Source organism: Tinamus guttatus, unplaced genomic scaffold (assembly GCF_059628265.1).
Source record: "Tinamus guttatus ecotype Peru unplaced genomic scaffold, ASM5962826v1 Tinamus_guttatus_pri_ptg000240l, whole genome shotgun sequence".
In the NCBI taxonomy this organism is placed as follows: Eukaryota; Metazoa; Chordata; class Aves; order Tinamiformes; family Tinamidae; genus Tinamus; species Tinamus guttatus.
This window is the reverse complement of record NW_028288774.1, coordinates 1,947,808-2,019,896: the sequence shown is the minus strand read 5'-3', so window position 1 is coordinate 2,019,896 and position 72,089 is coordinate 1,947,808.

Genomic DNA, 72,089 nt, shown 5'->3' with positions numbered 1-72,089 from the left:
CTACGCTTAAAATACATATAAAAAACCTATTGACATCAGTGTCAATTAAAATCTAGATTAAAAATAATTATTTCACCCAGATTTAGTAAACACTACAATTTAACATTATGTCGTTGAGTTTATTCTCTTGATCTGATTTTTGGCAAGTATCTGCATATCCGGGTTCTATCCAGAACTGTGTGGGTTTTCATACCAGATTCATCACTATAGTAACCAAGCACAAATCACTAAGTGTGATGGGCTTTCTGGATATTTTTTTCCCTCCTCCCTCCTTCCTTCCTTTTAAAAAGGCAATGAGCTGGGACAGAGATCATGGCTGGGATTTTTAGAAGCTTCCACTTTTGGGTGAATCACCCCTTCAGAATGCATTAGAAATCCCGACACAAAAAGTCATATAGAAAGTCTGTGCAGTTTTTAAATACATTATTATTATAGGAGTAAATTCTATTCCTAATAGTTTTAATGATAAGCAGCACAGGGAAAATGAAAGGCAATACTCACCTCATTTTTAGCTTAATTTTCCATATTAAAAATAGGACAATGTCAAGATAGGTCACAAAAATATACATAAAATCAATGTCCTCAGAACACAAACCCAACTAAAAATCACCAAAATAAACATTTATGAAAAATCAATTAAAAGACTATATTCATATATACATACCTACTAGATAATCAAAGCTTAATGAGGGTTTGATGCTGCTCTGTAAAGAACAATAGAAGGCAGTTGCCTAAGTTGACCTTATAGAGACTGCAAACTTAGTGTTCTTATTTATTCCTCAAGCAGCAGTGTTCCTTACTCCTTAGATTTGCTGTCCTTCAAACTGAGCATGGCAAACTTGGATAGAATTACTGTGCAGTATATAACAGTATTGTCAGATCCCTTTCCCTTGCCTGCTCAGCTTCTGAACAACAGATTTTGTACCAAAGGGAAGGAGCAGGTATAGGAAGTGTGATACAGCCAGGCACATCTCTAGCTCTTGTATGCACCGTGGGAATACCTGACATAACACAGTCCCAGCATTGCGTAGTAACAATGCGGAGCAAAAAGATACTTGAAGTTTAATCTATCAAATTGATTTTTAAAAGAATAGCATAAATGAGAGCAGTGTCTGGTAATTAAAATTCAGTGTGCAACAGCTGATACCCTTCTATGTAGACAGGTGAAAAGAAAGGACAGCTCAGATAACAGTCAAGTTGCATCTTGAACCTAAAGGAAATTTAACATGCTCATACAGTCATTAAGCACAAAGGTTTAAAATGCAGGCATGGAAGAAATTGCTTAATCACATTATTCAACTTCCCCTCTTTGCTAATTAGAGTGTTTTCATCCGCGCATTTATCAGAGGAAAAAAATGTAATTGGGGAGGACGACCTGTACACTCACTTGTGCAGGCAAGCAGGAATAAGATGGTTGGATTGGTAAGGGAGAGAGAGATGGAGCTGTTCAGACTCAGGTTACCTGGTCAGACTTTTACCAAGCAACCTAGTACTTTAAGATAATTACTTCAACAGATCTGTTTTAAATAAGCATCTATCCACATCCTGAAAATTCATCCTGTGTGAAATCAGATCCTGGTTGCATAATTGCAATCTCAGCAAGACATACACACCTAATGCAGTGGCAGTGGGGTGGAATGGCCACAGTGACCATGGCCTACAGGTTTGTGCTTAAACAGTTGCTATACCAATGCAGAGATGGATCATCTTTTACCCACAGAGTCAAGTACTTTCCTTCTCTTTCAATTTTCATGAATTTTTATAAACTGCATAAAATACTTCTTAATATGAAAGCTAGCAGCATACAAATTAGCCTGCTACGCCAAAATGCTCCTTACTGTCAGTTTCATCTTTTAACATAAAAGAGAGAAAAATGAGGGACAACTCACTGGTATTGATTGAAAAGAGTTGGGAAGGAGAAAGCTTTGTCACCCAGTCTGACCTCCTGCCTGTCACTGATCTGCCTTTTTACTGAACTCAATTATCAGCACTTGAAAGTTTAACTTAGCATTTGGCCAAAACATATTTTCCAGAAATGATATAAGTGACATAAAGAGATGAGAAAATACACCTTCCATGACAGTTTATTTCCAGGAGCCAACCATGTTAAGAAAAATAGCCATATTTAATTTAAATTTGGCTGGCCTCAGCTATCCAGATAATTATGCTGGTTACTCCTTTCCTCAGGAGATTAAAAAGCTCTACCATACATTGTAACAAGGCAGTTGTTATAAGAAGCTAACTCAGTCTCAGTTTCTCCCATTCTGATAAAAACTTACAATGAATGTTTCAATTTTACTAAGTCAGCAAGAAATCAAAATAAAACAGAAAATTGAAAATGGAAGGGCCGACTACGCCTTACCTCAGTCTCCCAAAGCAAGTTCTAAACCCTGAGCCATGTTTAAGAAAATAATTTCAGCATTCTTTCTCAAATGTGTCCTACAAAAAAAAAAAAAAAAAAAAAAAAAAAAAAAAAAGAGAGAGAGAGAGAGAGAAGAAAACTATCAAATGGGATTACTACCCAATAAAGAAGAGGGGGAGCACCTTGTTGGTGTTTGCACATGAGGTCACCAGAATTTTAGCCCATCATTAACAAATGTTGAATATATAAAGTTCCTCCTCCTTGATCAAGAGATACACTTAAAGTAATGCAAAACAAAGTTTATCCTGTCTGAGAAGTTACTGCTTCAGGTGGTCCAGATGAAAAACTGCTAACTGAAATTTCTTCTTGAAATTAGCAGGAAAAACTTCCAAGCTTATTACCTATAAGTTACACTGAGAGATGTCCTAAAAATCATCCTTAAAATGTGAGTGTTTGAAAAGAAGTAAATGGCATATGAATAAAAAGTTTCAGGCCACTTGCAGATGTGCAGACATCAAGGAATTTCATACTGACTGAGGTTCCATTTGTGGGGAACCATGAAAAGAATATTTGAGAATGCATAGAGATCTTTCGCAAGGCAGCAGTTGAGCAAAATGAAATCAGCTAATTAAAAGTGGATTTGGTCTTCTATGCATTGAAAAGTTACAATCAGAGGAGACAGGGACTATAGCTACGAAACAGCAAAAAGAATTAACCACCCTTCTTCCCATCAAAATAAAGAAGTCCAGCCCAGAAGCATCCAGAGTTCTCTCACACTGACAAAACTATTCTTCAGGATTTCCTGATATGATTTTAGTATCTTGAGGATTTGTAGAGTTAAAAAATCAAACAAAAAGCTTAATTCCTCCAGTAGCAGCTTGGGAAAACAAACTTTAGTCAGCATCGGGATACATAACAAAAACATTTATGAAAACATTAACTTCTGTACTGCTCTTGTAAATAAGAAAATTGCACAAGCAAATTTCTCTCCCTAATATGTAACATGTCAGATTAAATCCCCCTCCTACTGAAGCCAGCACCTGACTAATGAGGCTAGATTTAATTTATGTCAATAGTGACAGCTGTCTTACAAGGTGATTCACTGATACTCAATAACATTTTCCGAACTAGTTTCCGTAGCAACTGCCATCTCATACTCCAGTCCCTAAGGCACAGGGCATCTAATAAAATAATAATAATAATAACTACAATAACAGCAGCAACACTATCTACTTCCACAATGCCTATTGGGAGAGTACGTTAGATTTCTGCTAGAAAACAAGGTTGATTCTTAGAGTGGGGTTTCCATATATTGCAAACACAGATTTTTTTCCTATTATGTATTTTGTTTTGCAAGATAGAAACCAACTACACAACTTGCTAGCACATTAAATCAGAATGAGTTGTCCTTTAATTCAAACCATTTGCTGCTACAACAGTAACGAATAGGGGGAAGAAAAGCAGAGAAACCTATAAGAGGAAAAGGAAACCTGGCCAGAGCACTCCAAGCAGCACCGAGTCTCCCCTGTGGATCAGGCTTTGGACATGGGGAACAGATGGAGGCAGCTGTTCCAGGGCTGAAAGAACTGGAAAACCTGTTAGCTTGGAGCAAGGGATGCCCACTATCAAGGCCAGGGACACCTTCCCTTTCTCCAGCAGCACAGCGCGGTATTCCCCAACTCCAACAACTCCAGGAGAGCCGTCAGGACACGTTCTCCCCCTGCAACCACGTTGACAGAGCGTGCAAGTCTTAGCAGAGCGCAACACCCAGGACAGGGCGGGCAGGAAGGCTGCCACCCGGGACTGCCACCGCCGGTCCCCGGCCGTAACGCGTCACCTCCGCGCGCTGCACTGCGGTGGCAAAACCGCCAGCGTCCGCAGGGCTGAAAAACTGATCCCCAGAACATACAGTTCAGCAATAATGAGAAGAGGATATTGTTAGATAAGAGATTTGGATCACAAAATTCAGGGAGCAGCCTCTGCCCCCAAGACGCAAACGTATTTTTTAATATAAACCATTTTACTGCACTGCAATGGAGTCAAGCATTCAATTAGGAAGAGAGTTAAAGACTCCGAGAGGTACTTGGTATCATCGTGGACCCTAATTTCACACGAAATTAACTAATAAATGTCATCAAGATTTTTGAGCGCACAAAAAAGCAAGTATTAAGTATGGGAATGATCTTACTACAACTCTATTGGTGTTCTGATCAATGCTGCTGTGATTCAGCCTCCCAAAAAAAATGAAGGAATTGTGGAAGGAAAACAATTCCCAAATAATATATGGGGACTGAAATACTGATGGAGCTCTTTTTTTTTTCCTCCAAAAAAAGGTTGAGATATCATTTCCATCTTTGTGCATATACATACACATAAGAAGTTAGACACAGTAGTGAGGGGACTCTGTTTTTACTAACAAAGAGATGCTTGAAAAAAATCTCTTGCAACAACAAAAGAAACTTCTTAGAGCTAACCATTTAACATTGAAATGGTCCAAGAGATAAAACAACAAGCTTCCATCACTTGCTGTCGGTCAAATAAGATTAGCAATCACTTCCAAATGTGCACTCAATCTGTTGAAAAACTCTGCAGAAAACTCTGCTATTTTGTTTTCTTCCAGATACACCGGTCAAAGTAGAATCTTTCATATCCATAATCAAACTGAATTTTCTTAGTCCTCCCAACAGTTTAATCTACCCTCATCACACTCAGTCTAAACACTGCGTTTGAACATGTTAACCTCACCCTCAGGAGAGGCACTGTGACACAACTGACTTGATATTTATGCTTATATTGGCTTAGGACACTAAGCTCAGGTGCCAGAATGGACTGTTTGGTTATATATTCAAAACCAAGTTCATCATCAGATACAGTTCAAGATGACACTAAGGTAAATCTGATCTCCCCAGCTCACTCTGTAATATGACTTGTCAGGTAATCAATACCCTGCCAGGGCAGGGCCTTGCCGAGCAGCATTACTCTGCTCTCTCCTCTTCTTGGCTTACATAAGCCTCTGTTATTCTAGCCTTGAGAGTTACAATAGCAGAGCAAAGTTATGGACTTCATCACAGAGTTACCTGGATGAGATTTCATAGCTTATAGCATACAAAGAGTCAGATTCAATGACCAGCTCATTCTTTCCTGCTTTAAACTTACAACCTCTATGAAATACCACAGTTGAAGTGGTGCTGTGCCTGTGGTGGAAGACCACAACTAATAACTTTTCACACATTTTCACTGTGAAGCAGCCACACAGCTAACAGGGTAAATGCTCTGTGATTAAAGCTTTGTTTCTTACTGAGGTGCAGAGAAGAAATTAAAAAAGTAAAAGGAGAACATCAACAATGGGCAATGGAAGGGTGGGATCCGAAGGAATAATTTGGAGAGTCCATAATAGCACCCTATGTGATGCCTTACACACTGTTTTCAATTTGCATCCCTTTAAATTTCCAGAAAATCCAATTTGCATCTGCATCCAAGGACACATCAATACATAAACAGTCACATAATTTCATTCCTTAAGAAAGGGCGAGTGTATCCAAAGCAGAGCCACAGCTGCCAGCCCAACTGCAGGAGCACTTTACTTGCCTCAGTTGTTTCATTTCAACAGAAGTACCCTGTGGGTGGCTTTCCCACACTCAGCACCACAGCAGTAGGTTAAGTTCAGCTGGTCTCTCCAGGACATCCCCTTTCACAGGGTCCAAGTCAGCCACACTGAGCTGGCATGACTGGTGGGCATTGCTAACAACCAGTCCTACTCTTTACAGAGTTTTGTCTGCCCAGGAGTAGCAGCAGTGTTTGAGTACTCTCCTTTTATTGTCTATTTCCAATTTATTATAAAACCTTAAGTAAAGCAGTTACAACCCAGTACTTCCATTGCATCATCTGCAAAACATCAGAACACTAAATATTTATAGGGTAAGTATTAAATAGCCTTTCCTATAAAGCATTTGGAGATGTTAGTTAATAATGATTATATTAAGGCACAACTAAACTCTGTTCTAAAAGCCAATTTGTGACAAGTGACAAAATACCCCTTTTATATCTCCTACTGCTTAAACAGCTTATTTTCTTAATAAGATAAAAACTTAACAGTGTCATTTCTACAGTTCAGGTGCAATATGAGGGCAGTAAAATTCCAATAGGCACTACCACCATTTTACTGCAGTTTTAACACTAAAACAGTGAATGGTTCCAAGAGTGCTGTTGCTGTTACTCTTTGAATAAATTAATTATCTGAACTGTCCCATCAGCTATAGCAGAAGCTTATTGCTTTGTTTTCTTATAAAGGAAGAGGGATTGCAAAGAGAAACTGGAGTGTTCTTGCACAGATCACTGAAGTGGCTGTATTTTAGCCTACTGCAGAAGGAAATAAGATAAAGGAGGGGAGAACTGGTGGCCATTTGTTGTGCTGTGTGCCTGTTCAGTGAAAAAGGATACCCTGTGCATCAGGTTTGAACCTAAGGGAGCCACGCAGGGGTCACGCTGCCCCGGGCGCGCAGCACCTCTGGCAGGAGGCCAGGGGCTCTCGCTCCTGCCCCTGCAGCCCGTGCTGCCCCCAAGCCAACCTGCCCAGAGGAGGAGGAGGACGACAACGACCATGACTCCAGCTGCACTTGCTCACAGAGGAGCTCCCTGTTCAACAGCCTAGGAAACAGCCATGGCACCAAGTTCAGAGGAAGCCTGCGCCGTGCCAAGTTGGCAACTGCTGGGGATGAAAGGAAGCTAAACGCGCACACGCACGCACACACATGCTGGAAGGACGGAGAGAGAGACAGGGACAAGGGAAAGAAGAAAGTTGAGTAATATAAGTATTGATTTTCTTCTAAAATAAGTAAAGTACTGATTTTCTTCTAAAACTAAGGTCTGGCAGGCAAACCTAAAAACACAGCTGATATTGTCTCAGGTACTGGTTGTGCTGCGGTGCATAGGCTGAGCCAAGCACACACCAGGGGCTTGCCACATCAACCAGCAGAGGTTGAAGCAAGTTATAGGCTATGGTGCTAAAGATGCAGAATATCATAATACAAGATAGTTTTACGAGCAGGATTATCTTTTGAGTAAGGTATAAAATGAAGATAAAGTGAATCCTATCTACTAAATCCTTGGTGTTAGGATTTCTTCTGTACTGCCCCAAACCAACTGCAAGTCTCTAATCACAACTTGCCTCTCAGAAGTTCACCAGTGATTTCGCAGGTAGAGCCCCTTACCAGCCTCGGAGTCCGTAGCCCAGCTCACAATGAGTCTCCCATCACAGTGACTTTATCCTCACCTACATACTGATGCACGTTAACAAGTTGCTATATTATTCATTGCGCATATTTTCTAATTGCTGTCAAACTTATTCCAGTCTCTAACTCTTTTAGGAATAAAGAAACAAAACTGTGCATAATTCTAATGACCTGGAAAGGGGAAAGGAAAAACACACCGAAGAACCCAAAACACAATAAAGGACACTAAAATTGCAAGGTATACACTGTAAAATTTACAATTTTAAGATAAACAAAGAGCGTTTAAATGGTTTAATGGTTCCTATGATATATGAATGAGTATCATTTGAGCTGAAAAACAGCTCTCAAAATCACTTTTCTAATTACAGACCCTCTGTACATTTATTTTTCCCGAATTTAACAAACATTTGTTCCAAAATTACTTGAGCCAATTAAATTCCCACTACCTTCTGAATAATGTAAGTATCATCACCAACAAAAAAACACAACATGAAAACTAACCACATGCCATGAAATACCTCTAGGACAGAGCAAGACGGGCTGTGCTGACGTGGACACGCAGAGCAAGGGAGGGGAGGCTGCATGGCCTTTGGGACACCCTCACCAAAGCCGTGCTAAGAGCGCTCCAAGCCACCATCTGAAATGGTTGTCAGCCTCACTACCCTCCCTCCGAGATCATGTTCGTTTGACCCTGCCCAAATTCTTTGCACTGCTCCCAATCCACAAGCAGAGAAATCCCCCAACTTCTGCGTGGCACAGCCACAAAAACCTGCTTTTAAATAGGAAATAAAATATGCCTCATTAGTCTTTTTATTCTGTCCCACAGATGACTTCTCAATTATTCCACTGGAGTTTCCTAAATGTTTGCTCTCCTTGGAGGCTCATATCTGCTTGTTGCCACTATGAACAAAATTGCTAATACAGATTAATGTAAAAATCAACCTAGGTAATAGCAAGTTTCTCTGAGGAATTATTTAAAGCAGCTATGAATCCTGATATTGCTCATTTTGAGATAAGATTGGAGCAGATATTACACCACCCCAGCAGCCAGGCTGCTTACAGTGACTTCTCACTTCCTAATAAGCCCAGGTCTTTGACACCTGCCAACTCTGACTAAGAACAACTGAATTCAGCTGTGAAAATGCAAGGGCCAGCAACTGCACATTGAGCACACCTGCTGCTCACTAGCCAAGAAAACAGCATCCCAGATAGAAGACAGTGATAGGAACACTGCTCACACTCAGCACATTTCAAGTGGAACAGGAGCAGAGTTCGGCATAATGCTCCATCTTTTCCATTTTGAAAGCAAATTGGGGGGATGGAGACATGCCCAACTTATGTAATGAAACAAAAATTAAAATTCCTATCTTGGAAGGGGAAAAAGGGGTTTTGTTAGACCTGGAACAGGATTAGTTAGCATCTAACTAGTTAAAAGCACCGAAATTCAGGACTCAGACTGAAAGCGCTGCTGTGCTAGTCCAGTCAGAGCCCTGCATCATTCAATCGATTCCGCTGTTAACCCTGCGTTCAAAGCCATCGTGTCCATGACAGTAGGCATAGAAAGCAGCAGCAAAGCACAGAAAGATTAAGATCAGGTTTCTGTTATACTCTTTAAAGTAACATTATTAACTGCCATAGCAGAAATAGCAAACATTTCATGCATGGATTTTACTGGCAGCAGATGGCTCTAACATCAATCTAGCTTTTAAAAAAATTCTCAAAAGAAGCATGAGGAAAACAAACAGAAGAACAAATATGCAGCTATCCCTGAATTGGAGATACTCTAAGAAACACAAAACACGGTTTAAGGACCTTTAAGTAGCATTTGAGAGTCATGACCAAGCCTTACATCAAGCACAGTGAAGTTAACAAATTGTTCATTAAAACCTTCCATTGCTTTCACAGTAAAACAAAAATGGTAAACAATTAGTATATCTGATAAATTAAATATGATGTGACTTAATATGCAAGCTAATCTGGTTTCAATTCTGCAACTATTCATTACTCCTATTTATTAAGTTAAAAGATAGAACAAGCTTAAAATATATATTCAAGTCTAAATTTATGACACAAATGTCAGCCTTCACAGTTCAGCAAGTTCTTGTGAATGTCATATGACTTGCCCACATTACCTCAGCTGACTTTTTTTTTTTTTTTTAAGTAGTTTCTTAATATCTATCAGGGTCCTGGGTACCACCACCCTCTACAATTCTCATCAAAATAAAAACTCAGCTTATGCACATTTGTTTCAGAAGGACCTCTGGCATTGCAGCTATATGGAAGCTACCTGATCCCCTCACAGGAGGCACAGAGCACACCCAATACCACCAAACCCATCTTGCTCAATGGAAACCACACTGGGACATCCATATCAGGTATAATAATTTAAGGCCTAGGTACTTGTTAAGTTGGTACTGGTCAAATGTTGCCTGGATTTTTCTCCAATTCCAGGTACTATGAATAGTAACTAAGAAATAGGACTAAGAAATCCTAAGTGGAGTAAGAAGCAGCTGTAGCATACCCTAGTACAGGCAGCAAGCAGGGGCAGATGCCTGAATCACACGACACCCAAGCAAGCACACATGGGACTCAGACATGTGCGGCACCGCTCACTGTGGCTAAGGCTGGTTTTTACCAAGTCTTTATGTGTCAAACATGACAAAGTCACATTTCATCACAGAAACAACTATCCTAAACCCATCTTGCTCTTTCTAACCTTCAGCTATGCAACTAGACAAAGAAATAAATCCAATGCTACATTTAATCTGAAAAAGCCTCACAAAAAGAGGTGCACTTACGTTTCCAAGCATCTGTAACAAATGGCCAAGAGATATAAAAAGCCCACTTCCCAAAAAAAAAAAGTCAGCATGGTGCCAGGATTACCTGTCAGTTCATACTTTTAGGATATTAACACTCTAAATGACCCAGAAAGCTCAAAAACGAACAAACAAGTGATAAGTTGTAATTCCTATCTTTTGAGGAAATCCAGCATTGCAAATCCCTTTTTCATTTTTCATCAGTCTTTCTATTACTTGCAGACAAGACATCTAAGAAAAGTACAAGTAATGCCAACTTTAGAAACAACAACTTACCACTCCCAATTCCACATCAGGCTGATCTCAACCTGCTCTCTGGAGGCTGCCCAAGTCACTGCAGTTTCACATCCCTACCCAGCTGTGCTGCGAGGCTGCCTTCAAGCTACATCTTCCAAAACGTGACGCAATGGGTCAGACTAAGCTGCTATCATTTTCAATGTAGTTGAGCCATAAAGTCCAGCCCATGCATCTACCTGAACTACAGCCCCTTTTAGGCATCAGAGCAGTTAAGAGGAAGACCAGCAGCCAGCTGACCCATCTGATTAAAATCTATTTGAATGGTGTTTCAGAGCAGCTGTCCCCATAACTTGTTTTCACTTCTCTCAGTGGAGGAGGTGGAAGAGAAAGATTACTGTGCTTTTTCTAACATATATAGGAACAGAACATCCCAAACTATCTTCTAAATTTTTCAGATAGCAAAAACTGATTAACAACTCAATATCTTCATTCAATATTTGGGAAGCCTTAGATCTCAGAAGAAATGCAGGACTCCTGTGCTGATCATCTGATGCTCAAGTCTATTGAGATTAAAGCTGGATCTCTTCTGAAACATGTAGATCCATCAACATTTATGTCTGAAATCCTGATTAGTTCACAAAATTTCAACAAAAGATTGGAGCTTGAGCATTATTTTGGTAAACCAATTTATTCCTTTTTTCAAAGAGAATTTGACTACTGAGGAGCCTGGTAGGTTTAACCTAGTCTCTCTTCCATTTTGTCCAAGTAAAAGCACTGCTCGTCTTACACTGGCAATTGCCCAACAAATAAAGCATCATAACAGGAGGACGATAGGAAAGTCTACGCTGAAGTGTATTTCTGCAAAATAGCAGTTACTAATTTCTGCGTAAAGGTCAAATAATTGATGTAGTAACAGAAAGACAAAGCTCATCAGGATACTACATGACAGCTTTTAAACACTTCTCATGTATCACAGCACAGATTTTCCTCTAGATATTCATCACTCAGCCCTAACCACTCAGTCCACACCGCGAAAGTTTCAAACAAGGTTTGCACAAAAAAAGACACTGTAGAATCTGAAGAGGTTCCACAACATTCCCCTGGGATGTGCCACTCCGTGTGTACGCCTTCGCCAGTCTTCTTGTTTGATCGCTTTTTCATCGCATTATCTTCACACACCACAGCGCTCTTTAATTCTTTAATGTCACTTTCTAAGTAGTTTGCTAACGAATTGTACTGCCTTCCCCTTCCATGGGCATCAGGAGGTGTTGAGGTCACTTAGCTCCTCAACAGGCTGTTTCCTATTGGGCACTGCCAGAGAGTTTGCCTGGACCCGAAAATTGCTCATTGCTGCTAGGCTGTTTGTAAACACATTCACTGGAGACGAAGCCTAAACTCTTGTGAGCCCATTTGCTGTACAGTCTGCAGCTGCTCCTATACTGCTGCTTCCCTTTAGCAGCATCTTACATCAACACGCAAGTGCTATATCCATTTATTTATATTGATATATATAAATATATATGCCTCATACGAGAGGTCAACTGAAACATAGTTCCATTGTCAGTATCAGAAGCATAGGGTAGACAATTATAAGTGGCAATGTTTCACTGTATTATCTCATAGCAAACATAAAAAGGACAACGGAGATTTCTTAAAGAAGATTATACCTCCCAAGAAACATCCTGCCCAAGCAGTGAAAAGTGAGACCATTATGAGAAGGCAATGTGACAGCCATTGACTCCAAGTAAGAAATATGCCAGAGCACTTTAGATACTATGAAAATCATTATGACATTTATCAGGAAAAAAAATTAATGCACACACCAAAAAAGATCTAGCTACTGTTTATCTGTGAATTTATTAGAAGCACTTATTGGTAGCAAGCATTTTGAGGCTCATTTAAAACACTGGAGGCAGCTCATTTAAAACAAAAGTAATACCCACAAGCCACACAATATTCTGACTCATTACCTACCTATAAAAGTAATATTACAGACAAAATAGGTATTCTTTCAAAAGGATGGTTTACGGCTGTCAGACCATCATTATAGATACCTGATTACAACCTATTTTGAAAAGCGTGCCAGATACTATGATGCAACTAGAACACCACCATTTGTATCACTAATGAAAATAGTAAAGGAGGAAAGAAAGGATTTCACTCAGACGGAGTTTGTAAAAGAAACATAATGCAAAGCAATGCATAGGAGAAAAATAAGAGTATATCTGGAGAAAATATAAAGCATCTCAGCAGTAGGAAACACCAAGGTGGAAAAAGAGGCTGTACAGGCAGTGGGAATTTGCAGTTGTTACCTACACCTATAGAAAACTCATCCCCCATGCCTCAGTGTAGGCTGGGATCCTACTGGCTGAGAGGCAGCCCTGATGAAAAGATGCAGGTTACAGTGGAAGCCAAGCTGAACTTGGGCTAATAACATGCCCCATTACACATAAGGCCACCCATGCACAGGAGAGATGCAACATGCAGATAGTTTTAACCTCTCTCCCTTCACTGGTAAAGCCACTTTTGGGATAAGCAGTAGTTTTTGTTCCTACCACATAGTTCAAGGATGATATGTCTCTGTCCAATAGTTTTTTCTATATTTCAAATATAGGCTTGGTATTCCTGAACTGTAAGAAGGTTTAGGGTACATCTGATCAATACATACGGTTTCTAACAAAATTCAGTTAAAATTTTAAAATGAACAGATAGCGTTTTTGAACAAGTTTATTTCACTACTTGGCTTAAAAGGTGCTAAAAAAGAAAACTGATCATCTGCTTCAGTAAGTTTATGAAGTTGAACAATCCTCTCATGCCTATTTTTGAAAATATCTCTTTTTTCCTGAAGCCAAGATGTCAGCCTAAACCAGCAATTTCAACAATACAAAGCATGAACGGAAACAAAACTATGGCATAAAGGGCCTCCAAAAAATATTTGTTAAAATAATGACTTAACACCAATATTGACCCAGTGTAGTTCATTTCATTGGGCTTAATGACCCTTTATGCATAGTTAATAGCCCAGAGGTTTGATCTAAGCCATCAGATCAAAGTACATTAAACTTTAACATTTTAACTTCAAAGCTTAAAGTTGATCCCCAAAATGCAGTTTTATTTGCTAAGTAACCTTCACAAGACAAATCAGTCTCAAAAATATACATGTTAGAGGGCAGAACTCTAGAGGATCACCAAACCCAAATTGCTTGCTTTGCATAATCACTTCAAACTATCCTTCACCTCTGCTGTCACTAAAAGCTCTAAGAGTAATTAAAACCAACTGTCTTTTGCTATTACTGACTCACTCAAGTCAAGTCTTAATTCCTAGAAAGAGTTTTGAGGAACAACAAAACATTTAAAACTAAAAACATACAACAAATAATAAAAGAAATGCTAATTTTCATACTTTGTCACTTGCAAGTGATATTTTTAACACCAGAAACACAACTGAGTTAATGATAAATCATTTCAATTTGTTCATTTTATTCAGACTGCATTTTGCTTGCTGCTCACCCAATAATACAACTTATAGGATGTATATTTCCATACAAGCTATAATGGACACCACTGTTTCTAGAGTTTCAAGAATTTCTGTTCCTCACTGAAACTGTTAGAATTTCATTCGCGTTATAGTTTTATAGTCACTGTGAAAAGGGTATGTACATCTTCAACTGGTCCTTTCGAAATTACACTCATTTTTAAATAATAGCTTCTAATCCACCAGACTTGCAGATATACACACAAATACCAGAACTAGCTTTAGCAGCTACTGCTGGTACCCAGAGAAAAATTGGTTCAGACACTGTTGTCTCATTAGCACCCTAAATACCGTGCCAAAGCTCAATTCTCTGCTACCTACTAAGCATCATTCCCAAGCACAAAGTTCTGCTCCCTGCCATCCAAAGCCTTACGAGTGTATGACCTTGTCTCAGTTTTGCTGAGAAAGTTATTTCAAGATATGAAGAAGTTCATGAGCTAAGAGCATGAAAGATTAAAGAAGCTGAAGCAAACAGCAATGTAGTCTTTGATGCATATCAAAAGACATGGAAGTATTCCTTGATATCTGGATGCACATACACAAATGTGACACCCAAAAAATCCACCCTAGTTTTTGCAGAATGAAATTCAAATACATTTCAGAAAAGCAAGGGTTTAGGATGGATGATTAGATTTATACTTGAAGCTATTCATACCCGATTCCAGACTTATTTGTAAAGCCATTTCATAAAATAGCATTTTGAAGCATTTGGTTCAGAGAGGGAAGGAAAAAAAAAAAAAAAAAAAAAAAAGAGGCAGAGAGGTTCAGTGCTTTCCTGGGGTGCTCCAGACTCCCACCCTTCTGCAGAGAAAAGAGGAATAAAACTTATTATGAGTAAGTCACATGGCAGGTCACATCTTTCCATCCTTTTGAAACCAGTTTACTCAGAGGTGGTATAGAGTACCCAAGAAATTATTTGCATACTACTTAGACTCACCTAACCTAACGCCCCCTATTCATATGTATCCCACACCAGGCTTTAATACTAAATGTTAGTAAAAAATTTTTTCTCTTGGTCCGAGCTGCATATGCCATACCACTGGTTTACAGCTTTGTGAAAACTCCTGAACAGAACTCCCCAGACTTGCACTCCACAGAGCTGAGATACAGAAATGAGAGAAGTGTAGTAGAACTCCACTTTGCTATTTCCATGCCTTTACACAATGACATATGGCCATTGCATCAGTACTCTTTACTTACCTCTAGCACTTCAACAGTTCTTTTGTATAATACAACTACATTGCTCTAGAATCTTTAATCCACAGACCTAACAGCAATTTATGAACTACTAGACTCTTAAAATATGGATAGTGTACAATGAAAATTAATACTCCTTTCCACGGGTCAATGTAAGATGACAAACACAGATCTAACAGAAGTACCTAAACACTTTAAAAGTGTATGACCAAGTCAACATTTACCAAGTGCTGACATTTTTTTTGAAAATATGCTGAGAGCAGTTAAACATATTTCTTTAAATTCACACAGTAATTCAGTACAGCTGGTGCTTCTCAGCTGTGGTAATCATACATAAAGACTCTGTGAAAGACTTTAGACACCAAAAGACTCTTTGTATTCTTCTTGTTTAAATTAAAACCAGTGTTCTCAATTTACAGATGCTAATTTTGCCTTTGACTGCTCTCAGCAAGAGCATGCCTAATGCACAAGAAGAAGAAAAATGAGAAGTGGCAGGCTGCTGGTAACACAACGGCTTTGCCTGTTAGCTGACTTGCTCTTCAGATACCCTTGGATTGATTAACCAGATAGCAAATTGCTAAGTAGAAGTGCAGCTACTCTATCCTTAAAATTCCATGCAGCAAACTGCTCACCTGTGCCAACTAAATGATAGGGACAGTAGTATATGCAGATAAAAAGAAACCAATTTCCCTCCAAAGCTCTTAAAGCCCTGCAACTATATCCTCTGAATAGACATGGACAGCAAGGACAACATCTTCCATATTCTTCAGCTAGAAACTCACTCACCTAGGAAATGTAACCCTTAGTACAGTCCCCCCCACCCCAAGCCTCAAATGAATGTTTTATTGACTATGATCTGCTAGGTTGCTGAATCATGTATAAATCTAAGCAAGCATTAGTCCCAGAATATTGAATAATTATTTTGAGAAAAGTAAATAAGAAACAGAGAAACCTTCAACACAAGACACTGCAAAGTCATTACACCATTGTCATTCTGCTTCTGCTATCAGGATTTCTCAGCTTTCAACTTTTTTTTTTTATTCCTAATTTTTATTCAGAAAGAGACTTTCCTTATTTGTAGATTCATAGGCTAAGTCCATGCAACTGCCTACTGCTTTTTCTGTCTCTTAAGTTTTGCAATATAACGCCAACCTTAAGACAGAAAAATTAAAATCTTACTTAACTTTTGTCTCTTAAATTTTCCTGTGCATGGCAGGCCTTAAAAATGAAAAAAAAAAAAAAAAAAGTCATCTCACTTAAACTGAGCTTTGGCAAGAAGAATTTGAACCACAAAACTTTCCACCGTTGTTCTTATAGATTAAGTAGTTTTTCAGTGCAGGATAATTCCAGATAAAAAAAGTAATTGATCCAGGTGCATTTTTCATGCAAAATTATCTTACATGATAGCGATCACACTAGGAGACTGTCTGTTTTCATGGGTACTATATTTTATAAAACGTTACATTAAGAGAGAAGTTGATTGTGTTTATATTTAATTAACAATACTAATGCCTGACTTAGAGCCTAAAAGAGTTAAAATCTGGTAACTAAGAATGAATTTCATTCAACACCACCTCCCATAACATCCTCATAGGGAAGCTCAAGAAGAGTAGTTTAGATGAGTGGACAGTGAGGTAGATTGAGGACTGGCTGGATGGCAGAGCTCAGAGGGTTGTAATAAATGGAGCCCAATCTACTCAGGAGTCTGTGGCCAGTGGTGTCCCCCAGGGATCAATAATGGACCCAGCACTTGTTCAGCAATGACTTGGATGAGGGCACAGGGTGCCCCCTGAGCAAGTTTGCAGATGACACCAAACTAGGAGGAGTGGTCAACACACTCAAGGGCTGCGCTGCCATTCAGAGAGACCTAGACAGGATGGAAAGTTGGGCAGAGAGGAAGCTCATGAGGTTCAACGAGGCCAAGTGCAGGGTCATGCACCTGGGGAGGAATAATCCCAGGCATCAGTACAGATTAGGGGTTGACCTGCTGGAAAGCAGCTCCACAGAGAGCAATTTGGGAGTCCTGGTTGATAACAAGTTAACCATGAGGCAGCAGTGTCCCCTCATGGCCAAGAAGGCCAATGGGATCCTGGCCTGCATCAGGAGGAGCGTTGCCAGCAGGTCGAGGGAGAGCATCCTCCCCCTCTACCCAGCTCTGGTCAGGCTGCACCTGGAGTATTGGGTGCAGTTCTGGGCTCCCCAGCACAAGAAGGACATTGAGCTTCTAGAGAGGGTGCAGTGTGGATGCTTAAAGGACTGCAGCATTTGTCGCATGAGGAAAGACTAAGTGAGCTGGGCCTGTTTACACTGGGGAAGAGGAGACTGAGAGGAGATTTGATCAACATGTTCAAGTACCCGAGGGGTGATTGTAGGGAGAATGAGGCCAGGCTCTTCTCCAAGGTGGCTGGTGACAGAACAGGAGGCAACGGGTACAAGTTGAAACACAGGAAGTTCCACCTCCATGTGAGGAAGAACTTCTTTCCTGTGAGGGTGCCACAGCCCTGGAACAGGCTGCCCAGAGAGGTTGTGGAGTCTCCTTCTCTGGAGATCTTCCAAACCCGCCTGGATGCCACCCTGTGCCACGTGCTCTGGGTGTCCCTGCTGGAGTAGGTGTGTTGGGCTAGATGATCTCTAGAGGTCCCTTCCAACCTCAACCATTCCGTGATTCTGTGAATTTAATGGCTAACATTAGAAACATACTCATGAAGCAGACACCTGCATACCTAGTTCAGTAATATTTACCAAAGATTTCAATCAATTTATGAAATTTTCTATTTGTGGAAAATGAAGTATTTTGCCTTCTCACTGAAATTAAGTGATGCATAGTTGGTCCTGGGGTTAGTGCACGCAGACTATCAACTGCCTGTCTTTATGGCACAGGTAAAAAAGTTAAGTTGAATCAACTCTGCCTGCTCACTCAAAATAAGAAATTCAACTTTAATTGATGCAGTTATTGTATAATATTATCCTCTGTTTCCCATGCTCCTATTTGCTATAGTCATAAAACTAATAAAAAGACATTCTTTCACAAATCTCTTCCATTAAAAACATACAGATTAATTTGTCAAACAATTAATTTGGAAGAAGCATTGATAGATCATATAAAACTTGATCTAATGTATTCCTCGTAAAACATAAGCTAGCAGAAAAAATTCAAAAAGAGCAAGGACAAGATCCATCACACAGAGTGACTTTCCTTCTGCTTCTGAAGTTCCACCAGATATATTGACAAACACAGGAGAGTGCTCTGTCTTCATTTAAAAATAAGAACCAGATAATTTGCAACCTTCACAATCTAACAAATAGAAACTGCCTAAAAGGTTAATCTTCTTTTTTCTAAACACATATTCACAAAGCAATTCAGCAGCAAGTTTCAGTTTATAAGTTTTGTGAGAGATATTGAAAAACAGCACCTTATTCTTCTCATAATATCGTACTAAAGAAATCTTACTTTTGAGAAGTATGGAAGTGATGTTTTAATAATATAGGTGCCTGACTTCTGACTTGAAATTAACTATTCAAATATTAAGTGCAATAATGGTTGCAGCAAGTGAAGACACCTTAAAATATCACCTTCCAGAGCAAGTTCTGCCCTGGAGGGATTGTGTTCAGTTGCTGTAGAGTAAAAGTGAAATTCATGCAAAGCACTGAGTGAAATACATGTGTTACCAAGAGTGGTACAGCAATACCAGAGAGGAGAGCATACCAGAAAAAGCAATAGAGATTCTACCCTAGCTACACCATCAAGTGCCACATAACCTTGGAAAATCATTGCAGCCCTTTATGCTCATTTCACACCCCCATTTATTGCCTTATTTAGTCTATAAACTTTACAAGGTTGGGATTCTTGCCACAAGCCATTTGGACAGTGCCTGATATGACAGCCTCTAGGCCAAACCGATTTTCAACTACTAGGAAAAGACTGACTTGGAGTATTTTTTTTTTTCTCCTTTCAAGAAGGGTATAACTTATACATTATTTCACAAAGTTATCTAAGCAGCATAAAACTGCAGCTGTCATTTTGGTGGAGTTGATTTAACAGATTATGGGTAAACACCTGGTTACTTTCAATACTTCATGTTCATACCCACAATACTATCTGAAACCATAATGCAGTGACAGGTCCTAAGCTCTGGTATAATGCACTAGGGTTCATGGTAACCATCACGTACGGATGAACACTACCTGAAAATACATTATGCACCCTGGCTTTGAAGGCATTTCTGCAAATCTAGCAGGTTATTGAAACACAACCTCATTCACAACTACTTTGAGTCAGGTCATTTTCCTCTAGTTAGAATGCATTTTTCAATATTTTAAAGCCATATGGATACTGTACACAGATTATAATAGTTCAAAGTGCACAAATGTAGTGCAGAGATATAAATAAAGCTGAATAAGGCAGTGAGGAAAGCCAGAGTGCTGGGCAGGTACCTGTGACACTTGATTCAGCCATACAGACACACACAGAGAGCTAAAACAAGGAAGCTATTATGAATCAGACAGAATTATTTTTCGCTACTCCAAACATAACTTCATTATTATTTGGGGTCAAAAAACTTCCCAGAAGTTCAGAACCTGTGGCTCCCAGTTTCTTATCTGCTGAATTAGAAAGGGGTGGGAGGCAGGGTGGGTTGGAAAGGGGAAGCAGGGAAGATGAAAAATGTTTCTCTTGTCCCTGCTGCAGATTTTCTACTTCACACAATGGAACAAGAAACTTCTCTCTGCAAAGTTACATAAGACTTCCCTTAAATATAGCTCCTTGTATAGAAAAACAATATATAGAATTTCTTATATCACTCTTTTAAGCAAATTATACATTACCAATTCTCCTTTCATTAAGAAAAAGTGCAATTTTTCAGTGACTATTTAGAAAAAAGTCTTCATCCTTCCTTCTCTTTGAGAGGAAAATTATCAATTTAATTCTCATAACCTCCCTAAAATAAGACAATATTTTTCTCCCAAATCCGTTAAATAAATAGTTATCCAAAAATATTAAGGGACCAGAAAAGGAAAGATTTAAAGACTCATAGGAAAGATCTTTAGACAGAAAGGAAGACAAATACATAGATACAGTCAAATGCAAATTCCCACTTTTGAAATAACATGGACAGAAATACATGGGTAAAGCCATTAAAAGTATATGATTTAGAGAATTCAAAAGCCAAAACTACTGAGACTTCACATTTTGTAATTTTTTAAGGATCACATTTGGAAATACGATTTTAATCCCGTTTGGCTTATTTTATACCAAAATATTGAGTAGTGCTATTTCTGATCACTTCAAAGGTAGTGCATGTCCTAGTCACCTGAACCACCAATATCCTTCTCTTCTAAAGAAGATGGAAGAATTCCTAAATGTCTGGAAAAAAGTTAAGCTAAAAGAAAATTAAGCAATATAATTCCTCTCAAAGCAATAGTTATTTTTCCACAGTAAAACTAGTGCATTGGGGGCTATGACTGAAAGTACTATGATGAATTACGAACTCTCATTTTAAAGGGAAAAGTAACTTGATAAATACTATTTAGGCAGTGTGACACTAATCTGTATTCCACAGTGCCCAAAGCGGCGTATAACAAGTGACACGTAGGAGATATTTTCAACAAAAGCATTTTGGAAGCTAATTGTGCCCAGAAACCACATTGCTCTCAATAAGGAAAATTAGTTTCCCAGTAGCAGGTCAATTGACAAGCCCTGGTACAGCAGTTACAGTCCAGCAAATATATTTTTACTATGATGTTCGTTTCCACAGGTGCCATGCTCATCTCATTATTCAAAGGCTATATATATACTCACCCAAAAACCCAAATCAGTAGATACAAGGTTCATGATTGTTTCATTACTTGAAATACGTAGACAAGGAGGAAAAGTGGTAAAAGTTTCTTAGAACTAGTACAGAAGGCACAGTCCAAAACTAAAGTCAATTATTAAGATGTGTGACAAGATTTGGCCTGTCCTTGCATGTAACAGAGCTAGAAGAAACCCCAAGAATTGGAATCGCTTCCTGTGCAATTTATCATTCAACCATTTTAATAAATTTGTAGTGCTAAACCTGATTCATAGAAGAATGTGCCCCATCAGCTTCTCAGCTTGACACTGGACCTGCCTCATTCCTACCTGGTGATTTTGACTTTGATTGAACCCAACACCATGACCAGGGCAGTGGAACAAGCTGGTGAGGCCTTGCTGTCATGGGGAGCTTCCTTCCCACCCAGCCCATAGGGAGCTGGAAGCCTCTGTAGTACCCTGATGGGAAGCTTCATAGATTTTCAACAAAAAAAAATCCAGTAAAATATCTTTAAGTATACTCACATAAAAGTATTATCTCATGAGATCAACTTGCACAAGATAGCTTGAGTGACATTCAAATAGATTCAAAGGACCAGAAATCTCACAATGAATTCTTGCTTTAAGTGTGCTAAGGAAGGTCCTCCAAACTTCAAACCCAAAACAGGCTTTTAGAAAGGCTTCATTAGGTAGATAACAGTTTTCAGATAAGATTTTACTTGGGTTATTCCAACCAAACATCCTGAAAATGCAGGGGGTGTTCATCACTTACCATTCTGCTGAAAGCAAAATAGAGAAAAAAGTAGCTATTAGCCTTGAGTAGGTTGAGAGGATGTTCTTATTTCACATGGATAAATTTAATTAGTGCTGCAGGGGTGGCAGAGATCCCCAGAGATCTCCACCTTCATCCTTTGTAAAATTCCACAGTACAAGCAGGATGTGGAGCTGCTGGAGAGAGTCCAGCGCAGGGCCACAAGGATGATCAGGGGCCTGGAACATCTGCCCTATGAGGAGAGGCTGAGGGAGCTGGGCCTGTTCAGCCTGGAGAAGAGAAGGCTGAGAGGGGATCTAATCAATGTCTATAAGTACCTCAAGGGAGGCAATGAGGAGGATGGGGCTGGCCTCTTTTCACTGGTGGCCACTGACAGAACTAGAGGTAATGGCCACAAACTGAAGCATCAAACAGTGAGGGTGACAGAGCCCTGGAACAGGCTGCCCAGAGAGGTTGTGGAGATCTCTGGAGATCTTCCAAACCCGCTTGGACGCAGTCCTGTGCCACGTGCTCTAGGTGACCCTGCGTGTGCAGGGGGGTTGGACTAGATGACCTCTAGAGGTCCCTTCCAACCCTAAGCATTCTATGATTCTATCCAAGTGCTATATGAACCATATCCTTCTAACAGTGCTCTAAACTTCTAATCAAAAAAATAAAAAAAGCATTATACTGTCTGAGATTCTCTTTTTATCATCAAAAAAACAGAGACTTTGTAAAGACAGTTGGTATAGAATATATCCTACACCTTAAAAACTAGAACTAAGTGGAGTACCCATCAGGTATTTTAGAAATACACTGCTTGCTATTTTAAACACATTTCTAAAACTTTAGGGCATTTATAGAGAAACAAAAACAGCCATTTTTAGGCAAAGTGTTCTGCATTTGCTATCAGTATGATAAATTGTTTTGTTTTACCTTTCCTTGCCCAGCTGCCTTCACTGCAGAGCCCTTAACCAACTACCCTCCAGCCGCAAGTGCAAAAAAATCTGCCCACAATAGGTACTACTTACACCCCTACTGACACATTACATTGTAGCTTTTATTCTTCCCATAAAAGAACTTCCCATAAGCTCTCTGTTTGCTATATACTCTTAGCAATTCTAATTATAGATACACAACTTTTTTCTCTATATCATAGCCCACAAGGAGAGAGAGCTGTCTGAAATTTCAGCTAGAGTTGCTCTGGAGCAACTCAGATGTGACAACTAGATGTGACAAAGGTCTCAACTTGCTCTCAGAAGTCGCAGAATGTGCTTTGTGCTGGCCTGCAAATAAAAGCCAGCCTAGAGGTACATTCAAACCCTTCTCACATTGTGCCAGATGAATTTGCAATTCAGTTTTGCTGAAAGAAGCTGCAGCGTCTTGAAGGGAAAGAAAGAAAAGGAAAGAAATCACTAAGTCTTGAGCAACTGCTGAACTTACGTGCAGCTCATATTATAAAAAAAAAGCAAGCCAAACAAAGTGGACCCACTGCACACAGCCCTGCTGAGGAATCCTCAGTAAGTGAAGGAGTAGAAGACAAGGTGAGGAGAGGGCACACGCATAGGAATTTTTCTAGAAAAGATCAGGAAGGAAGGAACAATTCAGGAGAACAACATTTTTAAGACAGTCCACTAAGAACACAGGTATTTTGATTTATATTTTTTATATTTTATCATCTCTTGAAAAGTAGCTTTTAATACATACATTGCCAAAGTGCAAAGTGGACCAAAAAATGTCTATTGAAAAGTCCTGAAATGTAATGACTTTGGTTTTCACTTTGAACTTGTGTGTCTAACATATTTCATGACTCTCACATGAAAACCAAAGATACAAAGATACCAAACATGCAAAAATTTTTCATATATATTAATATAGTATATATTGTTCAAAGTAATATCCAAGGTAAATTTAAAGAATAATAATAATGTAATGTAATATAAAAACAGACATGGGGTAGAAAAAAGACAATTTATTCAATATCCTTGGTTCTGATCCATTAATGGTTAGGTCATGGTTGATTTTAAATCTATGCACTAGTGCTTTTTATCATGCAATCAACATAAATGACTCAGAGCTGATTTAAGTCAAGCTTCTCAGTTTGCATGACTGGAGCTGCACGTCTTCAGGTTGTCATTTCACAGTAGGTAGAAATGCCTAACACAGACTCCTTTCACATAAATTCATTATCTTGTTTTTTTCTCTCCTCTATTTAGGTTTGAGTAAGTTTGTCTTAAAGTTCAATTTTAACAACACTATCGGCTTTCTTACAGCTATGTGATCTCCTTTACATTTCTAAAATTATAAGCTATTCATCAGCATTTTTATAATTAAGCAAAGTACTCTAATGATCTAATAACAAAGATGATGCATTATCCCTTATCTTTCTCTGACCATACACAAGAGTATTATTAGAAAGACAGAGCAAGAAGAGAAGAGAATGAAGTCATGACAACAAAATGATTCTTGAGGACAGGAATGAGCATCTAGAAGGCTATTCTCAATTTCCAACTTTGCTTTGCTTTTTCTGTTGACTAATCAACAATACCAAGGTTTTAGAAACACCTGATTGGGCTAAAGCAATCTGGCCTTAAGTTCAAAGTCTAAGGGCACACTAGGCAAGAAGTAAAGGGTCAAACCCAAAACAGAAAAAACACAAAGCACAGAGGTAAACTGAGACAAGTTAAAACAGCACAAGAATGACAAACTTGAATTTGTTCTGCGGTACAGTTACTGAACTAGGAAAGTAACTTGGCTATTACTGCACTAATAGCTAGAAATTTTTATACTAAGCTGAACTGTGTTGCATACCAAAAAATATTAAGGCTTCTGTAAAGAGAGCATTTTATTGCCAGAGAGGAGCGCTTTACAGTACTGAAATAGACGTAGTTAAAGATTCAAATTAATATGTCCTATTCTCAAGTAGTCTCTGTTTTAATACAGTTGTCTGAATAAATCAATTTGCGTCAAAATTCTAAACCTCCATGTTGAAGAGCATTAAAGAATTGACTGAAATGGACTGCCTCCTTCTCAAAGTCATCAGGCTTTAAGTAGAAATAGGGTAGTAAATTTCTGCTGGTATTACAGCCTGCGTCCTCTCTGATTCACCACTTTCATTCATCTTGTTGCTGACTAATTTATAAAGATGCAGGCAAAGGATAAATATTCATGTCAGAACTGGAAATAGACCATGCAGCTTTCAGTCTAGTTATGAATGCATCAAACACAAAATAGTGCTACCGACACGTTTTGAAAATGATACACTTGACATGTCAGTGAAGACTAATAGAATAGTATGATTAAATTGTGGAAGCAAGCTCCATGACTGCTGTAAAGAAACACATAAACAGAATGCTCTTTGCATACCCAAAAATCTTACATTTGACTGTATCTTCTCACATAGAGAAAAAAGTATCATTACTAATCTTAACATGCACAGTATGAGACCCTAGGAAGTTAGAAGCTCAAGGGTGGAAAGACAACAGGACATGTAAATAGTTTTCTGTGGAATAACAACCTGCTCCAGAGCACACAGTTGCTTACAAGCTACAATGAAGGTGTGATAAACCAGATCAAGCTAAAACCTAATTTTGGAAAACACTGCTAAAAAAGCATCTAATCTTAGAAAGGAATATGTCATAATGGAAATCCTACATATATGGCTAGAATGTTCTATTGAAAGTCCTACTTATGCATATATGCTAATGGAAAGGAACAATACCCAAATATCAGACTTTGGTGTTTTCATGCAAGCTTTGATTTGATCATATTACAATTTCAATTGAAAAGTCTTTCCTCCAGCCCAACTACAGAATTAGAAAAATAGTCTCATCTCAAAGAGAGCTGTAAATATTGGCTACTCTAAAGAAAATCTGATTAAGTTGCCTAAACTTAGCTCCCTACCTTTTCCCAAAATTCTATGTTGTCTGGACTCTATCAAAACTTGGGATTTGCCAAGACCTTATCTGATTCTCTACTTAGCAGTAATTGCAGGCATTCAGATAAGGCATTAAAATTCATGACTTGATAAGTCAGATTCAGTGACTAATTTTAAAGACTCTTTTATTCATCTTTTTAAGTACAGCAATAAACTTCCTAGATGTAAGCATTCTAGATATTTTCCATGAAAATACTGCCGTCTTGGCAACTTGACCCTCAGCTCTGTTGGACAAGAATCAAACCTATGAACGCATAGATTTGTGATGACCTGGAAACATTGCATTACATGTAATGAATCAAAGAACCAGCTCTTTAGAATGGGTGAAAACAAACCACCAACATATTCAGATTTAACAACCTTGAGTCAGCTACATGGAAGCTAAATCACTTGAGGAGTTGCTCTGTACCTGGCTTACCAAATATCCCAAATCATTCTTGACATCTTGTAAGTCATTATTACATTCCATCAGTAATGTGTCTACAAAGTTACACTGAACTCTTTTGCAACACAAACTATTTCTTAAAACATTATATGATAAAAGATTTGGGCTAATGAGGCACTACACATATCTAATCAGCTCCATATAAAGAAGTATTCAACAGAAGTCATAATTTTGGAAACTAGGATAAGAGAAGACTTTGTGGCTTCCTCATCTTCCATCAGTAAGAAAGTCATGGCCACTTCAATCTTTCCTGAAGAAGTTTATACTCAGGAAAAGAATATTTTCCTTCTGTAGTTTAAGACATTTATAAAATAAAAACAACATATATCAAAGGAAAGATTTTCCTTACTGGTCAGAATACTTCTATTTCTTAGTTAGATTTCTGTCCCCCCCATCCGCTTTCCCTCTGGAACTCACTGAAATATTTAGCACCCCTCTCTCCTAACTGGGTTTCATTCCTAAACAGACTGTTCTTCATTCTATGTCTCATTCAATTTACATGATTTTCAGACTGCATCCTTCCTTTGATTACTCTAAGCCCTTAGCTTGGTGGCTTACAAGATCAAAATATCTTGTAATTGAAGCAACTCTTTAATGAGAAATCTTGTTAGAATTACAAACAAACATGCAACTGCTTATAAATTTATTAAAAGGCAGGGCCTTTTATACTGCGGCATTATAGTCTGTATTACCAAAACACATTTGAGCTCTTTTGGGGTTTTGTTCAGATTTCAGAGCCAAGCACACACAATGCCTTTCATATATACAGATCTGAATGATCTGCACCTGGCAATAAAAGCACTTTCATTATGATTCTTATTAGCATCTCTTACCTATACATTCCTTTCTCTTTCTAGGGTCAGTAAGAAAGGGTAAGAAAATCTTGCAGTTCTGCTCCTCCTGGCAGTAGCCTGCTGGCCATTTGTACCATGCCACACGCGCTCTCCAGAAGGTTGGACCTGCTTCAAGGGCACAGGTTCATTGCATTTTACATCAACAACTGCTCAGGCATGCAGGTCATCCATCCCCTCTGCCAAAATAACCTTATATATAGCCTGTACAGAAAGATAGATTTAATTTCAATATCAAGTAAAAGTATAAGCCTAAGAGTCTGTATTTATGGTCCTTATCTCTGTGACCTACTTTCTTACTTTGGACAAATCAAACAGTTCACCAAATTTAGCTGTTCAGGCAATAAAATATTCAGGGAGCTCTCTCTTATAACTCCTATTGCAAAAAGTTCCCAATTTCTGTAAACACTCAAGATAGTTTACTAACACGAATTAAGATAGATTAAAATTTGATCTGAGATTCATGCAACCATCAAGTACCTTTTTCAAAAAAAGCCACATGAAGTCTCCTTTGATCCAGGGGAAATAACGGCTAGATTTTACACAAACAGAAAAAGATTTGTTCATAATGGAATGAATGAATTTAGACTCTAAGAAAAACACATCCTGTTGCTTTTAGTATTAGGATTCCCCCCACCTATTCCTACCTCCCCCATTACTGGTAACATTTGGTAAAATTCTTCTGGTATTATTTAATCAAATGTTATTATATAACACCCCTCTCCTTCACCCTTTTTAAACATAAAGGCCACAGGATTTTTCATTTTCATTTTCTTTCCTGTTTCAAGGGCAAACAACATAACACAAAAGCACAATATGAGCCAAGGATATTTATAGCGGTACACGCTTCATAACATATCCTAATGAAATTATTACAACACAGAAGAGAATTAACAGGGTTGAGAGTAATTGAATTGATATGCCCCTGCAAATTAAAGTGTTTTTTAAACACCATATTAGCTCATTCGAGAGGTTGTGTATTTAGGTGTTCTACATACAGGATGACAAACAACACTTAAGAGCCTACTGAAGGGGTCTGCTTTGTAGTTGCTGCATGTTGGAGGAGATGGCTGGCTTGGGTTACCCCCAGCCTCCCTCAACTTCTGCTTATTAAGCAGCATCTCTTCAGACAGGTTTGATAGTCCAGTCACAGAAGCAGGAACTACTCCTGACTAAAACCAACTCTTGCTGGAGCTTTAAGCTCATGGCTTAACCTCTCTTTTCCAACTTCATCTGTAAAATAGAGCCTAAAATTAAAACAGGCCTGTTGAAAGGACTCTATCAAGACTTATGAAGTCCTTCAAGACTTCATAAAAAGTCAAGTATGCAATGCTATCCTAGCAGATATTCCTAATTGAACACTGCCTAGACTACCGTGGATTTTGTGACTTTCAGTCTATCACTAAGGGATGAGTAGTCTTGACAACTAAACAAGGCTCAGTAATATATTACTATTACTTACCTCTTCTGCATCTTCTTTCCAGAGCACATAGGCTCCTATTTCAAAGTCTGGTCTCAAAGCACACTGGCCAAAGAAGCTTCTGTCAGGATGAATGGCTGATAGCCAATATAGGTCTGCAGTGACAAAAGCTCTTCCCCAGTGACAAAAGGATATCATGTCTGACAGTTGTGGCAGATCAGACAGAAACTCTACTTTAGCTCCCATACACCAACTGCTGTATTCAGAAGCTTTTCATAGAAAGAAGGTTCATTGCAAAACTACGTGAGGTTTAAAAAAAAAAAAAGTCTGTCATCCTTCCAAACAAAAGTAAAGAAAGTTACCTGCAGGCATACACTATGCTGATTTGAGAGAATCCATTAAATCCCAAACCATTCGATATCTTCATTCAAATAACAAAACAGAACACCATTCAAAATACTGTAATAGCATTTTGAGACAACTAATGGAAGTGGCTTTGGCAACCAAGCTGGATATTAAAGGAGAAACATTTATATGAAAGTAAAAATGGTGGTGAAAGTTCAATTAAGAAATTTATGTTCCTGTAGCCCAACTGCTACATTCAAAACAGCAGCCAGGCAACTACAGAAAACAAGCCACTATCTTAATTTGTCTGTCAAGATTTATTTCTGTATGTTTTTGTCTTAGTCTATGTAAACCCTACTGGTTCTATCCCTAGTCAGTTCCTCAAACTTTTTCAATAAGCCTAATTTGTGTTTCATGAACTTAAAAAGAAAAATTCAAGTTTTATTCATTTCTTTTATAGACAGTGCTACAACCAATATAGCCAAATTCTGCCCTGAATACCCAAAGGCTGCCTATAGAGCTCCATTGTTTTATAATGGTAACTTTGATTTTATCTCTGAGCAAAGTCAGCGAAGAACTGTTTTTTAAATGTTTTTTAAATGAAAATTAAGAAAGACACATCCCAAGAACAAACTCCTACATGGGCTGTTGAAACAGCCTAAATATATTTGTCCTTTGGCTTTAACAAGCATAACTGCACTTGTAATTTCCCAATAATTTGATATTTAAACATGTTCAGAAAGAACCAAATAAGGGTTTATTCCCACAGGGAAATACTGCTCTGCTGAGGAAGCAAAGCAAATCAAAGCTTTCAGAAGTGCAGGAGCTCTTGAGGCTGGGGGGAACCATCCTTCCCCCTCACACGCACCACAGTGTGGGAGGTTGACACTGCAGAACAAACCCCAAGGTTTTGATTTAACTGAAAGTTATCGCCACAGGTTTGTTTGCAAACTGAGGGCATCTTGTTAAAAAGCATGACACGTCCAAGGCTTTATGAAAACATTTTCTTGTATTTGCAGTGGGGAGAAGTCAAGTTCTCAGATTCCCCTCTGCTGAATGAACCAAGTCATTAAACTGGCATTTGCATTGACAGGCTTTTCACAGGGCTTTCTGTCAGGCTTTTCAAGCAGGAATGAAATGAATGAGGGCCAGCCTACAAATACTGCGTTGTTCAATGTATGTGGGAGCAAACAGCCGCCATTGTGAGTGCAGGTGGGAAAGAAACATGAATAGACAAGGACACTCACGGAGACCAAGAATCTCACTGCTGACAGGCGATGCGCACGAAGAAGTTTATGAGGAAAGCAGAATTCAATAAAAGAGGATTTTCCCCTGATCCTCCTCTTTAAAAACAAATTACGCTGATAGAATATGCAAGGATGAAAGCTCAAAGATCACCGTTGCCAAAAATGCTTCCTGTCATCCTACTAATTAATATCTAGAAAGACTTCAAGTACTTTCCAAAACTCCATTAATTCATACTCTTTACAGAAATATCCTCCCTGCCTTTGCTGCAGATGAAGAAACTAAGGCACGGAGCAAGTAACATTCAATTCAGCCTTTTCAGCACGCACAAGTGCTCTAGGTCATCTGCCCCCGAGCCACGAAGAATTTGGAAATAAGTAACTTCATTTTGGCATGAGTGCAACTTCATTTCACTTTTTATCCACTTAGTCATTCTTAATAAGTTCATAAATATTTATTTTAATATTTCAACTCCAGGGACTGAAATAGACACTTTAGTTACCACTTTGTCGGGTTTAAATTAGGAAATGAGCAGTTTCAATTAATCTTAAAAATAATAATAGGAATCATTAACTAACACAGAGTTTGTCAGTTGTATCATTTTTTTACGCTCTGATCATTACCATTCTCAATCTTGATTCTGGGCAAAATGAAAAGCTCATTTCCTCCATTATGTAGCTGCTCCATCCTTTAGTTATTAAAGAGATTCCAACTTGTCAAGCAGACTCCTCCTTATAAAACAGCTTAATTCCCTATATGCCAGGTGGAAATCAGACATTGTTCAGTAGTATTTTTCCATACAAAGTTATACAACATACATTAGCATCAGCATCGCACTTACTCACTGAGTCACATTAAGCAGGGGCGCAGGAAGAAGTTATTACAACTTCTGTTCCAGCATTCATTAAAGTTCACCTACAAGCCTTAGAGACAACCGGTTCTTCGAGCAAGCTGTTTCTCACATCTGTCAGATAGTAATTTGTCGTGCTGACTACCAGCCTCTTGCAAAAGACATCTTTTTTTCACCTGAATACAAGGCTTCAAATGAGAACCGTCTATCTTATAGGCATATATATTGGTATGAGAGGCATGAAATATTGGAAGCCTATATGCAAAGGCTATTATGCAGTCAACATCAAAATTAAAGACACTTGTTTTTCAGAAAGAAATTCAAGCCTCCAAAATAAAAAGCAAACAAGAAATATGACACGAGCTTCACATGAAAAGCCGTAATCTTCATTTATGCCCTAACCGTACCTGCAGCTGAAGACCAGGCCCAAACTTCTCTTTCAAACACCCTTTGACCTGCTACTCCAGAGATCCTCTTGATAAACTTGGGTTCTCTAAAAGCTGCTTGGTTATTAACCTTTGCAGTAAACTCATCTCCTTCATGACATACTTTTTGAAACTGGAAGCAAGTAACTGCTTTTGTACACCTAGTTTCACAGCCCATAGGGCTAACAGTGATAAGAGCAGCATGTTTCCATTTTTATTTTATAGGGCCATTCAGTCTGCAGCAAGGTTCAATTCAAAAGAGTAAATATTAAGTATTTGGCAAAACTGCTGTATCTCTTTATAATATCCAAATTAAAATATACATTGTTAATCCAATTGAAAATAAAAATAAAGCCAAGTATTATGAAAACATTAACATTTCTAAGCTCTTTGGTTCCCACTTCCTACATAGCCCCATATTTCTTGCCATTCCAATATTAACAGCTGTCATAACCCATGAATTCCAATATGTTCCTTTAGTTCATGCGTATATGCACACATACACACACAGGCTTTTTCTGTAATTTTGGTTCTCGGTTTCAATTATTTTGAGTTTTTACTAAAACTTAGCCTTTTTCTCCCTAACTATCAGCAAGGTACTTATCAGCTGTTTAATGTACAGTTTTCACCTCAGAGTCACAGGGTGTAGCTCAGAAGAAAAAGAAAATACCACAGATTGAATTATTATTCAATCGAACATTAAGATGTGCCAGATTAACAAGGGCTAACAGCATTAAAAAAATAAAAATTCTTCTTTATCAGCTTACCAAAAGTAAATGAAAATGAAACCCTAGAATTCAAACTTGAGGTGACAAAATACTAAGTGCTTTGCTACAAAGCCTGCCATCTGTTTTTAAACGCATCATATACTGTCTACATAAAAAGTAGATAAAAGATGATAATCAGAAATTTAATAGAACATATGTTAAGTGACATATAAGATGCCAGTTACGATGCTGATATTAGTCACTCTCAGATGTAATAAACAGCTGATACTAGCTGCATTTAGTATGGCAGCATCTCCCCATCAACTGTAGGCCTAAAGCTTTAGGTGAAGTCATCAGTGCTCACTGTGTTTCCAAATAAGATAACTTCCACGTCCTGCTTTTAAAGAAGGGGTTCATGATTAGCTTAAGGCAACAAAACAGTTGGTTGCTGCAGCCTGAGTGCTAACCATAGAGACATGCAGGAAGACAGTCCAGCTCACTGCAGACTGATAGCTAGATTACCTCTCCACTGGATCAGTAAATGAATCTGATTTGTGTATCCCTGCAAGTAACAAAGCTCACAAAGAAGTGACAGCAGAAATGCAGAGCTAGGAGGCAAAGGGAAAAGAGAGACCACCCCTCAAGCAGCACCTCACTCTTAACCCAAGGGTGTAACTGCTGCCATTTCATTCACTTCAAGCTAGCATAGACCTATAAATTAGCAATCAAGCTACTGATTTGTGCTTCTGCCCTACCAATTCCTGTGCATCACTCCAGCACTGGAACTAATCCTTCTGAAAACTAACCAAGCAAAACGAAGTTTTCTGCCACATCAATTCCATAATCTTGTTCAACAAGGGGACATACAAACAGCTCCCCTTACTTGCTGATAGAAAGGGCTCAAAAGGATGCATCCATTTCCCACTCACTCCGAGTCTTCTTCCCTCATTCTCTGCCATGTGAACACTAAAAACAGAAGTCCTGAGACAGAGCTGAAGGCTGCAACCTTAAGTTATCTTGGTGATTCCTGTGGGGACCTGCTTGGTGTTATCTTATTCATGGCCAGAGAAGACAAAAGTACTTTGGGAATTTAAACATAGTCCAAGCACCTCCTTTTACGATCACTGTTTTAAAAGTGTTTTTGCAACATTGAAGTGCTATATTTTTCTTTTAAAGGGGATCTTTTTAGAGCTATAAACCATGGTTTATTCAAGTTGCCATAAGCCTCTGATAACCTTGGTTAAACTCCTACTATATAGGCACTCATGATTTTTATGGAGAAGCCTGTTACTCAGCATAATAGAAGCTTCTTGCTAGGAATCACGCACAGAAAAGGGAAAGCAATAAACTAACACTATGGACTAGGAGACCTTGGTTACCTTCAGACAACTATGCTTTCAAAGCTATGCCCACAATACAAAAAATATGATGCAAAATATAAGCAAGCAAACCAGATGCCAATGCCTGATACTCATATTTAAGCCCATTTTGAGGGCTTTATTTTAAAACTTGTTCAGCTTCAATGTGCAGACCAAATACCCAAGACAATTTCAGCCAAAACACACACCTCCCCAAGTGCTGCACAAATCAAACTTAAGCATGCTAAGTCATGACAATCAGGAGAACCACCTCAAAAAAATCAAACTAAAATGGTCCAGACTATAGTACCTTCAGCTCCTTCTGAAAGGCAGACATAGCCAGAATACAGCCTAACACATATGGGAAAAAAAAGCTTAAAATTTTCAAATGCTAAGCAATTTACAACTTACCTGCATATTGGACAAGCCCTGAAGTACAGGAGAGCCACACTGTGCAAAATACAGATGAGGCAGGTTCCCAAGGTGGGTAGTCGGTTACAACCGAGGCTTTCGAAAAAGGTAAGTCAGAGCTTTTAACATTTGGCACCCTGAAGTACTTATCACTTCAGGGTGCAATGCAGTACACCTTGGGGTAAGGTGCTTTTGCCTTGCAAAAACAAGGAGGGAGATTCTAGTCCTGCTAAAGGCCAACTGCTCGTTACCTTTAAGACTGGCAACTCACAGCTCTTGTCAGTGCAAGACCAGATTCAGCCCCTGACACTTGGGTATTATAACCATGAGGGGGTACTGCACATGGATTTGTAAGTGTAGTATTTAAGAACTACCCAAGGGTAACAAACCTTTGACTTCAAAAGGTACTTGAAATTATTTGCTTAAGCTCTCAGAGAGAGGAGGTCAGAGATCACAATAGCAGCATCCTATTGAATTAAAATTTTTCCATCTTTAGAAGTGGGCATCCTTCTGTATGAGGCTCAGCGGCTACCCCACTAGTATGTGAATCTCAGTGACTGTAATAGGAGGAAGCTCATCACAGCATCTTGCAGCAGACACACTGTATATCACAGAAACAAGGCCATACTCCTCAAAGGAGGCCTTTTCTAGTCCTTCCCCCCACCCCACATCATAGGCTTTCTGGCTTCCCTCTGCTGTCTCCTCCCCTGCCAAATACTCTTCCCCATACCCATAAATGGCAACAACTACATTTTCTTTCATGTGGGTAAAAGGAGGAATAGATAGTAACCATCACAGCACCTCTCAGGCCTCCCCAGGGAGCACAAGAGATGAGGTCTATCACAGCAACCTACTGGGCAACAGATGCTTGCAATGTACATTAAACATGATTCTTAACCCTGTTAACTCAGAAGTCTGAGATGAGGTTTCAATGCCAAAAGTTGAAAAAAACATAACAGTAAAAAACTTTCTTCTTCGTCATCGCAGCCTCCTCTGATGGACTAGGTGACTCAAGCTTGCCTTGGTTTTTGCTGCCCATGGCACTGCACTGTCAAATGATTCAGCTGCATTCTACTCTGACTCATGCGGCTTCATATTTAATTAAGTTTCCTATCCAAAACTAAATTTTTTCCAGTGGTTATAACCTTTCAGAAGATGGAGATTTGAAAAGGGTCATTTACTTGTAAAAATCTTTTACTTGTGTGAATGATAAAAGGAAAACACTTACTTTAACTGACAGTTTTCAAAGTCAGTTTGCGCTAGTCCAAGCACAAGGTCATTTAATAGTCATTCTGAGACATAGAATTACTCCTTAATATTGGTATATAGCTATAGAAATACAGCAAATAGAATTCCTGAGAAAGCCCTTTCCAACTAAGCCCTTTCCAAACTGTGATCTTCATAATATCAGAAACAGATTTCATTTGTTCATGCTCCATTTTCACTATAGTAGAGAACAACCAAGTGGTTCTGTAGTTCATATATTCACACCCAATATCAGGTCAAGATCCAACTGGGAACTGAGGTCATTTTTAACCAAGAGAAATGTCATCACTTGAATTTTTTTATATAGTTATTTTTAACAAGTATATTCCTCTTCATCTTTGACTACACAAGCATGCTGCTATTGATTCTGCATATTAATACCAATTACTTGATCTGCTTAATATGAAATAATAAAAGGAACAGAAAACTACTTCTGCATCTCTTCCCATGTTTCTGATCAATATGCTCACAGTTCTATTAGACTGCATTGAATATATTCTCTTATCACATTAAATATTGCGGACATACTCTATTGGAAGACACAGTGTAAAAACAAACTGTAGTTAGTACATATGCAAAGCTAGAACCAAATTCAAATGTGCACTTCAACTTAATTGATCAAAAGTAGTAATTTATATACATTTGATGTTTATACAAGTTAGCATTAGCCTACATTCCTTGAGCTGGCACCACACAATTGGTTATAAATGCAGTTTGGGATCTTTCATTTGTCAGTTGGTGAGCACAAGTAAACTAGAAATATTACTGGTGAAAGTGTAGCATTATCCCTGAACATTAGCTTTAATGTTTATTGTATTGTCATCAGGTTTCATAACCTTCTAATTACAGTGTTTGATTTAAGAGAGCAAGCTGCAACAGGGCAGCAAACTGGGGAGAGCAATTATTAAATTTTGATCCCTACTGCGAACCAGTTGATGAAGTCATAATCAAATTATTTCTCTTTTTATTTCAGTTTTTCCCATTCTAAGAATGCAGGTGCCTCCATGAAAGCAGAAACACTGTGAAGACTAACCAGTTTCCAAAGAACATCTGAAATCTTACCTTTGCATACCTTTGGAAATATCCTACTAGATTAAGCTTATTCTCCTTTCCTAAGCATAAAGGGTAAATTAAGAAGTGAACAAACTTTTTTTAAATGCAAGAGAGGCAATTTCTTTGGTTTTTGTTTATTGTTTATTCATTTATTTCAAAATAATATTTAAAGATCAAGTCCTCTTCATTACATAATTTTTTCTGGATATTTCTAAATCATATACTTCACATTAACCACCTAATCATTTTATATCCCAGTCTACAGATGGACGTTAAAGTTATCTACAAATCAATGACAACACATACATCAGTTATGATCTAAAGGACTAGTCTGTCCAACCATGTGTTACTTGCTTTTTAGCAGCCATTTCCATGGCATAGTAGTATATTCCAGTATAATTATAACTTCCTTTGGAAAAATTTTGGATTATCATGACAGTATTCTTGCATGCAAGCAGCATGAACAGAATCAGGAATTTGCAACTCACTTGTACAAGGTATAGTGCCAACTATTTAATTGCTGCTTTACATCCAAATGCAATAAATCCCTCCTTGCAATTAATAACAAATTCCTGTTCTTTGATGCAAACTAATGAAACCTAGTACACACTTCAATATTTCAAATAACAATTCAAGTCTTACAGTTTAATCAGTAAAAAAAAAAAAAAAAAATCCACAGGCAGTAGAAACTCAGGACTGCAACTAAGAGCTGTGTGAGTTCAGCTCACTTCTCTTGTGTCTGAGAATCCCTCCTCTGCCTCACTGTATCCATTTTAGCAATATTTCAGTGTCCTCTTTCACTTCAAAAAGCTTTTGTTGCTCTGTTACAAGTAAAGGCAGTACTTGATTTTTAAATTAAGCACTATGTTCAACTAAACCCACCTTTTTTAAATAAGCAATTCAACCAATGACAACACCCATTAAAAAGTATACCATACTGAAGATACTGAGGCAAGAGATGCATATACAGGGAAGTTTTAGTAGTAGATAAGTTACAAAAATAAAAATCTTACACCAAATATTGACTATGATGATCTATATTTAATGATGTAGCTGCTTTGAAAATAATTTAACGATGTCTTCATACAGCTTAAACTTTGAGAAATTGCTTCTAAAATAGAATTGTTGACATCAAAAATAGTACAGAAATGCTCTCAGCATATGAGGCTCTAATGAGAGCACTGCAAACAGCCCAGCTTTATAGCTCCACAAACTTGTTCAAACACAGAATCTAAAACACAACTTAATGGCCTGAAACATTCAACAGTTGGGCTTGGGTATTTGGCTGCTACAGGACGATTTCTGTGCTTAGAGAAGGGACACAGACATTAAGACAGAACTCGCTAGGCTTATATATGTGCATGGGCTCAAAGTAAACTGTCCATTGAGAAGATGGAATCATACATGCAGCATCAGCACTGCCAGAGCAGGGCTCATCCAAAGCTCCAGATGTGACTTCACCAGAGCATCTTCCTTACCAGCTCATGACATTACAGACACTGGGCCCAGTTTTTATCCAATATAGTACAGAAATATTTTTCTGCTTAACTAAACAAGCAAAGTACTGACACAATTTGGGAGGCTGCAGTGATTTCTCAGAAGCTCTAATCTCCAGAAACATCATGGGCTCATGCACAGAACTACCAGCCATGGGTGTATTTTAAGGAAGGAAGGAGAAAAGTTATTTCACATTTATTAATCAAGCTTTTTAAGCAGCTCGGAGGGGTTGAAAGTCAAGATTTACAGATGTGCTGCATTAGTGATGGCTGTCAGGGAATCTCCATTTCAAGAACTGTAGGGTAAAGGCTCCTCATGTTTCACATCGTTTGCTATAGTAATGGGTCAACTGCCCATGTGTTAGCAGCAATGGCCAATTGCATAATATAGTGGTAAGAGAAAGGATGGCAAAATGAGTTACATGACTAGAACATTAAAATCATTAGATGAACCATTTCTGAGAAAGGAACAGTATTCCCTAATGAAGACATCTGGAGCATTTCTGACGGAGAAGTCCTAAATGCAAGCTGACATTCTGACTGAAGAACCCCAAGAGAAGGTACTGTCACATCTGCTTATGGTCAGTGAGACAGAATAATAAGATGAGCAACTTAAAAACATCTGCAAGAAGGACTGTTCTTATTGCCCCCAGTAGGTCACTACTGGGGCTTCTAAACATATTTATAAACTTTAACAGAATTGTTGGAGGGAGATCCAGGCTAGTTCAATATTAATTTAACATATAGTTAATATTAACCAAAGTAAAAATAATAATAATAATAATAATGGCTAAGCACAAGGCACCATGACCCATTTCTACATGACAGATAGATGAAAAACAGTTAGAAGCAGCTGTAAGACATCACCCACCAATTTCATGAAAATGTTCATATGAAGAAAGCAAGGAAAGTTTAAAAAAGTCTCCTCCAACCATAAGGAAGAGTCAAACCACACTCATTTAAGTCCCAAGTCCTACTAATGCACTTAGCTATGTTTACATATTATACTTAGACTTCTGAAGACCTGCAATTTAGTGCCACATACTATTTTGATATAAAAAGAAATAGCTAAGAAGGTGCTTGTCAAAACATACAACTGATCTATTTATGGGTAACTGACAGATCTAAGAACAAACAGAGCATGAGAAATAATTATCTCTGCAGGTGTTCTACACAGAACTATTCAAAGCCCATTTCCATTAATATTTGTACTAAAATTTGGAAGAAATAAACAGTAAAACACTCATAACTGCTGGTGAAGTTTGCCTATGGCACATTACTGGAGAGGTAAACAGTAAGGATGGTTGTTACACAAGCTCATCAGGCTAGCTTGGCAAGTACACAGAATTAAATATACAGTCTTGCACTAAAATGCAGGACATATAATACAAAAAGAGCTATAGGTACAATCAGCACAGTGTGCAGTAGAGCCAATTAAAGAGAAGTTTTTTTGGCTTTTTTTTTCTGCCTTTGCTTCTCAGTAGGCTTTGGAAGCAGGATCGCCCCCAGGTCCAAAAGAGCCATCGGGAACTTGCAGCCCGGAGCAGCAGCAAGGGGGCCCCAGCTCAGGGGTAGGACACGCTCACGCCTAAGTGGGGTAAGTTGTTACCAATCTCTTCCAGGAGAAAGTAAAGATGATAAAGAACTAACCACAGGCAATGGGTATCATTAGTGAATATCAATTAGTAGAAGTGCTGTCGTGAAGTTGCAACTGCACCAGTTATCAGTCATCTTAACCACTTCCAGAGAAGGGATTTCCCATGTCCCAGGACAGATATATGTCTAAAGCTAGACTTGTTTTCAGGCAGAAGTCCTACTTCTAGATGAAGTTTGAGTTTCTATACAAGGAAACAGGAATGGCAACAATAAGAGAGTTGAAAAAAGGTTTTAATCAGAGAGAAAAAAAAAAAGTGTTAGGAGCTTTGTTTGCATAGAAAAGCATTTCTCTTCACCTGGGGTCCAAAACACACCAGCAGCAAATAAAACATCTGTCAGGCTGTACTGCATGTTTAAGTCTCTGGTCAGCCCACAACAGATCCAGCCTCATCTCAATCAGAGGCCAGATTGCCTGGATTCTCTCAGAAATCGCAAGGCAATAAACTACCCAGGCAACAGCACAAATTTTGAATTTCTCTCAAAGCTGTTGAAAACAAATGAAAGTAAAAGCAATAGGCCTTCATGAACAGTTTTTACTTTGTACAAAGCTCACCTAGGAAGTTTAGATAATTTCTAAATAAAAGTGGAGGCATTAGGTACTAACCAATAAAGAAAGTAATAAGTGATTCACAACCTAGTTTTCCTCTCAATGCTATTTGTAAGGAAAAAGTTGGGGAAATCTAGAAGCAAACGGTTCTTCATACTATATTTGGTATGAGTATGTACTCTAAAATAAGCTAAAGATACAATATGGTGGAGAAAAAAATTAGACAAGAGGAGCCAGCTTAGTAATTAAACTTTAACCAGCCCTTATGACCAAGGCTGCATAAGTTAAACACTCCAGCAGTAATCCAGACCCTTCTTGTCTTTTTCACATAAAAAAAGAGAGATTCTGAACTGAGATGCAGTAACCCAAAGTGTATGACAGTGAGAATTACCACTGAAAGTAGAGCAAGTTGTCTTGTAAGGGATGAACATGCACAAAAACTCACCACTGATATTTGAAACTGTTTGCTGTAAACTTACTCTGAGTTGATAGCGAGCAGAGCCAGGCTCACCTGGTTCACAAGCAGGACCCAGGAGCAGAGGCTGAGCAGGCTGCAGAACAGCCTCTCATTGCAGAGAAGGAGCCAAAGGGAACCTCAGCACAAGGCAGCCTCTGCAGCTGCATCCCTTTTACCACTTGTTACATCAAGCTCCCAAATTCATTAACCCACAGTGAACAGGAACTGGAAGATCACGGAATTTTCTTCGATTTCTTTCATAAGGATAACACTTCTGGCCCACCTTCATTAAATATTTTTTTCAAGGCAGAAGCTTGGCTATAACAGTGAATACTTTAAGCCACCAGGGCTACCAACACCAATGAAATCCTTTTTTATCAGGCATGATATGGGGGTGGAAAAAAAAACGACAGGCAGGCACAAGGTGAGGAAAGAAACCTTGTGTGCTTCAGCGAATCTTCTTACATACTCTAATTTATTATCATGTTTACAGCCGAAGCTGCAGAGCAAATTATATTCTACATCAAGTCCTCAGGGGGTTTTCATCTCCACAGCTTGGACTGGTACCAAAATAAAGCATCTTAAAATAAAAATTGCAGTAAGAATCATTAATATTTAGTGTACTAGTAAAAGCAATGCTCCTTATCACAAAGAGATGAGGTAGGGGAGGGATGGAAAGATTCAAATCAGAGCTTAGTTCCACAAAAAAAATCCTTTAAGCACACTAAGTAAACTGAATCCACAGAGATTTCGGGTGGCATTCTCAAAAACCAAAAGGACCATCCCTAAATATCGAAGTAGAATAAGCAACTAAAATCAGTCCCATGAGATAACAGTGCATAGGAGAACCTCACTTCTGATGAACTGGAAAACCAAAATAATTGGCAGTGGGAAGCATAAAAAAGCCAGCAGGAGACCACTGAAATTTCCCAGCACACAGGAAAAAGAGAAGGCGGGGGAAACCCTTCCAACTGCCACTGCAAGGGAATCAAATTAAAACACAGAGAAAACAGTGTCTGGCAGCAGGCAGACCCAATGCAAATGGTGGGACCCTTCCATTTCCCTTGCAGTCAAATATGACAGCAGAAGCAGCACAATCAGTGCTAAGAGGACACCAGATAAGAGCACTCACACAGCTCTAGGCCTATTTTCAAACCAAAAAGCAGATACAATAGGTCACTTGTTTATATTGGTGTTTTGTACACTCCCTGCTCAACACAGCCGGTTAAGGAATCCTCAAGGACCATTCCTCCAGCACTTGGTAAGGCTCCTTTCTGTTCTCAACTGAAGAAAGGAAAGTAGTGGGTTAGCTTCTTGGAAAGATACAGGTACTTGTTTTCAGGCTATTTCTGGAGGGAAGAAAGCAACTACTAAAAGTTTAGCCATGAAAAAATGTATAAAGAGTAAAAGATACTGCATCCTCTGGTTCACATAAATGTAACTACAGCTTCAAGCTGTCATATAGCTACCCCTGTCTGCACATTTCCCAGACGGCCAACCTTTCCCCAAGAACGTTCTGCAACTTGGCTCATGTTCCATTGTTCATTCACTGGTATTTTATAAAACCTGAGCGTTCAGACTGCCTCATGCTATGCAGAGGAACAGCTCAGATAAGGCAGCTGGATCTGGTCAAATCACTTAAGATGTTATTCCCGTTTTCATCCACAGCTCCTTATCTCTGCTAATCCACCTCATGCCTCAGAGAATCATTAATGGCAAAGAAGGACAATCCCTGGCACATTAGGTCCTTGCCTGCCTGCTAGACACCTTCACTCCTTAACACAGGGGAGGGGAGGCATTCTCCCCAGTAGAGCATATTGGGGAAGGCTCAAGTTTCATTCTGCAACAAGTGCCACTGGTCTAAAACATCAACCGCTTTAAGAGCTTTCATACATCCAGTCCTATTTTCCAACAAATACCTTGCAGAGCCAATACCTGGGAACAACAGGAAATAATCTAAATGCTGATTAGTTTAAGCAAAAGTCTTTTAGCATGACACACATCCAAATTCACATCATATTTCTGTCTCGCATTTTTTCAGACTCTGCTTTTGGTTTTTCATCCTCTCTAATGCAATTTTCCAAATTGATAGGAAATCTTCAGAGTCAAAATCAGAGATGGCTACAAAATAAAACACAAGTCACCATATAAAATAGCAATTCAATAGCTTTAGCACCACCAAAATAATACAAGTCACCATGAGTTCAGCAGTCTAAGACCTGATTATTTTGTCATATATTTTCTTGGTGCTGCACCAAAACCAAGAGTTACATGTGCACTAATGATCAAGACATGTGTAGCATTAAACTTGATATTGGAAGTCTCAGAGGCATCTTATATGATATTGTACATAAAACATACTTCCAGATGGAATTTCATCTCACAAACACATTTAGGCTCAAAATCCTACTCGCTAGAGGTAACCAAAACACCCACATTGTTTTATGATTTAACTTGGACACTCTGCAGAAATGTTTTGCTTTGGAAAAAGTGTTATTTTTCAAAGAAAAATAAATACCAAATAAAGGCTGTAACATCACCTGCAGTAATTCTGTACTGAACTCACAAAAGCACTTAGTGAAGCCAGGAGTAAGAGTTCTATTGACTTCCATCATCAGTGTATAGATGCAACTTTGTCCCTCCAAATTGCTGACTTTGGATTTTCATATTTCTATGGCCTTGAATAGAACCCCCAGTCTTCACTACAAACTTGGCATTAAGGGCCAGCCTTCTATGTCTTTTACAACCTTTACACTGGTATGAAACAGTCTGTCAACTGCATCCATCCTTTCTGCACAAATCCCAGAAGGCTAAGTCTGGTTCTTTGACCACAAGGCAGCAGTACAGACACAGAAGTCTGCAGGGCCACCAACTCTGAAGTGGCAGCTTTCAGCCACACCAAAGAAAAAAAAAAGTTTCAAATACTAAGAATGGAAAGAAAGAGGAACTGAAGAGACTTTGCCTAACAGTAATGCATTAGCAGATATAGGGAAGAGATGACAGACAAAAGTCTCTTCTTTTGGCAGCAGAAACTGAATTCCCCAGGTTCCCTGGGGTTTGCAAACCCCAGGCAATAGTGCTGCCTGTATTCCTTCCCCACAGAGAAACTTTTGTACTTTCTGAACATTGAAAAGGCATGTGGGATGCAGAGAATTGAAAAGACACTAAAGATTCAAACTTACAAGTTCCCTAAATCATGAGCTGCAGAACAGGTGCTCACCAGAGATATTCCTCTGGAAAGCAGCACACAGTAGAGGACAGGCAGCAGAGGCATTACAATTCAGCTGACACTTCCTGCACCAGCCAGAAGCTATGAATAATGTAGGAAAATGAGAAAATTCAAGACAGAGGATTAGGCCATTCATCTTCAACTTTGTAATTATCTTTTTCACTAATAATTTTTGGGAAGGAGAAGGAGCTCGTGAATAAGTACATGCGGCTCCTCAGCCAGCCCCACATACTGAGGCATAGACCATGTAACTTGTCTAACACCTCCTCTATGCAGTCCAATGCATCTTCACTACAACTCTGTACTTGCAGGGAGCTCATTCCCCAGGACCTGAGTGATGTTGAATCTTGTTATTCGACCATTTAGAACGTGTTAGAAGTAACCTGACTAAACTCTCAGACAAATTGCTTTCTCATTTTATACACATACTTATATATACATCCCTCTGCATATCAAATTCCCAGATCGTAACCAGTCTGCAGTAGGTCAGTACAATACATGGAGAATTAACATGAAAGCAAGGTTTTAATATGCTTACTTTTGATGGGTTTGAATAAAGTATGCTTGCTTATAAGATGTTTTTCAAACAACATAATTCTATGAGTGCAAGACAGAAGCTATATGAAGGTTAAGATTTGACAACAGTTATCAGAGAATCTTTCCAGTTCCTCTTTCAGCTGGGATTGAACACTCCCCAGTCTTCCTTGGGTGATTCAATAGCTGCTCATAGCCACTGCTTGTCCTCCTCTTTATTGGCAACCAGGCCACAACAGGCTATTTTCAATCTCAACTGAGGATGCAAGGAGGACAAAGTGTGATTTACACTCAAAGTCAAACCCGACACAAGCTATTAGGAAAGAGATTATAGAGAGACATCTTGAACTTATTGGGCATTATCCCTGTAATCACCAAGCCCTTCTCCTAAACTGAGAGGCCAGTACTGACCCCATTGCCATGCTCCTATAGTAAGAGCCACAAAGTCCCCTTTTCTCCTGTCCTTCCTTTAAGGGTCCTGAGCTAATGGCTCCTAGATATTGCAGCATAATTTCTGGCTATTTGAAGCATCAAGCCAGTAAGGATTCAGGATCCCTTAATCACCACTACAGTTATCAATTATTAGATCCTTCAGGAAGTCATATATCTTATCTTTTTAACTCATATCCCTCAAGACATGCACTTAGAAACTCTGCCATCTCCTGTACACTCTGTACACAGTCTCCGGTGCTGAGTCCTGGATAAGTAACACATCTCAATACTTCTCCAAAGGCTTTTATGTGTATAAGACTTTCTTTTCTGTTTAAGATTACTTATATTCTATGTATCACTCCATCTCCATAGTATATAACTCCTTTTCATGTACAGTAAGTGCCTAGGCCATTTCTTTTTCTTTCAAATGGACCTCTGCCAGCTCCCTTGTGTCACAGCCTCCTGGAGAGGAGTTTTTTGGTACACTGGAAGCCAGAGCTGTCAGTGTGCTATTGAGCCATTTCCAGAATACTGATTTTTAAGCTCAAGATCAGCACAGTCTAGCTTACTTGCCCAATTCTCTGTCGGGCCATTAGCAATAAGTGAGAAGTCTGCCAACAGGCAGAAGCTCAGACTATAACAGCACAGCAAACACAGCTCAGGGAAACTATCTGACTTCAAATTACCAGCCAGATAACCATCCTCCAACCTGAAAAACATTCAAAAGAGAAAGCTTTGATTAAAACACAGCTTCCAAAAAAAGCATTGCCTTTCCTCATGAAAGAACATTGAAAAGGAACCTCAAAGTGAATGCTTGTTGCACATAAGCCTTTTAAGAGCAGCCTTACAAGGTGCTTCACTTCAATTTACCACACACAAGGGGGACATAACATCCAATGAGAAAACCGTTGTCCTAACTCCAAGTGAGGAACATTGGTCACTCAAGCACCTCAATAGCAATTCAAGATAAGGCATAAAGGTAGAAGAGGCTGGTCTCTGCACCTTCTGCACCTATCCTTACTGTCTCAAAAAGTAAGGATTTTTGGGTAAGACTTTCAATCAATGAGATAAAGTTAGCGATAGTGGTTGTTCATTAAAAAAAAATCACTGAAGAAAGTGTTCTGCAAAGACCAAAAATTTCAACAGTAATTGGACAGGAAGATTTTTGAGCTGTAGGATCAAATAGACATTCACTTCTGGCCACTTCTGGATAGAGATCCAAAACTTCATTTTCTGTAAAATGCTATCATAGGGAAAAACAAAAAAAGAGCAACCACAAGCAAACAACTGCATACCACACCTCAAACTCCAGAAGCATGCTTGAGAAAACATATATGTTTGTATGTATGTATATACATACATATGCATATATAAAATCTGCAGGCAATTTCTGGTTTTGTGGCTTTAGAAAAATATTCAGTCAGCAAAAGTTATGCTCAGTGGCTATCAAAGAAGATCAAGTCACTGTTTCTCAAAATAATTTACTTAAAAATGGAAGTTTATTATTATGAAGATATCTTCATACCTATCATCTGAAAACCCACTAAGACACAGCATTTGGTACAAATCTTGTTTTATTTTTCTAAATGAACATGAAACTAAGTGTTTTTTTTGTTTTGTTTTGTTTTTTTTTTTAAAAAAAAGCTACTAGAGGGACACTGTAGCTCCCAAGTGCCAATGGTGCCTTGGAAACAGCTTTGATGCAGTGCTTGTTACTTCGAGCACAAGTTCTCACTAGGAACAAGCACCTCTGTGGGGGATTTATCAGCTTCCAGCAGAGGCCTCCTCTTTCAGGACAGGAAGGCCAAATGCTGAACGGCTGCAGGCACACAAGGAGCTCCCCAGGCAAGGTGCTCCAGGGCAGGCTCATCTGCCCATCACTCAGAGAGCCCACTGGCCAAATGGGCTCTGACAACATGCCCATAAAAGAGCACTCACTTGCTCAGGCCTGTGTAGTCTCCTCCGGCAGCTGCCCGACCAGCAGCCAGCCTAGGGTTTCCAGCTGTTTGTAGCTGCTTCTCTCCTGCATGCAGGCACCCTGAAGACATTTAAGAGATGTCATATGCATGTCTAGATAACACACTTAAGCACAGAAAGCTCAATTGAAGTCACTGCAGACACTAACAAGCCTTCAAGTTGATCAGCTTCCAATAGATATTGGCTCCTTATCCTCTACAACCTCACCCTGGACATTCAACAACACAAAGTTTTTTGTTGCATTTGCTCTGCTTCCTGAAGTAGAGAGAAAGCACACACAAGACTACATTAAAGACTTTAGTCCAATGCTAGCACAGAGGGAGAAATGCTTTTGTACTATTTCCCTTACAACAAGATATCTGTGGACATGTAACTCATCCAATGTTCTGGCTCAAACTAGTTTTACTTTCAGTCTTTACTTGCATTAGAAATCAGGCTGGAGGAATTGGAAGATATTCTTTTTACCTCCTTCATTTCTCTGTGTCTATTACCAACCATTCATGCATAAGGAGTAATTTTAGCACCTTGCTATCTCCCATTCGTATTACTTCCCCAGTATATACAGCTCATCATTTGTTTCTCATTAAAAGTCATATCTGCAAGATATTATCCTCTAAATAATATTTTCTCCTTTCCCATTATTCTCAATTTATTAAGTCTTAGTAACCTCACACTATTTAACCTTCTGAAACATTTGAGGGGGAAAGACTGTGTATTAAAAAGCTAATACACAGCAGTTTGTACCAACTTGGCCAATTCTTGCTTAGTTTGGAAAAATTTAAGACAAATCAGTACAATGGCGCAGCTGCAGGCTGTTGGAGTCAAACTAGTCCTTCAAAAAGATTATCCCATTCGATTTACATACCCCCATCATTTTCAATTCCTTGTTAGTCTCTCTGCTGGAAGAATCATTACATGGATGCACTAGTAATTTCCTTAACCTTGCTAGCTCAGCTAGTTTTCATTACTTATTTTCTGGTGTTGACATATTAACAGAGTGCAGGAACCATCAGGGATTACAGAGCTGCAAAGTATGTATAAACCCAGTCCTCTCTTCAGAGAAAGATTAGGTGCAGATGAGGCAGAGAGGATTATCCTACCTGTTAACAGCATGCCAGCAAACAGTTACTATTTTACACTTAACTAAGTTTCACTGACATTAAGGTTGTTGGTGTACTTGATCATTGCACTTGATCAAGCTGTAAAGCACTTGATCATTGCTGTAAAGAATCAAATCACACATTTAAGGATAGAAAACAATTGGTAGAATTTTCCCTCAGTTACAGCCAACATCTAATTAAGAAGTCATCAATTAAAACTACACTAAAGAAGCAGTCAGAAAAACAGGGCAAGAGTTGGGGGGACAAAAACATTTCAGCCATTAGGAATTTATAATAAAGAGAAACAAGGAATGAAAAAAATCAAGTAACTGTCAAAAACAGAAGAATTCCAGAGCCTGGAAAAAGCACCTTCCACAAAAACAGATTATGTTAAATGATCATTTAGTCGAGCACTTCAAGTTGGACAGTGACACCTGTCCTGTCTTTAACTTGCTTTGAACCAAATATAAAGGTTAAACTTAAAACTTCAACTTTAAGTCACTCATAATAACCATGTTTTATTGACAAGTCAGAACCTACCTCTTGGATGCAGTGGCAAGTGGCATGGCACAATCGAACCTACAGCGCTCTAAGACCAAAAGAGCTGGGGCTGAGAACTCACACTTTCTCCAATTTCATAAGCTACTCCCTTCTCCCAGTACTTCCTCCATTCCTTCTTATTCTTCCTCATTTGAAAGAAAATGTCACATACTAAAAGGCTGTTGAAATTGGAGACAGGAAAAAGTATACAGGGAGGGAGGATAAAGGAAAAGATTTCCAAAGTCATCCAAAGAGGAAAGAGGATGTTTTGTTGGCATGTGTGTTACAGGAAGCAAAGGACAACTTACCGTGGTCAAAGAGAAAGGTTACACTGAAGAGAAAATAGCAAAGGAGGATGACAACATGAACAATAAAACTTAGAGAACTTAAGCTGAAGGGATTTTATTTCTTGTAATGGAAGACAGGAACACAGCAGCAACAATGCAATAATTAGAATAATGCCTGGCAATAATTACATGAAATCCATGTTGTGCTAATTACTCTCAGTGTGAACCTGGTTCCCTCCTCAACCTTGCTGTCTAAAAGACCAGCTGGACTTCTTTCATTCCAGCACAGTAGAGCATAAAGGCAGAAATAACCTTTCGTTTCTCTCTCATTCCCCAGGTCACTGAACAGAAGGGTACCTTTGAATGGTGACAAAGGTAGGAAAGCAATCGTAAGACAAGTGCTTAGGTCCCTGCAAGTCTTAAAAAAAAAAAAAAAAAAAAAAAAAAAACACAGTTCTGCAAGCAGTAGTGTCTGCAACATTTATGTTGCAACGGACTTAGCAATGAAAAAGAGTAAAAGTTTAGTGAGAAAATACAGCCTGTTAAACTTCAGAGAAAACAGAAGTTATCAGTGCAAACTGGCATAACTAGGGGATCTAACAAAATATTCCATGACAGAGCACTGTTACAGACTTGAAACCGTTCTGAAGACAGGATAATCCAGACACAAACAGCTGAAATGCAAAATATCAGAATGTCTATTTTCTAATATTTTTACAAGCTTTGATCAAGGTGTCCCCTTCCCAGGAGGGAATTTTATTTATATGCACAAAAAAATCTGTTGTAGATTCTCATATCTATTATTTTTCATCACTATTGAATTTTATCTTCAATCTGGCTCTGTTTCTGCATCTGTTGCATTCACATATTTTCATAAAATGTCTATTAACGAACATCTTTGTTTTCTCCAACCTTATTTTAAGAATCAAGCTACTGCCAGTTATGACCAAGACCAACATAGACACAAGTAAAGAGCAGCAGGAATCTTGTTCGCTTGCCTTGAGAAGCCTGCTTTAACATAAATTATATATATTCTTGATAATGGATGCCAATTTAAGGAGTTCTTCAGAAACATGAAGTGGAAGAAAATTTTGTTTTAGCAATCCATATCTGATTATAGACACCTGTCCCCACCTTCCTCCAAAAAACTCCTCCCTGCCCCCAAAATCATGCATAATCACCATTCCTTCCCCGCCAAGTATTTGAGGATTCACTGTATTTCAGAGAAGCTTTCAGGCGGAATGAAACTTGGAAGAACATAGAAGGAAATATCAATTTCAATAGAAGATAACTCCATGACTACGCTGGCAAACAAGTCAGAGCTATGCCAAGTACTTTGTTCATGGCGCAAGATAGAGCTTATTCTAACAGAAGAAAAAACAGAATTAACTATCATAAAAAAAAAGGATTAGGGGAAAACACTACAAATAGAATATATTCTAAGGCACCTCATGCCAACGCACTCAAAAAAAAAAAAAAAAAAAAGACAGACTCCAACTGATTATTCTGATCTATATCTAGATCTCTTCTGTAGATCTTTCCAGATTATGGGGCATGCTTCTTTAATACAGACATACTTCTCTTTAATAGAACATTCGGGGGAAAAAAAATGTACTTTTCTGACATATTTAGGTACTACAAACAAAACAAATACAGGATGGGTAAAACAGTTCCTCCACTCAAGTTATAAAGTAGTCAGAATCTGTTGTGACCAACATTAAAAAAGATCACGCCAACACCATTACCCCACATACAGACTGCTAGAATAAGTTAGCGAATACAAGGCAAAACAATATATATCCTGTGCACAGAGGTGTACTATCTCAGGTGAATGCAAGTTGCAGGCACTAATCAAGCAGGCACAGTAAAAATGGCAATTCTTTGTACATTACTAAGAATAACCCTGGACACCAGTACAGGCTGGGGACCGACCTTCTGGAGAGCAGCTCTGCAGAGAGGGACCTGGGTGTCATGGTGGACGACAAGTTGACCATGAGGCAGCAGTGTGCCCTCGTGGCCAAGAAGGCCAATGGGATCCTGGGCTGCATTAAGAAGAGCGTCTCCAGCAGGTCGAGGGAGGTGATCCTGCCCCTCTACTCAGCCCTGCTGAGGCCGCATCTGGAGTATTGTGTCCAGTTCTGGGCCCCACAGTGCAAGAGGGATGTGGAGCTGCTGGAGAGAGTCCAGCGCAGGGCTACAAGGATGATCAGGGGCCTGGAACATCTGCCCTATGAGGAGAGGCTGAGGGAGTTGGGCCTGTTCAGCCTGGAGAAGAGAAGGCTGAGAGGAGACCTGATCAGTGTCTATAAGTACCTCAAGGGAGGGAGGAGGGAGTGAGGAGGGTGGTGCTGGCCTCTTTTCACTGGTGGCCACCGACAGAACGAGAGGAAATGGCCACAAACTCAAACACCAAAAGTTCCATAGGAACTTAAGGAAAAGTTTCTTAACAGTGAGGGTGACAGAGCCCTGGAAGAGGCTGCCCAGAGAGGTTGTGGAGTCTCCTTCTCTGGAGATCTTCCAAACCCGCTTGGATGCAGTCCTGTGCCACGTGCTTTGGGTGACCCTGTGTGTGCAGGGGGGTTGGACTAGATGACCTCTAGAGGTCCCTTCCAACCTTAAGCATTCTATGATTCTATGACTAGAAACTCAGGTCAGGCAAATTGGCTTAGAGAAACATTGAACACTAGCATACACATACACAAGCTGCCCATTAAATACACTTCCCTAACAGCTACCCATGTTGAGGTTATCATGTTTTTGGACCTTGATCAAGAACATGCTGTTTAGCAGGCATGCAGAGAACTGACTCCTTGCGAACACTTGTTCACTACAGTAATACAATCAACTGTAAACATCTCTAAATATGCTAACCCTCAACATGAACACTTCAATCAACTGAAATGTGTTTTAAGAACTAGCCTGAACAAGGTGGTGTCACACATTACATTAGATTCATAAAAAACTCTCCAAGTTAGACTAGTATAGTTCTTAGCTATGTCAATGTGCAGCAATAGTAAGAAATTAAGCCTGCTTCCTTTTCTGTGTGCACGCAAGAAAAGCACACACAGAATAAACAGCATTTATTTCATAACGCTATCAAGGACTTCTCTCTAAACATATGAAGAGCTATACAAAATTTCTATTTTTAAATTCCTCAAGGTTGTACATGCAAGTTGCCTAATATTAATTAGGTACAGGAGAAGTATCATGAAGAAAAAAATAATCTTCCTGTGCCATCAAATATCCTCCAGTACTGCAGTGTCTGATCTCTCTGAATTTCCCAGTACCTCCCATCTGCATGAAGATATTAAGAATTTGTTCCAAGAAGTTGTAGGTAAGAAAACTCTTGAAAAGAAGTCATTGAAGAATAGAAGAAGGTTACAGACAGAAATTTATGCAGGACTGTTACCTAAGGCTTTTGTTATGCACTATTGATTCGTGCTCTTTCCAAGTTCTGAAGTTTTCTTTGGCTGGTGCACGTATGAGTTTAAAAAGCATTTCCACATCTTAGGACTATTGCGACTGGCAATATCTATGCCTCGAAGCAGCAAGGACATACTACCATTCTTGATTTACCATGAACATACTGCTAATCACTAAGGAAAACACAGTATCCCACAGGTATCAATAACTGGCACCTGAGAATAGGCATTCCATATTTTAGCAATACAAATACTAGACTTACCATAAAAAGATGTGTAATCTACTAAAAAAATACAAATAATATAGAAAATCAGAGGCATCTAACATGAAGCATCCAATAAGCTCTGGAACTAAAAAGTCATCTTCAAGAGTTATCTTCGGGCAAGAGCTATTCTCCCATGAGCAGAAGTCCTGATTGTAGGAGCAATCAAGGTTATTTGAATGAAAACCTGATGGTGTTCTGGCAAACACAATACATTCTTGATAATTTGTGCCCAGTGCTAAAATATAAATGAAACTAGAAAAAAGAAATCTATCCCAAGACATGCTATCACAACCAGCAGTCTTAGGATATAAAAAGTGCTAGACTTGTCTGCTAAGATGAGAGGAAATCAACAGGAGACAACAAGCATCACACCGATGCTAAGTTAGAGCACCAAGAGCATGTTTCTAGTAACCTCAATTACTTCCTTATTAAAACCTATTACCAAGTGGGTTTTTTCAGTCATTCTGACCACACAAAGCAGGTATCTTCATTAAACCAATAACAATGAAGCTCAAGACTGTGCGAGAGAACAGCAGCATTTAATTTAGAAGCCCATGTGTCTGAACATTTCCAATTGCTCTTTTCAGTGTTGATTACCTTGCACTTCTTTATATTGGATTAGCTTTATAACAGCTTCCTAAAGCTCTTTAAAAGCCACTTTGAACCTGGTGGGGAGGGGCACAGGAGAAGGACAATTGCATCATTTGCCAATCTTTGCTGCTCCCTCACGTGAGTTGGCACCTTTGCCCTTCATTCCTGGTTCTCCATTCTAAATAATCCTAATGAAACAGTGGGGAAATATTTTATTTGCAAGTGTACATGTATATATATATCCCCCTATTCTTTTAGCTAAAAGTTCTGGTTCTCAGGTTTTTGGGTTTTTTGTTTTGCTATTTTCGAACATTTAGAACAGACAAAACGAGTCATCCTTACATGATATTCAACAGCATGTCTCACTGTATTATATAATGAGGGGACAATAAGCTGCCATCTGCTTTTTTTTTTTTTTTTTTAAATGGAAAACAGATCAATTCTAAGCATTATTCCACATTCTAATTAATGATAGAATTTTGTCTTTCAGCATTCAAGTAATTCACTTCAGCTAATGAGCCTTTATAGAAAAGATACTGTAAAGAAGTCCAAATAAATTCCAACCCTCTCTTCTTTGGTACTTTGATTCCTATTGAAAGATTATGATAGACTTGACAGGAACCACACTGGTTCATTTGTATCATGCTGTGTTAATGCAGTAACTTTTGCATTACCTAAAGGGATTTAAAAAAAGTTCTGGTGGTCTGTGAAGGCAGAGCTCTGTGGAACAGAGAATATACTTTATTTTTCTGCCTTACAATGCCAGATAGTACACAGAGGATGATTTTTCTTTTTAGGGGCTTGCCTTTTTTATGTAACAGACAAATATCATCTTATATATCATTTCAAGATGCTAAAGGGCTCCATCCTTAAGGACACAGTGAAAACACACCGTGGTTAGAAAAGAGCATCTAAAATCTAAAGTATTTCTAAAGAAAAGGAAGGCAACAGGAGGGCCCTGTAGGTCTTTCAACATATTACTAGGCACAAAGGAAAACTTACTTAAGCTACAGTTCAGCTCCTCAGCCAAGTTAAATGGCCCGCAAGACAGGTAAGGGTTAACATGGGACACAAAGCAGTTAGCTCTTGACACTGAGGAAATGTCTATAGACCTTCCTGACCTTAGAGCACCAACTCAGCAGTACACAAAGGTCAGCTTCTAATATTTGGAGACAAAGAACCACAGCAACAAAGATCAAGGGACAGAAAACAGTAAGAACTAAGATCTTTAAAACTTTTTTGGATCATTTCAGATGAACTTTTTTGCCTTTTTTTTTTTTTTTGAAATGCTTTTCACACCACAATACCCAGAGAGTTTATAAAGCAATACATTAAAAGAATCTAAGGATACAAACACAGACCACAAGAAGCCAAGCATGGAACAGCAAGTCACCATGCAGTGGACAACAAGACTGCGATGCCACAGCATTTCCTGTTCTAAAATTTGATTGAGCTCCAAGCTACAAAATGTTTGAGAACATGGCAAGAACAGAGAGCAGGCTGATAAAGCAGTGTCACCTTTGAACTGAGTAAGAATACACAATGCCATGAAAACTGATTCTGTTTTGGGGTTTGTGTGGTCTTACCGAAACATCTGTGCACCTCTGCATTTCAGCTCTTAAATCTAGTGAAACAGAACCCTATGGAAGGCACCAGCATAGGGCCTATGCATTACATTAAACTCAGTTCTTGCCCAGAAGAGTCCTGCAAGTATGTGCTCCTGCACACACAGGATTCAAATCAGATGAAAGTAAGGATGAAATATACCTCTGCATATGGTCAAAGTGCCAGACCAGAAACAGCATAGGTGAAGTTTTAACAGAATCCTAGGATGCATGGAAGTAGGTAACAAGTCCCAGTATGCACTCTAACATCTTCCAGTTTCAGGCGCATATAAGAGATAAACAAACTGTGGTAAGAAATTCAGACCATTGGAGAAAGGAAAACTCAAGGTGCAGACATTTCACCAATAGGCGACCCATCACATTTGTGGCACAGTGTTCAGGTTAGTATCCCTGCTTTGTCCAATTCAAATTAGAGGATTTCAGCCATAATTACCCCACATCAGGTAAAACAGAGACTTGAAAACCTCTCACCCTCTACATCAATTCCCTAATTCCTCAGAGAGGAGGAGAAAGGTGCATAAAATTCATGGTAAGATCCAGCTTCACTTTAAATTGCTGTGACTTACCTGAACACCAGTATTAGGTAGAGCTGACCTGCAGAAAGAAATCTGCACAAAAGTGTAGAAGTTCTTTATCATGTCTATGTTAATGTATGTAGGAAAGAAAAGTTCCATATATGTGTGTGTATACTGGAAGGAGTACCTGAAAATTATAGTGGAGTGAAATCAGAAAGAAAAATTGCCCTTAGGGTGACAGGCTATCCTTCAAGAAGGAAAGCCAAATAATTTATGCCTGCAGAGGTTCTCTACAGCTCATATTTTAGCAGAAAGAATTCCTCCAGATAATGGAAGTGAGGCCTGGCAGGAAGGATCTATTAATCCTTTGTATACTTTGCTATTGTTTATTGTGCCACAGGAAGGTGACATAAAATTTTCATGTCATTTTTCTCTCTGCATGCTTTTTTGCTCAAAACTTTGCAGGGCTCTACCAATCAGAGAAAGCACTTAAAGATTAGAAGAGATAGCCAACACCCGGTGAATTAATTTTACATCAGCCAAACCTTGACTGTTTGATGCAATCTACACAGAAGAGTAGCAGCGCTTTTGAAACAGTCCACCAGACAAATGAGACAGGAGGATCAGGGACAGTTAAACAAGGGAGCTCTCCATCAAATTCAAGGCAGCAAGGGACACACACCCAAAAAACTGTCAGGCTCACATCACATGTAAGCACACAGGTTGAGTGTGAAAGGGTATCGTGCCCAATATAAAAGGGGAGATACAAATCTCGACTGGGTCATAATACACTGGCAAAGAGCAACTGCACAAAATAGACTGCGAACTCTTCCTTAGAAAACCTATTCGTTTTGATGCTTCAGTATCCTTATAGGTAGGAAAGCTGTAGATGACCAGGCATCTTGCCCAAAGCAGAACAAGTTTCCATTCTCACATTAAGGAACCATGGTTTTGTTCCAGGTCTTTGCAAAACTAAAGATTTGAAGAATGCTGTGGGGTTCACATGAAGCAAAGCAGCTGAAGTGTTCATATGGCTTTTACTTCAGCCTTCACAAGTTGCAAGAAACCACTTAGGTATTGGAGCCCAAGGCAAAGAATAGTTTTCACACACTCTATTATTTCACCTCCAAAAAGTTATTACTATGTCTTACTCCAAAACTTTGTGGAGACTTAACAATGACACCACAAACCTGCCCTTTTATGCAGAAAAACAAGCAGAACAAAATAAGAAGATTCTGCATAAAATGCCATCCACTTTCATTCTCCACGGAAGTGGGAGAACATATAAAATGTGGTCCTTGATCCTTCTTTTCAAAAATGTGCAGGAAAAGCCAACCACTCACACATGGATTATTTTACTGAATATACACTGTTATTCGCTTATAACAAAAACACTTCAAGCTCCACATCTGCTGTCTTCCAAACCCTACAAATACTGTGGGCTGTTTCACTGGATAAGGGGTATGACCCAGCCAGTGGGAGACTGACTGTTCTTAAGCAGCTAGTGTTCAGAACTTTCATTTTAAGATGTGAAGGTGGCTGCAGATTTTAGAAGCAAGTCAAACTGTTTTTAAATACTTTCAAGTTTTCTCCCTATTTTGCACAAGAACACAAAGAAAGCACGGCAGTAAGAGCACAGTTCATAATAAAATGGTCAATATTTTAAGGCAACTACTGCCACAACACCCTCTCTCTACTAGCATATGCTAAGACTTGCCAATCATTTTTCCCTCCAGGTAGTAGCTGTGGAAATCATATACCTTGTGACCCTTGAATATACTGGTGAGCATATTTGTTTCTCCTGATAATTGAAGCGAGGCAAAATGAACAGTTGCAGATGGATGGAAAGCTATCCCTGGCTGGGATAGGAAATCACATTTCATAATCACTAGACTCTACTCAGCATTTGTCTTTACAGGAGTCTACAGTGTCTACTGTACTACATGGGAGTCTTTATAAACCAACTGAAGTATATAGGTTGGCCCACATACGTGCCACCTATTTCTTGGGTATGTAATACCCACAACCCAGCCCTGAAGACTGAAGATATAACGAGGATAAGGGGACAAAATCAGCACCCTTTCTAAAACTGAAAGTCAGTAAAACATTGAAAACTAAAAACAAACACTCAGAAAGCAACAGCAGAAGACTATTTTTTTTAAACACAGAACATGTTTTATAAACACTTCCATATTCACTTCATTTAGCTTTTTTTGTTATTGTTAGAAGACTAAATATCACAAAACTGCATTAGAAGACTAAATATCACAAAACTGCATTTGCCAAACAAAATCAAAAGACTGCGCAACTCCAGAGACAGTAACCAGCCATTGGGAAGTAACAAGAGAGATTATACAGCAGGTGACCAGTCTATTGTACTTCCCGCACAGACATACAAATTTGCTATGACAGAGCCAAGAAAACAGGCTCAAATGAATCACAGAGATTCCTTTCCTGCTAGGCAAACGTCTCTGTGCTATTGTTATTTCAGCAAAACATGGGACAGCAACAAAAAATAAACATATAACCACCATCCAGGCAAAATATGCCAGACAGTGACAACTCATTAAATAAAAATTGTACAGCTCTAAATGTTGGCAGGAATTTCAGGGTGTTGATTTCCCCACCCCCACACCTTCCTTTTTAAACAGGGAGCAAATGCCAGTGGTGTATTTATACAAGACTCCTGTGGCAAGGTGGGCTTTAAGCTATATCAGTTGTTGTTTGGGTTTGTTACACTCCTCCACTTTCCTTGACCTCTGGTGCATTTTATTTTATCTGGAAGAGGATCAGACAGTGCACTGCTGAAAGGGAAATTGGGGCTGTCTGAGCTCTTCACCTACTGTAAAAATCCTTCCTTCGAAGCCAAGCAATGAATACACATATAGCACTTCTGCAGCAGCGATAAAAGATTCCTGCTGCACAGTGAAGATGAAAAATGACTCTCAGTTGAGAGGGAAATTGCCAGAGGTGTCAGAAGATGTGTTGCAATGACGTAAACAGTGACACAGACATTCATTTCAATAATCTAACAGTCAAATGGTGCATACCTGAGCTCCTGATTCTTTATACTCTTTCCTCACAAGAAGCTTTTGTCCTTTGGACTCTTCAGAAAGCTTCATTTCTCCTTCTCTAAGCCCTCCTCCCCCATAGGGAATGCACCTAGACATTTGAGGCCAGCAGGGAGATTTTTCATTAATTATACAGAATAGAGTGATGATCTAGAAAGGTCAGACTAGCCTTTCAGCATGGTCTCTCCCAGCTAAGTACTTTCAGCTGCAATTGATTACCTTGTCATTTAGCCTGGCACAATTTTGTCAAGCAGAAGTGCAGAAGGCATCAGTAACACCACTGATCTTGGGATGAGCCACAGTCCTGGCAGGAGCAGCCTTCATCCTGCATTTGGCATGATTGAACAGCACCACAAGTTGAACCCTTTCAAGTCACACCCTGGAAAGGAAGGACAGTATTGGGGAGAGCAAGCATATTACTTATGTTATGCCAGTGCACTAGTTATGGAAATACTACGAGGACTGTTCCTCAGTGAGAACAAGCTGCTCTACTACAAGGTCTCCCTTAACAACAAAGGTAAACAACAACAAACGTTCCTACAGCCCCCTATTTTTAGGCACACGCAACATTTACTCCTGACAAAGGCATCGTAAGTTACTGTCCATGGAAGAAGGAGGAATCTTCCCCTATAGTGCCAGTCAAAGGCTTAACTTCGCTGTATCGTCAGTTCAGCAGGGGACACAGATGGATGGTCACCTTGTACTGAGGCAGCTTAAAGTGCTTTTTCAAGTAAATTATAGATGGGTCATGCCACTTCTCTAAGGCCTGAAATATTCTACTGGCACCAGTTCAGATGCTTCCTAGTGAGAGTTTTTTGTTGGAACAGTAAGTTTGCAGAAGTTCCAGGTCAAGAAAATAAACCCAGTCAGCTCCTTCTGCCCCCATTGTTCCCCATCATTACAATGCACTCCTGGAACTTTCAACTTCAGGGAAATGCAAATGTCTCTCCAAGATGAATTATGCAAGGAGAGGAAGTACGTGTGGGTAGATATGACAAGAAAAAAAAATCTTGCAGCACAGATGGGATGAAAAGGTACCAGTATAGTGCTCTTCACTCTTCTGCAATTGAAAAGAGAAAAACAGTTAAGTTATACCTGTGCTGAGGCTTTGTACACAGCCTTAAGCAAATCTATTTACAGCATCAGCACTGCAGAAAGGGACCTGTAGTTTCTGAGACCTAGGTTACAGCATGACAAAAAGTGATGTGGATACATGGATACAAATTCTAATTAAAGTTACATGTATCTGTCACTGCAGATCCTGCCAGTCTGTTATGTCCTTCCAATGGGCACTGTAAAACAAGCACTTTTAGGATGGGCATTTAACAAGGCCGATAAAGGCACCAGTCCTCAGCAGGGCTCTTATCTCTCCAAGAGTTTTTCAACATTCATTATGCCAGCTTGTAAAGCCATCATTTGTTCCCTATTGTGTAAAGTCACAGGGGGAGGTATTGAACTAGCAGAATGCGTTCCCAATCAAGTTATGATGCAACAACCTACAGAACTACTGTGGGTTCCGAAAACGGATTAGTAGAAAGTGAGAAGTGGATAAGAGATGAGGTACTTTGCCTAAAGAGGCTAAAAAAAAAGGGAGATGCAACAGCTATTGATAGGCCACAGCATCCCTGGGATTAGCAATTTACATCCTCCTCTTTACCATGAATACTCCAACACAGCTGCAAAGTGTCAGTTACTTTCCCCAGAAGGTTTTGGCATGAGTTACTATTTAGCAAAATTAGCAGAAGTGAGTTCTTGCAGATTCTATCAGAGAAAAGAAGAAAAAAATCAAATGTACTTTAGGATGAACCTGACCTGAGGGCAAGATGTAAACGAACAAGCCATGGGAAGCAACTTTTTCATATTGTTCCTAAGTACATGGATGTCTTCAAAATGAAGGCATTGAGTTACAGTTGCCCAAGAAAACTTGAAGAGGCAGAAGGATGAGGAGCCCTGCTGAGGGGGCTTAATGCAAGCGTGACAACAGCAGCCAAGAGCCTAAAACCATAGAAGCACCGCATCAAACAAACAAGTCCGTAAATGGCAGCATCCAAGAGCTCCCTACCAAAGCTCATTAGCATTTGCTGCAGCTGCCATCTCCCTGGCACATCCTTGGTCTGGAATAGAGGGAAAGAGCAGCCCTTTGCTCCCCGCCATGGCCGCTGGGGACCCCAGCGCCCATCAACCCCCTGCAGCACCTTGGCCCTCAACAGCCTGGCAGGGAGGGGAGCCCCGGGGCCGGCCCAGCCACACAGGGGAGCTGCTGCCACAGCGCGGGCTGGCAACAAGACCTTGCAAGATACTTGCTTGGGAAAGCAGAATATCAAGCCTGACACAGCTTGTGCGTCAGCTAATTAGCACAGTTAGGAGACACTGAGGAGCCTCTTGTATCTTTCACAAACTCTCCATCCCTTTACATTCAAGAACTTTGCAGACATTGGATTGCTAGATCACCTTCAAGTGATGCAATCTGAAGTTGACTCTTGGAGAGGTGTGCAGAGGACTCTCTAGGCAATTATCTATTTTACAAGTCAGAATATGTTAATTTTGACATATGGGGAATCTAGATCTTCACTTGCACTGTATTTTCTGAATCACTTCATGTGCATTTGAACACAGCTTTTGTCCTTGCCTCATTACATGACCACAGAGGATATCGCAGGGAGAAGCCACCACTATGCATTTGTACAGCATGCAGCAGAACAGGACATCTCAAAGGCCTAAAAACTAATGTAAACAAAATAAACAGAGACCCAATGCTGCACAGTATACCAAATAGACAAACTCAACAGCAACAAAACTGAAAGTAAGGATTTAGGAAGAGAAAATGACTGGTTAGGGTACATATTTGATAGCCAAAATGAAGTTTGTGGAAAGCATTTACTTAATTTGGCTCTCAGGTCAGGAGAAATGCCATGACTGAATGATAATCAAATAAAAAGTGATCAGGAAAAAAAAAAAAAAAAAGCCAAACAGATAAGGACACACACTAACAGCAGCATCTTGCTGTTAGTTGGGTAGCAAGGCCTCTAACACCACTTAACCAACAAAAAGCAATTCGGCAAGCAGCTATAATTTGGCAATATTACCTTTTCTACTTTATGGCAATACAAGCTGTAAGTTCATGCTAAGTTCTATATGTCATCAATTATGAAAACCTTCTAATTAAAGATCTTTTTGGAAGTCTACAGGAAAGTTTCCCTATCTAATCACCTTCTACATTCTTATTCACTCATGACACATACAGACCAGTCAGTATTTAAGATATGAGAGAAAAGGTAAGCACCAAAGAAATACTGACATCTACCAGAAAACAAAGCAGTATAATAAGCTATAAACTGAATCCCCAGGAATGCTAAGTAACTAAAGACAGCCAAGAGCACACATTATACATAAGCACAATATTCTTTGATGCATTTTGTCTTCTAAGCAACTTCAGCTGTTTCCCTCTAATACTGATGGAGCTATCTGCTCTTATCTGGTATCCATGTTTTGGAGATGCAGAAAACCTGCCACATAGGGTAGTATCAGATCCATTATGTGACACTTATGAAAGTCTATTTGGGTGCTGGAAGGAAGATAACACGGTTACAGAGAAAATGACTTTAAATAGTGAACTGCAAGATACTAACAAGTATCCTAAATAAGAGCTGTTCAGATGACTGTCCTTAATCATTGCCTCTTTCTTCAAGTAACTCAGATGAAACAACTGCAGTCTCTCCAGAACTAGCCCTAGCTAAAACAGAGCCCTGAACTTTCCCAGCAATTGACTCACCCTTTTAAAGCAGAAGCTGGGTAGTGGGTACTAAGCCAGGAAAGTCAGTTTGACAGATTTTTTTATGCTGTAGTTAGAGGAGCATAATTTGTTAAATATCAGGTACATGCTGATGGGAACAAGGATGAGTGGGTGGGTGGATGAGAAGCACTAGCACCATTATCACCACTTGCATTTATAATAGTCAGCTTTTACCAACTACCTCCCAACAAGAGCTCATTTGCTCCACACATGAAGGATCAATTTGCTGAGGGAGGCTTAGTACTTTCATTAGAGGTCTTCAAAAACACTTCAGTAATCCATCAAAACAGACACGCACATAGCTGATCCTTCTGTAAAGGGATACACAGACTAGATACTATCCTTAGGTCCTTTCATAACATGAAAGGAAGGTCCTTTGATCTGCTTAGCTTCGAGCCTCACAGCAAGTTAGTTCTTCTCACCATATGCTCGACATCATCAAAAAAGATTCTAAAATACACAAACCTTGACAAGGTGAGACATCAGCAAATAGGTAAGCTGACAGGAACCACAGGAAGTGCACCCTAACCCTTTGTGTATTTAAGTTTTTGATTCTCTTCTCTTACAAACCAAACACTAACTCAGAGAAAATGTCATAACAGAGTCCAGGGTCAATTCAGACAAGCCCTCCAAACCACAAGTCTGAAGTGAAAACTAAGGCCCCACAGGAAGGTGAATCAACTACTTGTTATTTATTTATTAGTGCCTCAGGCCTCAAAAGAAAAGCAATGCTTGAGTGACTGAATACTCAACCCAGAGAGACATGACAATGATTTCCCAGCTGCGTCAGTGCCAGAGAGTCTTATCAAGAAGATTTTGCCCCAAACAGCAAGTAACTAGAGCAGAGAAAGGATTAGGTGTTGAGCTAAAACTTATATCACATTATCGCTGAAGCTAAACAATGCCAGAGAAAACCAAAGCCTGAATTTTCAGAAGTTAAATTTTTAGTCATGCATGCAAATAAAGGTCAGCTCATCAAGAAATGACTATTTTGCACTCCAGTCTTTTGAAAGAAATGTAGCTATTCATGCCACAGTAAGATTAAAAAATGGTGAACTTTTAGAAGTGGCTTTTGTTTGCTTATCCAAAAAGGGCACATAATTTTCAAGAATCTCCACTTCTGGGGTCTCTTGATAGTTGTCTAAAGGGCTTGAATGACATACAGTTTCCAGCTTAGTGCAGCTGTTCTGAGCATATTTCAGTTTAAGCAATAGTCTGAATTAGCTTAATATTATTTCACAGCTCTTGACAATGACACATATGAACACCCAAACAGCAAGTTACAAAACTTACTATACACATTTAAAAGCATCATAAAACCAATTTGCATTTGGCTTAAATAAAGTACCCAGGTATTTCTCCTCCTTCCACCGAATGAACAGATAAAAAAATGCAGAGGTATTTTACAGCAAGGATGTTTTTCCACTTAAAAAATGAGAAAACAGGGCTTTGGAAACAGTTACTTGATGATTTCTAAGCTTTATTGCCAAAGGTAAGACATGGGTAAAGCATGTTATCCTATCTCTGTCAAGTACATTTGATAAAGAGACAGATGGCCAGACGCATGCTTTTTCTAACACACAGCCCAATTATCTCTAAGGCTCCAATTCAGTTTTTCTCCCCCCCACCTTCCCTTCTCTTTTAGCCAATTACCACAAATAACCACAAGAACCCTGGCTCACACATTTATTTGATTACTTAGCTGCCCAAAGCTGTCTACTCAAAGTAAAAGATGACTCAGCACAAGCATCTTCTATTTCCTATGCCTTGCATACTTGGCCCACTAGGAGTTAAAAACACCACCACCACCAATTTGCAACAATTCCATTAGGTTCCCTCCAGAGGAGCCACCGCAAGAAACACCATTAACAAGAGATCCTAGAGGAAAGTCTAAAGGACCAGGAATGTAAGATTCAGTAAAAAGTCATGTGGACCAAGTTACTTGATACACAAATATTGCTCATTTATAGCTTCAAAGCTCAATTTGTTGGAGTTGTTCAAGCCCTTGGAATCACTCCGCTGTTTGCAGGTTCCAGTAGCTTTAGTAGGGTGATCTACTACCACACCTTTTTACATGTGTGGCCTGCATGGCCACCTCTACTACCTCTTCTTATCAAGAAGTTACTGAATTTGCTATAGGCTACAGGGTCACCAGCCTTAAAGCATCATTTTGTGCCATTGTTCTTGGGCTTAAGAAGTAAAAACTAAGAAAAAAAAAATGTGAAGCAATATTTGCAGAAGGCCAACTTGGAGTCAACAAAGATCTAGTTAAAAGTGCAGCTAAGAAGTAGAAGACAGCAGCCAGAATACGGTTTGACTTAAAAACTGACAGCACTAGCAGTTTCTACTGTGCTACACATGCACAACTTGCTCATCTGGCCCCTCACCCTTAGAAACCTAAAAACTCCCAAGTTGTACTACAGAAGCAAAGATACAGCTATTTACTGACCTTCCCCAAGTAAGAGAGAAACTCCAATGCATTTAATTAGTCAATATTTGTAAGGCACTCCAAAAATAAAAAGCAATATAGTATGTGCCAAGTATTACTAGCATGTAACCAGCAGCTCAAAAGTATGTTGCTCAAGTATAGCAACAAGCTTCGGCTTTTAAACCTGTTCATAATAACTATGGCTCTTAACAGATATTGTTCAGCTGAATGAACATGGTGACACTTCTGCAAAGAGTTTTTATCCATGTGGCATTCTTACATGTGCCCCTTGCTTAGTGTTAAGGGAGATTTCTAGAGAAAAAAATCCATTCTTCCCTGAAAAAGCACAGAAGTTTATGCAGATAATAAAAGAAAGAGCAGAAGGAGGAGAAGCATTACTGACACTAATCCTACACAGACCATTAATCACAAGGGCCTGATGCTAAGCAGGTGAGGGAATCCATTACAGGGCTGGAAGTTACATCTTCATGATTCTGATACTACTCATTACTACTCTAAAAGGCAATAGATGAAATAGTGATTTCTGTAATCCATGCCTCTATTCTAGTGCTTCAACAGTTTTTTAGAAGTGAATTATCAGTCACAAAACACTTTCTTCATCCTTAAGGAAAACAGGATAACTATCTTCTGTTGTGGCATTGAAGTAAAGCATAGCACATTTCGTTACAAGTCCATTCCACATACACAGCCTAAATAAAGAAAAGGACTTTCCTTAAGTGACATGTATAATATCCAGTAGCAGCAGTGCTCAGTGTTGGGCTGGATTTCTAGCGCACAGAACATCTTTTATTTCCAAGATGACTTCCTTTGGGCATGTAATGCATGGACTGAACACTGGCTGTGTAGAAAGGGGCTCCTAACACATTATCACATGCCCCACCCCCACCCCCCCACCCCCAAAAAAACACATACACCTCACAACAAATAACCCACACACTTTCACTAGAAGTGCCAAAAATCTAACTTTTCAAACAGAAAATGATTAAAAATATTTTTCTGCCAGAATGAGTAATATATATAACATGTTTCAGAGCTATGAAGCTCTGATATGGTTTCTGATAAGCACCAAACTCCCACCCGTTCTCCTGGGGATATTAGCAGTAGGATGCATCATGCATCTTATTACCAGCAAGAGAGGTTAATGGCCCTCCACATTTTTTTTTTGCTGTATGGTCTTTCATATACATATAAATACATATACATATCAGCTACCACTTACATGGTTGCTGCAAGGAGTGATGTGCTTTCAGAAAAGCAAAGGCTGATGTTTCTCACAGAAGTGATAAATAGAAAATAATGCTGAATAAAAACAACAAAAAACAAACAAAAAAACAAACAAAAAAAAACAAAAAAAAAACAAACAAAAAAAAAAACAAGAAAAGCCTGTTTATACAACTAAGGTCTAAGACTCCAAGGCCTCTTTAAGCTCACAAATTTGATGGACATGTCTGTTTCACAGGATTTTTCCTGTTTCTGAAAGTGGTAACAAGGAAAGTGAAAGTATTAGTTTTATACTCAACCTGAAAATATAATCATATTACTGTTACTTCTTACTTCTGAATTCATAAATATTAATTACAGATGAGTTAAATAAGCCAGTCTGTTGATCTCTCTATGGCAAGAGTAGTTCTACTTAAAGAAGGAAAATAATCAACCTGATGTCTGAAACACAAACTCAGAAATGAAGAAAATATTTATTCAAACCTGGTCTTCAAATCTTCAAAAGGAGTGGTGCTAGTGAGACGTACCGCAGACATGTCATCTCTTTCCAAAGCATTAGAAAGTGGACATGACTGGTAGCCTAACAGTGCTGAGCACCATTCCTGTGATCTTAACTTCTGTATAAGCCGGTTCTAAATTGAGATATTTTAACTTGACTCCAGTTTGCTAATTTACAGCTGTGGAATCCGTAAGAAGTTTAACTCCAATACCAGCCTTTTGGTGAAGAACTTCCATTCAGGACACAATCCCAGGTTTGAAGTTGGAAGGCCTAATGAGTATAAAAATATGACCAAATTAAAAATAATGTGAGTATGCACATAGGGCAGAGCCTACCAAAATCCCAGAACAAATGTCCTGAAGCCCAGGATTCCTCCGATACCTACAGATAACTCATATTACCTATTCAAGTATAAACACTCAGATAGGTGTTTCATCCCCCCATCTCTCAGTCTCAGGCCAGCACCAGCGAAGTCTCCATTTGCTGCCCTTGCCACGCTGTTAGTGTAATTAAGCAACTTAAGTGAACAGCTTATTATTATTGCTTCCTTCATTGAGCAAAACAGTAAAGCCCAAGTCCATTTCAGGTGATTCAACATGAACATATGATTAGTTTCATTAAGAAAAAAGGTAATTAAGCACCTATGAACTAAGGATTCTACCTTGTGCAGAGGGTGTTATAGACTCCTCCAGCTTCCTCTTTACCACACTAGATGGTTAAACAGTAGTCATGAGATCATGAGCCAGAGATGTCCAGGCTTCGCCTCATGAAGATTTGAAATGCTTCACAATGGAAGGAAAAAGCAAATCACATGACCTACGTTTGTTACCTATTTAAAATACCTTGTGCTGTATAGAGTAGGAAAATAATTTCTATTTGTTCAAATAGTATGAGATGGGGAGGGGAGGAAAAAGACATTCATAATGGTACAGTTATCTTTAAAATCTGGACCCAGCTAGATGCAGACTATCAAATGGAAATTAAACAATGGTTTTAATTCCAGTGTGAAAAGGACTACATAGTTTCAAAGTAGCATCATTTACCCTCTGACATTCCATGCTAAACATATGTGGGCAAAAGAAAACTGATGGAGCAAATGGCAAAAACAGGGACAAAAAGGTACTGGGGAAGAGGTGGAGGCACCTATGTTCTTCTACATTGAAGAGAAACATTTCCCATTTGATGACCACCAGCTAGTGGGGAATGATGGGAACCACCTCAGCAAGAGGGGCACACATCTCTGCCAAAAGACTGGCCAACCTGGTTAGGAGGGCTTTAAACTAGGCAAGAAGGGTTAAGGGGAGCATCACACAGACAGGGCAATAAGTACCACTCAGTCAAAGTCAGATGACATCCAGCAAGAGTATGGTAGTGGGGAAGTGAGGATAGCATATGATTATAGAGGGTCCTCTTTCACCCCTCTAGGGAAACCTGCAGGCTCAATTACTTCTCTGGGATGCCTGTACACCCATGGATGAAGCATGGGGAATAAGCAGGACAAACTGGAGCTCTGTGTGCAGTCCCAGTGTCATGATCTCATTGGAATCAGAGACATGGTGGGATAGCTCATACGACTGGAGGGCTGTCAAAGCACAGAGTGCTCTCTCAGCAAATTTGCTGATGATACAAAACTGGGAGGAGTATCAGATAGCCCAGAGGGCTGCACTGCCATCCAGAGGGACCTGGACAGACTGGACAAGTGGGTGGTGAAAAACCTCATGAAATTCAACAAGGCCAAGTGCAAGGTTCTGCACCTGGGGAGGAATAACCCCAGACACCAGTACAGGCTGGGGACCGACCTTCTGGAGAGCAGCTCTGCAGAGAGGGACCTGGGTGTCATGGTGGACGACAAGTTGACCATGAGGCAGCAGTGTGCCCTCGTGGCCAAGAAGGCCAATGGGATCCTGGCCTGCATCAGGAGAAGCGTTGCCAGCAGGTCGAGGGAGGTGATCCTGCCCCTCTACTCAGCCCTGGTGAGCCCGCATCTGGAGTATTGTGTCCAGTTCTGGGCTCCACAGTGCAAGAGGGATGTGGAGCTGCTGGAGAGAGTCCAGCACAGGGCTATAAGGATGATCAGGGGCCTGAAATATCTGCCCTACAAGGAGAGGCTGAGGGAGCTGGGCCTGTTCAGCCTGGAGAAGAGAAGGCTGAGAGGGGACCTGATCAGTGTCTATCAGTACCTCAAGGGAGGCAGTGAGGAGGGTGGTGCTGGCCTCTTCACTGGTGGCCACCAACACAACTAGAGGTAATGGCCACAAACTGAAGCATCAAAAGTTCCACATGAACTTAAGGAAAAAAATTTTTCCTGTGAGGGTGACAGAGCCCTGGAACAGGCTGCCAAGAGGTTGTGGAGTCTCCTTCTCTGGAGATCTTCAAAACCTGCTTGGATGCCACCCTGTGCCACGTGCTCTAGGTGACCCTGCGTGTGCAGGGGGGGTTGGACTAGATGAGCTCTCAGGGTCCCTTCCAACCTTAAGCATTCTATGATTCAAAGATTTTAAACAAATAACCATCATTGATCATTTAACATAGTTGTAAAAATTTATCTCCTTTATGCAACGAGGTAGTTTATCAGTAACTTCTACTGTTAAACACAGACAGGAAGGTAGAAATGACTCCATATTCACATTAGCCTGTCTGGTAACCCAATAAAACAAAGAAAAGATTATCAGATATGAAGTTACACACACACCTCCACTCTTAAGAACAAGGCTTTGTTTAGATATTTGTTCTACTGTTACATTCCTCTGCTGCTCACTGAACTGATTCACCAAAATCAAATTCCTTTCATCAATTTCTTTTCCTAACAGGAATATTTGGTGCCCTAGACTTCAGCTAGCTTCTTAGATCCAAAAATGAGAAATAATGAATAATAAAATTAATATTCAGTATGAGAGAAATTAATGCCTTGAGAAAAACAGAGGGGTGAGGTGGGGGAGAATTAGGAGAGGAATTTCATTGGATTTTTACAGGACTGATGTACTTGCCTGTAAGCATATTAAGTCACATCAATACACGCAGCTAATGAAATAATTAGTTGTTAGAACAACTACCTTATGTTTGCTTAGAGGAACTCTGTTTTATTGAGGTAAGCAATTCAGAATTAGGAGGATATCCTTAAGAAACAAAATTTGCTTCTGTTCTGGGAACGCTCCCGAATTCCAGGGAGCACAGACCCACAGCAACACCTAGTGTCCACAAGGAAGCACGGCAAGTCTCAGCTACTTCAAAATTCCACTTGGAATTGCCCTCAGGGCTTCTTACCCACTTCATTCTATTTGAAGCTGTAATTAGGTGAGAGAAATCATGCTGAACTGGTGCTTCATAAGCCCTGCTGGTAACTTAGTGCTCCCAAGGTTTATATTGTGCCATGACAAACTGAATTTTGCAATCATGCTTCTTTAGAGATAGGCATATAAGAGTGCCAGGTCACAAAGAAAAAACTATTTTTGAAGTGTCTACTTGATATCATGAGAGAACATGGTAAGGAGCACAGCAAAGACAGCAAAGGGAAGACTCAAAAAGATATAAGTACAAATAGCACTAACTGAAACAGTATCTTTTTTATATTTAGTTCCAGATGTAACAATTCAGAAAGCAACTGTGCAGAGGAAAGGATGTTTAGATCTGTTCCTATAAGGGAGGAGTCAAAGGAATATCACAAGGAAGACTCAAAATGAGTTTGCAGCAGCAGAGGGACATAGTGGGAAAAAAAGGCTTTGTCCCCTTACCTGAAATTTGACCTACCTTCTATCCGTGGATTTAGGAGAAGGAAAAAAAAAAACAAAATCTCGTAGTTGAACAATCTTAGAGGCAAAAGAATTGGCTTTGAAGGTAAATCTGCTTTCCTCATAGCAGGAAAGAATCCAATGGAAGCATCTGAACCTTTTGTGCATATATACGCAAACACATTTATTTCTTCAAGTTGCACCTAGTCATTGACATCAGAATATGAATGCAGTTCTAGAGAAAAGTCAGCTTTTTCTAGAGAAAAGTCAGTCCCTGGCCAGAGTCAAAGGAATTGCAGAGTGTTAATAAACAGTTAATGAAGCAGAAAGGCAAAGGATATTTATCTTGCATGAAAATTCTAGATCAGAACATGAAGTGAATCTCAAGTTACTTCATAAAACAAAGCGGTCCAAAATAATGATACAGAAAATACTGTGTCAGCACTGAAAAAAGCGTAAGACTAAAGTGTTATTAGCTTTATCCCCTAAACTGTAGTTAGATCTTGGCATAAAGGAAAAGCAGTTGTCTTGAAGGATTCAGAGCTTCTCTTTATTCCAATTCAGGAAAAGGTTATGTATTTGAACACTTCTTAGAAGATTATTCAAAAAAAAAGGGTTGCCAAGGCAAAACTGAAGCCACCTGTGTATCGCATATAAGGATCCACAATTTCTGAACCCAGACAATTGTTTCCTTCTTCAAGTGCTGAGTCAGGATACTCCAAAACTGCTGCAGCCTTTATCCTTACTCCTGTTTCTTTGAAGGAAAATGGTAAAATAAACATCAGTCCCCAACACAGTTGGGGTCAAAGCCACAAAGCTCAGCAAAATCTACAAAGCAAAAATTCAGTCAAAACCAAATTTCCCAATGAAGAGAAAGCCCATAGGAGATAAGACTTGCCTCCTTTTAATAAAAAGTTTCCTTCCAGTTTTAACACACCGATTTCCTGAAACTGAAGTCAAAGCAGTCTCTCAACTTCCTTCCCCACTTCACTCCCCCTTCCAACCACCCTTTCCCAATTAAGCTGCTCTAACTTTTTTAAACTTATGTCATTGAAGCCCTAAAAGAAGATGTTACATCAACGGCAAGTTCGGTCATCACTTAAGATGTTGCAGGTGTACTAAAATAGAGTGACAGTATTGCTTTTATACATATAAGCCCCTCCAGATGAAATCTTAAGAGCAAATACTTTTGTTCTTTAAGGGCATATAGAGGAAAGATTTTACTTTTTAATTCAAGTATTCTATTTTCACATCCCTCATTACATTTTGAGAATTGCAATCTAAACTTAAAACACTACAGAAGGATTCAACAATTCCTATAGAAATGCAATGCATGGATGTTTTATTACATTCTATAATTTTAAGAGTAATTACCATGTCATGATTACTTTTCTATAGGCATAATTTTCTTATTAAATGCTATGTGGACCTTCTTAAGGACAAGGACTTTCTCTAAATTTAAAGCTATAGGTTCATATACTGTAGCCTTATTTTCTTGGAAACTCTTACCACAGGTCTCACTTGACTGTTAAACACTGCAAGTGGATCCTCTGCTGGGACCAGCTGCCTAAAATGGCTCCAAGCCCTCAGCGCTACTGCAGCTCCTGGTTACAGTGATTGTCCCTTCTCACTGTCCTCCAAGACGCATCAGTCCCCAGGCTGCACGACACAGCTGCCAAGAAATCTGAGCAGGGAGCCACTCACTCAGGCTCGCTGATGTCCGTCTCCTATTGAAAATGACTCCACAGTTCTGCTTTTCTTGCACCTTACCCTTGAGGGAACACCAACAGCCTTGCCAGTCTAGAGCACAGTTTACAAGACAGTGTATTAACAAACTCTGCAATACAGAGTAGGGCTGGGGCTTTATGTCCACTGCCAAGCAGGACAGGGGGGCAAAAAGACAACAGGAAGAAAGGCCTTGTCTCTAAACCCATGCAGCAAAACATCACATTGAGCAAGAGGTGAGTTACTAAACCAAACACTTCTCAGATTACTCAGGGACTAGCTAGAGCAAAGAAGAAGATAAATCCTTGTTTATTTAAAATCCATGCCCTACTATAGGGCAGGCAAGAATACAAGCAAAAGACTGAATCAAGATTACAAAAAACCTCACCTTGCTAATATTCTCACACTACCCTGCACTCTAAATAACATGAAGGCAGTTTTACTGCCCACTATCTTGATGCTGCGACCCACCTTTCTTGCCTCCTCATTTAACACTGATGGCAGTTGCATCAGTTCCAGGCAGGGATCAGTGCAAGCACTTCGGCTATAGACATCACAGCCTTGATCCATTTCTGTGCTATCTCTGCACTAATGCAGTATAATCCCAAACCTATTCAATCACCAAAAGCAACAGCTGGCCCACTGAATGGCAAGACTAGTGTCCGTACCCTGACTGCTTCCTTATGGAAGAGGAGCTTA